The sequence below is a fragment of the Mytilus californianus genome, unplaced genomic scaffold (assembly GCF_021869535.1).
Source record: "Mytilus californianus isolate M0D057914Y unplaced genomic scaffold, xbMytCali1.0.p SCAF_11, whole genome shotgun sequence".
NCBI lineage: Eukaryota > Metazoa > Mollusca > Bivalvia > Mytilida > Mytilidae > Mytilus > Mytilus californianus.
Genome location: NW_026262593.1, coordinates 57,800,910 through 57,872,998, shown reverse-complemented (window position 1 = coordinate 57,872,998; position 72,089 = coordinate 57,800,910). Strand labels below are relative to the sequence as shown.

General features: G+C 33.4%; 1 protein-coding gene across 2 annotated transcripts; it reads right to left on the bottom strand.

Moving 5' to 3' along the window:
* Nucleotides 1-34,182: 34,182 nt before the first annotated feature.
* Nucleotides 34,183-65,338, bottom strand: LOC127720384 (uncharacterized). 2 transcript variants are annotated; one of them, XM_052226969.1, is made up of 3 exons: nt 65,053-65,338; nt 60,065-60,434; nt 34,183-35,094 (listed from the first exon to the last, which is right to left on the bottom strand). In XM_052226969.1, exons 1-3 carry the CDS (start codon nt 65,236-65,238, stop codon nt 34,199-34,201), a joined length of 1,452 nt encoding a protein of 483 aa, XP_052082929.1. In that variant the 5' UTR covers nt 65,239-65,338; the 3' UTR covers nt 34,183-34,198. The 2 variants fall into 2 exon arrangements, with proteins under 2 accessions (XP_052082929.1, XP_052082930.1); XM_052226970.1 differs by lacking the exon at nt 34,183-35,094 and adding an exon at nt 53,746-55,138.
* Nucleotides 65,339-72,089: the final 6,751 nt, after the last annotated feature.

Below are 72,089 nucleotides of genomic sequence, written 5' to 3'. Positions count from 1 at the left end.
ACCCTTTTCTGTTTAAAATAGATATTCTACATTATAAAGTGTCGACATTAAGTTAGTAATGGAACTTGAATAACTTTGAAAAGTTTAATTTGTTTTAAGCCTTAAACAAAAGGTTGCCACATATGAAATATGATGGACACACCAACCTTTAAAGACAGGCCCCTTCAATGTTGCCTTATCCTTGGAAATCTTGAATATCTTCTCATTATCTATTGCTTTCCCCTAAAATAGCTGACAAAAATTTAAATTGTTCTGTTTTAAAACTCATCTATTCTTCTAGTTATTCAAAAATTATTAGAAGTTAAGCTTGTTCATGTCCAGCGGCACATATTACAGTGTTATCCGGATTCACCGTTATACGATGCGGGAAAATTGCTATTGTCAAATTCAATTTCAAATAAATAGATTCGTGTTTAACAAAACTATGATATGTGTGTGAAACGTCTAAGATAAACAATGATTTATGTATTCATTGTTGGTCTTTAACGCCACTTTTATCATTATTTGCTATGTCTTGGCGCACAGCTTTTTTGTGTGTAGAAAGCTGGGACGCCCGGAGAGAACCACTGACCTTCGACAAGGAAACTGTCAATCTTAGTCAATTAAGATTGGAGTCGAACCAAGCTACCTACCACGTGTAGAGTTCGAACTCTGAGATAAGCAATGAAGCAGTAATTTTCACCAATGAAAGAAACTTGTTTCTCACTTTATCCAGTTTTCGTTTGGTATATAGTTTTATTTTCTATTATTCATATTGAAGAAACCAAGACGTTTTAAAAACGAATTGAAGAAAAACAGGTAGCCAAGTGCATAGTTCTTTCAAACATATTATTTTATCGCTGAGATGCTGTCTCGTCATGCCAAGAAATTGCCTCCGTTGAAATTTTGCAAACATCCCATAGAGCAAATTACATGGATGATTAATATTGACCATTTGGTATATGGCCGTGTTCTAAGCGACACATACATGCAGGTCATAAATTAATTTGTTGACCGAAATCAAATCTTTAACTACTAATAGGTGCCGTAGGAGGTCCACCGGAATTTTTAGAGAGGATTTCTTGGCATGTAACAGATAGAAAACTCAGTGTTAGAATTTATAGAACAGACAAGGGGCAGTGGCAAATATTTCATGTATATTATGAACACAGAGAAGATTACCCCGGCACCCTTTGTAAAAAAAAAAAAACCTTCTATTTCTTCTATGTGCCTTCGGACTTTATGTTTCGAATTGTAGTTTCACTTTCCATATTCGGTATTCATTCTAATGTAAGCTCCACGTGGCAAAAATCACGTGATGCAAGAATGTAGTATCTTGGAGTTAGGCTATTTCTTTCTTTTCGTGCGGGGACTCCAAGCAGACAACACGCATTTATATAACGGCACTGTAGATTTTCTTATTGAATAAAGAAAGTTCCCGGTCCGGTACATGAATAGATTGGTTAGAAAGCAAGGTTTTAATTTTAATTACATTGGAAAGCCTTATTTGAGGGTTGAAATTGGAGAGCAAAAAAAAAAAAAAAGAAAGGGGGTGGGGTTGTTCCACAGGGAATATTATTATCATATGAACTCAACATTTGAAAGGTTTTTTTTTTTATTTAATAAAAAGAGAGAAAAACAAATGTAAGACAAATTGTGAATGATGGTCTTTCTTCCTTTCTCCTGTGAGGGAATCTCGCATATATCTGGTTTACCGTCAAACCGAGCACATGTCTTTTGGTTATTTCTGTCACTAGGTGGCTGTCTCATTGACGTTTACCCCATATTTTTTCATTGAAGCACAATGCACACGTACATGTTTTAGATCATGAAGTTAAGGTTTCATGTCATGAATAATAAAGTTAAAAAAAAAGCAAAAATGAGACTCAAAGAACAAAATAGAAAAAGACGAAATGATCTGATTTTCAAAAAATGACCTGTTTGGTCGCTCGTAATCGATTGTCTACAAATATAGTTCCTGTCATTTGTAATGAATGTAAACTTTAATATCTGTGTTTTTTTTTCATATCAAATTTTTTGGTTAAAATTATTAGTTATGTTATTTCTTTTATACTGGACTTTAAGATATTTTGTATAATGCTTTAGAACATTAGGGCATTGTGGGACTATGTGTCAAAGGTGTATGAAGAGCAACTCGTTCTATAAAAGCCGTGACTGGTTGCATGTGTCTTGTGACATCATTTCATGTCTAAGCAGTTCCGAATAAGTAAATTCTTGAGTATACGCCAAGACGAGCATCAGATTTTCAACGTTTGTTTCATTTTGTAGACTATGTACCTCAAATTTTTTAACTGAAAAAAAAATGTCTTCATTGGGAACTGTCGAGCTGAAACCTACACTCTTTAGGTTAGCAGGGACAGTACTCTGTTTTTTAATTTTGTCATTTTTGCGCATGGGATCGTTAAAAACACTGTCAATGGTTCAAAGTATTGCTTGTCAAAGACATGTCTACTAAGTTAGCGAATGCTGCATTCGAATAGGGACTGCTCTATTCATTCTCAGAAATTTTGCAATCTTTTGAAATAGAAATTACCCTTTTCTGTTTAAAATAGATATTCTACATTATAAAGTGTCGACATTAAGTTAGTAATGGAACTTGAATAACTTTGAAAAGTTTAATTTGTTTTAAGCCTTAAACAAAAGGTTGCCACATATGAAATATGATGGACACACCAACCTTTAAAGACAGGCCCCTTCAATGTTGCCTTATCCTTGGAAATCTTGAATATCTTCTCATTATCTATTGCTTTCCCCTAAAATAGCTGACAAAAATTTAAATTGTTCTGTTTTAAAACTCATCTATTCTTCTAGTTATTCAAAAATTATTAGAAGTTAAGCTTGTTCATGTCCAGCGGCACATATTACAGTGTTATCCGGATTCACCGTTATACGATGCGGGAAAATTGCTATTGTCAAATTCAATTTCAAATAAATAGATTCGTGTTTAACAAAACTATGATATGTGTGTGAAACGTCTAAGATAAACAATGATTGATGTATTCATTGTTGGTCTTTAACGCCACTTTTATCATTATTTGCTATGTCTTGGCGCACAGCTTTTTTGTGTGTAGAAAGCTGGGACGCCCGGAGAGAACCACTGACCTTCGACAAGGAAACTGTCAATCTTAGTCAATTAAGATTGGAGTCGAACCAAGCTACCTACCACGTGTAGAGTTCGAACTCTGAGATAAGCAATGAAGCAGTAATTTTCACCAATGAAAGAAACTTGTTTCTCACTTTATCCAGTTTTCGTTTGGTATATAGTTTTATTTTCTATTATTCAAATTGAAGAAACCAAGACGTTTTAAAAACGAATTGAAGAAAAACAGGTAGCCAAGTGCATAGTTCTTTCAAACATATTATTTTATCGCTGAGATGCTGTCTCGTCATGCCAAGAAATTGCCTCCGTTGAAATTTTGCAAACATCCCATAGAGCAAATTACATGGATGATTAATATTGACCATTTGGTATATGGCCGTGTTCTAAGCGACACATACATGCAGGTCATAAATTAATTTGTTGAATGAAATCAAATCTTTAACTACTAATAGGTGCCGTAGGAGGTCCACCGGAATTTTTAGAGAGGATTTCTTGGCATGTAACAGATAGAAAACTCAGTGTTAGAATTTATAGAACAGACAAGGGGCAGTGGCAAATATTTCATGTATATTATGAACACAGAGAAGATTACCCCGGCACCCTTTGTAAAAAAAAAAAAAACCTTCTATTTCTTCTATGTGCCTTCGGACTTTATGTTTCGAATTGTAGTTTCACTTTCCATATTCGGTATTCATTCTAATGTAAGCTCCACGTGGCAAAAATCACGTGATGCAAGAATGTAGTATCTTGGAGTTAGGCTATTTCTTTCTTTTCGTGCGGGGACTCCAAGCAGACAACACGCATTTATATAACGGCACTGTAGATTTTCTTATTGAATAAAGAAAGTTCCCGGTCCGGTACATGAATAGATTGGTTAGAAAGCAAGGTTTTAATTTTAATTACATTGGAAAGCCTTATTTGAGGGTTGAAATTGGAGAGCACAAAAAAAAAAGAAAGGGGTGGGGTTGTTCCACAGGGAATATTATTATCATATGAACTCAACATTTGAAAGGTTTTTTTTTTTAGTTAATAAAAAGAGAGAAAAACAAATGTAAGACAAATTGTGAATAATGGTCTTTCTTCCTTTCTCCTGTGAGGGAATCTCGCATATATCTGGTTTACCGTCAAACCGAGCACATGTCTTTTGGTTATTTCTGTCACTAGGTGGCTGTCTCATTGACGTTTACCCCATATTTTTTAATTGAAGCACAATGCACACGTACATGTTTCAGATCATGAAGTTAAGGTTTCATGTCATGAATAATAAAGTTAAAAAAAAAGCAAAAATGAGACTCAAAGAACAAAATAGAAAAAGACGAAATGATCGGATTTTCAAAAAATGACCTGTTTGGTCGCTCGTAATCGATTGTCTACAAATATAGTTCCTGTCATTTGTAATGAATGTAAACTTTAATATCTGTGGTTTTTTTTCATATCAAATTTTTTGGTTAAAATTATTAGTTATGTTATTTCTTTTATACTGGACTTTAAGATATTTTGTATTATGCTTTAGAACATTAAGGCATTGTGGGACTATGTGTCAAAGGTGTATGAAGAGCAACTCGTTCTATAAAAGCCGTGACTGGTTGCATGTGTCTTGTGATATCATTTCATGTCTAAGCAGTTCCGAATAAGTAAATTCTTGAGTATACGCCAAGACGAGCATCAGATTTTCAACGTTTGTTTCATTTTGTAGACTATGTACCTCAAATTTTTTAACTGAAAAAAAAATGTCTTCATTGGGAACTGTCGAGCTGAAACCTACACTCTTTAGGTTAGCAGGGACAGTACTCTGTTTTTTAATTTTGTCATTTTTGCGCATGGGATCGTTAAAAACACTGTCAATGGTTCAAAGTATTGCTTTTCAAAGACATGTCTACTAAGTTAGCGAATGCTGCATTCGAATAGGGACTGCTCTATTCATTCTCAGAAATTTTGCAATCTTTTGAAATAGAAATTACCCTTTTCTGTTTAAAATAGATATTCTACATTATAAAGTGTCGACATTAAGTTAGTAATGGAACTTGAATAACTTTGAAAAGTTTAATTTGTTTTAAGCCTTAAACAAAAGGTTGCCACATATGTAATATGATGGACACACCAACCTTTAAAGACAGGCCCCTTCAATGTTGCCTTATCCTTGGAAATCTTGAATATCTTCTCATTATCTATTGCTTTCCCCTAAAATAGCTGACAAAAATTTAAATTGTTCTGTTTTAACACTCATCTATTCTTCTAGTTATTCAAAAATTATTAGAAGTTAAGCTTGTTCATGTCCAGCGGCACATATTACAGTGTTATCCGGATTCACCGTTATACGATGCGGGAAATTTGCTATTGTCAAATTCAATTTCAAATAAATAGATTCGTGTTTAACAAAACTATGATATGTGTGTGAAACGTCTAAGATATACAATGATTGATGTATTCATTGTTGGTCTTTAACGCCACTTTTATCATTATTTGCTATGTCTTGGCGCACAGCTTTTTTGTGTGTAGAAAGCTGGGACGCCCGGAGAGAACCACTGACCTTCGACAAGGAAACTGTCAATCTTAGTCAATTAAGATTGGAGTCGAACCAAGCTACCTACCACGTGTAGAGTTCGAACTCTGAGATAAGCAATGAAGCAGTAATTTTCACCAATGAAAGAAACTTGTTTCTCACTTTATCCAGTTTTCGTTTGGTATATAGTTTTATTTTCTATTATTCAAATTGAAGAAACCAAGACGTTTTAAAAACGAATTGAAGAAAAACAGGTAGCCAAGTGCATAGTTCTTTCAAACATATTATTTTATCGCTGAGATGCTGTCTCGTCATGCCAAGAAATTGCCTCCGTTGAAATTTTGCAAACATCCCATAAAGCAAATTACATGGATGATTAATATTGACCATTTGGTATATGGCCGTGTTCTAAGCGACACATACATGCAGGTCATAAATTAATTTGTTGAATGAAATCAAATCTTTAACTACTAATAGGTGCCGTAGGAGGTCCACCGGAATTTTTAGAGAGGATTTCTTGGCATGTAACAGATAGAAAACTCAGTGTTAGAATTTATAGAACAGACAAGGGGCAGTGGCAAATATTTCATGTATATTATGAACACAGAGAAGATTACCCCGGGATCCTTTGTAAAAAAAAAAAAACCTTCTATTTCTTCTATGTGCCTTCGGACTTTATGTTTCGAATTGTAGTTTCACTTTCCATATTCGGTATTCATTCTAATGTAAGCTACACGTGGCAAAAATCACGTGATGCAAGAATGTAGTATCTTGGAGTTAGGCTATTTCTTTCTTTTCGTGCGGGGACTCCAAGCAGACAACACGCATTTATATAACGGCACTGTAGATTTTCTTATTGAATAAAGAAAGTTCCCGGTCCGGTACATGAATAGATTGGTTAGAAAGCAAGGTTTTAATTTTAATTACATTGGAAAGCCTTATTTGAGGGTTGAAATTGGAGAGCACAAAAAAAAGAAAGGGGTGGGGTTGTTCCACAGGGAATATTATTATCATATGAACTCAACATTTGAAAGGTTTTTTTTTTTATTTAATAAAAAGAGAGAAAAACAAATGTAAGACAAATTGTGAATAATGGTCTTTCTTCCTTTCTCCTGTGAGGGAATCCCGCATATATCTGGTTTACCGTCAAACCAAGCACATGTCTTTTGGTTATTTCTGTCACTAGGTGGCTGTCTCATTGACGTTTACCCCATATTTTTTCATTGAAGCACAATGCACACGTACATGTTTTAGATCATGAAGTTAAGGTTTCATGTCATGAATAATAACGTTAAAAAAAAAGCAAAAATGAGACTCAAAGAACAAAATAGAAAAAGACGAAATGATCTGATTTTCAAAAAATGACCTGTTTGGTCGCTCGTAATCGATTGTCTACAAATATAGTTCCTGTCATTTGTAATGAATGTAAACTTTAATATCTGTGTTTTTTGTCATATCAAATTTGGGACGCCCGGAGAGAACCACTGACCTTCGACAAGGAAACTGTCAATCTTAGTCAATTAAGATTGGAGTCGAACCAAGCTACCTACCACGTGTAGAGTTCGAACTCTGAGATAAGCAATGAAGCAGTAATTTTCACCAATGAAAGAAACTTGTTTCTCACTTTATCCAGTTTTCGTTTGGTATATAGTTTTATTTTCTATTATTCAAATTGAAGAAACCAAGACGTTTTAAAAACGAATTGAAGAAAAAAAGGTAGCCAAGTGCATAGTTCTTTCAAACATATTATTTTATCGCTGAGATGCTGTCTCGTCATGCCAAGAAATTGCCTCCGTTGAAATTTTGCAAACATCCCATAGAGCAAATTACATGGATGATTAATATTGACCATTTGGTATATGGCCATGTTCTAAGCGACACATACATGCAGGTCATAAATTAATTTGTTGAATGAAATCAAATCTTTAACTACTAATAGGTGCCGTAGGAGGTCCACCGGAATTTTTAGAGAGGATTTCTTGGCATGTAACAGATAGAAAACTCAGTGTTAGAATTTATAGAACAGACAAGGGGCAGTGGCAAATATTTCATGTATATTATGAACACAGAGAAGATTACCCCGGCACCCTTTGTAAAAAAAAAAAAACCTTCTATTTCTTCTATGTGCCTTCGGACTTTATGTTTCGAATTGTAGTTTCACTTTCCATATTCGGTATTCATTCTAATGTAAGCTCCACGTGGCAAAAATCACGTGATGCAAGAATGTAGTATCTTGGAGTTAGGCTATTTCTTTCTTTTCGTGCGGGGACTCCAAGCAGACAACACGCATTTATATAACGGAACTGTAGATTTTCTTATTGAATAAAGAAAGTTCCCGGTCCGGTACATGAATAGATTGGTTAGAAAGCAAGGTTTTAATTTTAATTACATTGGAAAGCCTTATTTGAGGGTTGAAATTGGAGAGCACAAAAAAAAAGAAAGGGGTGGGGTTGTTCCACAGGGAATATTATTATCATATGAACTCAACATTTGAAAGGTTTTTTTTTTTTATTTAATAAAAAGAGTGAAAAACAAATGTAAGACAAATTGTGAATAATGGTCTTTCTTCCTTTCTCCTGTGAGGGAATCTCGCATATATCTGGTTTACCGTCAAACCGAGCACATGTCTTTTGGTTATTTCTGTCACTAGGTGGCTGTCTCATTGACGTTTACCCCATATTTTTTCATTGAAGCACAATGCACACGTACATGTTTTAGATCATGAAGTTAAGGTTTCATGTCATGAATAATAACGTTAAAAAAAAGCAAAAATGAGACTCAAAGAACAAAATAGAAAAAGACGAAATGATCTGATTTTCAAAAAATGACCTGTTTGGTCGCTCGTAATCGATTGTCTACAAATATAGTTCCTGTCATTTGTAATGAATGTAAACTTTAATATCTGTGGTTTTTTTTCATATCAAATTTGGGACGCCCGGAGAGAACCACTGACCTTCGACAAGGAAACTGTCAATCTTAGTCAATTAAGATTGGAGTCGAACCAAGCTACCTACCACGTGTAGAGTTCGAACTCTGAGATAAGCAATGAAGCAGTAATTTTCACCAATGAAAGAAACTTGTTTCTCACTTTATCCAGTTTTCGTTTGGTATATAGTTTTATTTTCTTTTATTCAAATTGAAGAAACCAAGACGTTTTAAAAACGAATTGAAGAAAAAAAGGTAGCCAAGTGCATAGTTCTTTCAAACATATTATTTTATCGCTGAGATGCTGTCTCGTCATGCCAAGAAATTGCCTCCGTTGAAATTTTGCAAACATCCCATAGAGCAAATTACATGGATGATTAATATTGACCATTTGGTATATGGCCGTGTTCTAAGCGACACATACATGCAGGTCATAAATTAATTTGTTGAATGAAATCAAATCTTTAACTACTAATAGGTGCCGTAGGAGGTCCACCGGAATTTTTAGAGAGGATTTCTTGGCATGTAACAGATAGAAAACTCAGTGTTAGAATTTATAGAACAGACAAGGGGCAGTGGCAAATATTTCATGTATATTATGAACACAGAGAAGATTACCCCGGCACCCTTTGTAAAAAAAAAAAAACCTTCTATTTCTTCTATGTGCCTTCGGACTTTATGTTTCGAATTGTAGTTTCACTTTCCATATTCGGTATTCATTCTAATGTAAGCTCCACGTGGCAAAAATCACGTGATGCAAGAATGTAGTATCTTGGAGTTAGGCTATTTCTTTCTTTTCGTGCGGGGACTCCAAGCAGACAACACGCATTTATATAACGGCACTGTAGATTTTCTTATTGAATAAAGAAAGTTCCCGGTCCGGTACATGAATAGATTGGTTAGAAAGCAAGGTTTTAATTTTAATTACATTGGAAAGCCTTATTTGAGGGTTGAAATTGGAGAGCAAAAAAAAAAAAAAAGAAAGGGGGTGGGGTTGTTCCACAGGGAATATTATTATCATATGAACTCAACATTTGAAAGGTTTTTTTTTTTATTTAATAAAAAGAGAGAAAAACAAATGTAAGACAAATTGTGAATGATGGTCTTTCTTCCTTTCTCCTGTGAGGGAATCTCGCATATATCTGGTTTACCGTCAAACCGAGCACATGTCTTTTGGTTATTTCTGTCACTAGGTGGCTGTCTCATTGACGTTTACCCCATATTTTTTCATTGAAGCACAATGCACACGTACATGTTTTAGATCATGAAGTTAAGGTTTCATGTCATGAATAATAAAGTTAAAAAAAAAGCAAAAATGAGACTCAAAGAACAAAATAGAAAAAGACGAAATGATCTGATTTTCAAAAAATGACCTGTTTGGTCGCTCGTAATCGATTGTCTACAAATATAGTTCCTGTCATTTGTAATGAATGTAAACTTTAATATCTGTGGTTTTTTTCATATCAAATTTTTTGGTTAAAATTATTAGTTATGTTATTTCTTTTATACTTGACTTTAAGATATTTTGTATAATGCTTTAGAACATTAGGGCATTGTGGGACTATGTGTCAAAGGTGTATGAAGAGCAACTCATTCTATAAAAGCCGTGACTGGTTGCATGTGTCTTGTGACATCATTTCATGTCTAAGCAGTTCCGAATAAGTAAATTCTTGAGTATACGCCAAGACGAGCATCAGATTTTCAACGTTTGTTTCATTTTGTAGACTATGTACCTCAAATTTTTTAACTGAAAAAAAAATGTCTTCATTGGGAACTGTCGAGCTGAAACCTACACTCTTTAGGTTAGCAGGGACAGTACTCTGTTTTTTAATTTTGTCATTTTTGCGCATGGGATCGTTAAAAACACTGTCAATGGTTCAAAGTATTGCTTGTCAAAGACATGTCTACTAAGTTAGCGAATGCTGCATTCGAATAGGGACTGCTCTATTCATTCTCAGAAATTTTGCAATCTTTTGAAATAGAAATTACCCTTTTCTGTTTAAAATAGATATTCTACATTATAAAGTGTCGACATTAAGTTAGTAATGGAACTTGAATAACTTTGAAAAGTTTAATTTGTTTTAAGCCTTAAACAAAAGGTTGCCACATATGAAATATGATGGACACACCAACCTTTAAAGACAGGCCCCTTCAATGTTGCCTTATCCTTGGAAATCTTGAATATCTTCTCATTATCTATTGCTTTCCCCTAAAACAGCTGACAAAAATTTAAATTGTTCTGTTTTAAAACTCATCTATTCTTCTAGTTATTCAAAAATTATTAGAAGTTAAGCTTGTTCATGTCCAGCGGCACATATTACAGTGTTATCCGGATTCACCGTTATACGATGCGGGAAAATTGCTATTGTCAAATTCAATTTCAAATAAATAGATTCGTGTTTAACAAAACTATGATATGTGTGTGAAACGTCTAAGATATACAATGATTGATGTATTCATTGTTGGTCTTTAACGCCACTTTTATCATTATTTGCTATGTCTTGGCGCACAGCTTTTTTGTGTGTAGAAAGCTGGGACGCCCGGAGAGAACCACTGACCTTCGACAAGGAAACTGTCAATCTTAGTCAATTAAGATTGGAGTCGAACCAAGCTACCTACTACGTGTAGAGTTCGAACTCTGAGATAAGCAATGAAGCAGTAATTTTCACCAATGAAAGAAACTTGTTTCTCACTTTATCCAGTTTTCGTTTGGTATATAGTTTTATTTTCTATTATTCAAATTGAAGAAACCAAGACGTTTTAAAAACGAATTGAAGAAAAAAAGGTAGCCAAGTGCATAGTTCTTTCAAACATATTATTTTATCGCTGAGATGCTGTCTCGTCATGCCAAAAAATTGCCTCCGTTGAAATTTTGCAAACATCCCATAGAGCAAATTACATGGATGATTAATATTGACCATTTGGTATATGGCCGTGTTCTAAGCGACACATACATGCAGGTCATAAATTAATTTGTTGAATGAAATCAAATCTTTAACTACTAATAGGTGCCGTAGGAGGTCCACCGGAATTTTTAGAGAGGATTTCTTGGCATGTAACAGATAGAAAACTCAGTGTTAGAATTTATAGAACAGACAAGGGGCAGTGGCAAATATTTCATGTATATTATGAACACAGAGAAGATTACCCCGGCACCCTTTGTAAAAAAAAAAAAACCTTCTATTTCTTCTATGTGCCTTCGGACTTTATGTTTCGAATTGTAGTTTCACTTTCCATATTCGGTATTCATTCTAATGTAAGCTCCACGTGGCAAAAATCACGTGATGCAAGAATGTAGTATCTTGGAGTTAGGCTATTTCTTTCTTTTCGTGCGGGGACTCCAAGCAGACAACACGCATTTATATAACGGCACTGTAGATTTTCTTATTGAATAAAGAAAGTTCCCGGTCCGGTACATGAATAGATTGGTTAGAAAGCAAGGTTTTAATTTTAATTACATTGGAAAGCCTTATTTGAGGGTTGAAATTGGAGAGCACAAAAAAAAAAAGAAAGGGGGTGGGGTTGTTCCACAGGGAATATTATTATCATATGAACTCAACATTTGAAAGGTTTTTTTTTTTATTTAATAAAAAGAGAGAAAAACAAATGTATGACAAATTGTGAATGATGGTCTTTCTTCCTTTCTCCTGTGAGGGAATCTCGCATATATCTGGTTTACCGTCAAACCGAGCACATGTCTTTTGGTTATTTCTGTCACTAGGTGGCTGTCTCATTGACGTTTAACCCATATTTTTTCATTGAAGCACAATGCACACGTACATGTTTTGGAACATGAAGTTAAGGTTTCATGTCATGAATAATAAAGTAAAAAAAAAGCAAAAATGAGACTCAAAGAACAAAATAGAAAAAGACGAAATGATCTGATTTTCAAAAAATGACCTGTTTGGTCGCTCGTAATCGATTGTCTACAAATATAGTTCCTGTCATTTGTAATGAATGTAAACTTTAATATCTGTGGTTTTTTTTCATATCAAATTTTTTGGTTAAAATTATTAGTTATGTTATTTCTTTTATACTGGACTTTAAGATATTTTGTATTATGCTTTAGAACATTAGGGCATTGTGGGACTATGTGTCAAAGGTGTATGAAGAGCAACTCGTTCTATAAAAGCCGTGACTGGTTGCATGTGTCTTGTGACATCATTTCATGTCTAAGCAGTTCCGAATAAGTAAATTCTTGAGTATACGCCAAGACGAGCATCAGATTTTCAACGTTTGTTTCATTTTGTAGACTATGTACCTCAAATTTTTTAACTGAAAAAAAAATGTCTTCATTGGGAACTGTCGAGCTGAAACCTACACTCTTTAGGTTAGCAGGGACAGTACTCTGTTTTTTAATTTTGTCATTTTTGCGCATGGGATCGTTAAAAACACTGTCAATGGTTCAAAGTATTGCTTGTCAAAGACATGTCTACTAAGTTAGCGAATGCTGCATTCGAATAGGGACTGCTCTATTCATTCTCAGAAATTTTGCAATCTTTTGAAATAGAAATTACCCTTTTCTGTTTAAAATAGATATTCTACATTATAAAGTGTCGACATTAAGTTAGTAATGGAACTTGAATAACTTTGAAAAGTTTAATCTGTTTTAAGCCTTAAACAAAAGGTTGCCACATATGTAATATGATGGACACACCAACCTTTAAAGACAGGCCCCTTCAATGTTGCCTTATCCTTGGAAATCTTGAATATCTTCTCATTATCTATTGCTTTCCCCTAAAATAGCTGACAAAAATTTAAATTGTTCTGCTTTAAAACTCATCTATTCTTCTAGTTATTCAAAAATTATTAGAAGTTAAGCTTGTTCATGTCCAGCGGCACATATTACAGTGTTATCCGGATTCACCATTATACGATGCGGGAAAATTGCTATTGTCAAATTCAATTTCAAATAAATAGATTCGTGTTTAACAAAACTATGATATGTGTGTGAAACGTCTAAGATATACAATGATTGATGTATTCATTGTTGGTCTTTAACGCCACTTTTATCATTATTTGCTATGTCTTGGCGCACAGCTTTTTTGTGTGTAGAAAGCTGGGACGCCCGGAGAGAACCACTGACCTTCGACAAGGAAACTGTCAATCTTAGTCAATTAAGATTGGAGTCGAACCAAGCTACCTACCACGTGTAGAGTTCGAACTCTGAGATAAGCAATGAAGCAGTAATTTTCACCAATGAAAGAAACTTGTTTCTCACTTTATCCAGTTTTCGTTTGGTATATAGTTTTATTTTCTTTATTCAAATTGAAGAAACCAAGACGTTTTAAAAACGAATTGAAGAAAAAAAGGTAGCCAAGTGCATAGTTCTTTCAAACATATTATTTTATCGCTGAGATGCTGTCTCGTCATGCCAAGAAATTGCCTCCGTTAAAATTTTGCAAACATCCCATAGAGCAAATTACATGGATGATTAATATTGACCATTTGGTATATGGCCGTGTTCTAAGCGACACATACATGCAGGTCATAAATTAATTTGTTGAATGAAATCAAATCTTTAACTACTAATAGGTGCCGTAGGAGGTCCACCGGAATTTTTAGAGAGGATTTCTTGGCATGTAACAGATAGAAAACTCAGTGTTAGAATTTATAGAACAGACAAGGGGCAGTGGCAAATATTTCATGTATATTATGAACACAGAGAAGATTACCCCGGCACCCTTTGTAAAAAAAAAAAACCTTCTATTTCTTCTATGTGCCTTCGGACTTTATGTTTCGAATTGTAGTTTCACTTTCCATATTCGGTATTCATTCTAATGTAAGCTCCACGTAGCAAAAATCACGTGATGCAAGAATGTAGTATCTTGGAGTTAGGCTATTTCTTTCTTTTCGTGCGGGAACTCCAAGCAGACAACACGCATTTATATAACGGCACTGTAGATTTTCTTATTGAATAAAGAAAGTTCCCGGTCCGGTACATGAATAGATTGGTTAGAAAGCAAGGTTTTAATTTTAATTACATTGGAAAGCCTTATTTGAGGGTTGAAATTGGAGAGCACAAAAAAAAAAGAAAGGGGGTGGGGTTGTTCCACAGGGAATATTATTATCATATGAACTCAACATTTGAAAGGTTTTTTTTTTTATTTGATAAAAAGAGAGAAAAACAAATGTAAGACAAATTGTGAATGGTCTTTCTTCCTTTCTCCTGTGAGGGAATCTCGCATATATCTGGTTTACCGTCAAACCGAGCACATGTCTTTTGGTTATTTCTGTCACTAGGTGGCTGTCTCATTGACGTTTACCCCATATTTTTTCATTGAAGCACAATGCACACGTACATGTTTTAGAACATGAAGTTAAGGTTTCATGTCATGAATAATAAAGTAAAAAAAAAGCAAAAATGAGACTCAAAGAACAAAATAGAAAAAGACGAAATGATCTGATTTTCAAAAAATGACCTGTTTGGTCGCTCGTAATCGTATGTCTACAAATATAGTTCCTGTCATTTGTAATGAATGTAAACTTTAATATCTGTGGTTTTTTTTTCATATCAAATTTTTTGGTTAAAATTATTAGTTATGTTATTTCTTTTATACTGGACTTTAAGATATTTTGTATTATGCTTTAGAACATTAGGGCATTGTGGGACTATGTGTCAAAGGTGTATGAAGAGCAACTCGTTCTATAAAAGCCGTGACTGGTTGCATGTGTCTTGTGACATCATTTCATGTCTAAGCAGTTCCGAATAAGTAAATTCTTGAGTATACGCCAAGACGAGCATCAGATTTTCAACGTTTGTTTTATTTTGTAGACTATGTACCTCAAATTTTTTAACTGAAAAAAAAATGTCTTCATTGGGAACTGTCGAGCTGAAACCTACACTCTTTAGGTTAGCAGGGACAGTACTCTGTTTTTTAATTTTGTCATTTTTGCGCATGGGATCGTTAAAAACACTGTCAATGGTTCAAAGTATTGCTTGTCAAAGACATGTCTACTAAGTTAGCGAATGCTGCATTCGAATAGGGACTGCTCTATTCATTCTCAGAAATTTTGCAATCTTTTGAAATAGAAATTACCCTTTTCTGTTTAAAATAGATATTCTACATTATAAAGTGTCGACATTAGTAATGGAACTTGAATAACTTTGAAAAGTTTAATTTGTTTTAAGCCTTAAACAAAAGGTTGCCACATATGTAATATGATGGACACACCAACCTTTAAAGACAGGCCCCTTCAATGTTGCCTTATCCTTGGAAATCTTGAATATCTTCTCATTATCTATTGCTTTCCCCTAAAATAGCTGACAAAAATTTAAATTGTTCTGCTTTAAAACTCATCTATTCTTCTAGTTATTCAAAAATTATTAGAAGTTAAGCTTGTTCATGTCCAGCGGCACATATTACAGTGTTATCCGGATTCACCATTATACGATGCGGGAAAATTGCTATTGTCAAATTCAATTTCAAATAAATAGATTCGTGTTTAACAAAACTATGATATGTGTGTGAAACGTCTAAGATATACAATGATTGATGTATTCATTGTTGGTCTTTAACGCCACTTTTATCATTATTTGCTATGTCTTGGCGCACAGCTTTTTTGTGTGTAGAAAGCTGGGACGCCCGGAGAGAACCACTGACCTTCGACAAGGAAACTGTCAATCTTAGTCAATTAAGATTGGAGTCGAACCAAGCTACCTACCACGTGTAGAGTTCGAACTCTGAGATAAGCAATGAAGCAGTAATTTTCACCAATGAAAGAAACTTGTTTCTCACTTTATCCAGTTTTCGTTTGGTATATAGTTTTATTTTCTTTATTCGAATTGAAGAAACCAAGACGTTTTAAAAACGAATGGAAGAAAAAAAGGTAGCCAAGTGCATAGTTCTTTCAAACATATTATTTTATCGCTGAGATGCTGTCTCGTCATGCCAAGAAATTGCCTCCGTTGAAATTTTGCAAACATCCCATAGAGCAAATTACATGGATGATTAACATTGACCATTTGGTATATGGCCGTGTTCTAAGCGACACATACATGCAGGTCATAAATTAATTTGTTGAATGAAATCAAATCTTTAACTACTAATAGGTGCCGTAGGAGGTCCACCGGAATTTTTAGAGAGGATTTCTTGGCATGCGTAGATAGAAAAGGAAAAAAGTCGGACAGAACAATTAGATAAATTATCGTCCTAACATTTCATAAACCTGGTGGACTTTACACCTGGAGTTAAGGTGTCAATTCATATTTTGGTATCGTGTTGCTTGCTATCTTTGTACGAATCAAGATTTGAAGCATGATGTTGAAATTGTATTTGCATTTTTGTTCAAATTCTCACTTTTTTCTAAATATGTTTTGTTTTTCCATAATCGTACGAGGAATTATATATGAACGGATAACACAAATTATCTTTCGCCTCGCTTTTATTCGTCAATAACTTCAATTATGTCAAAAATAAAACACATTTTTAATACAAGGTTCCAAAGGAGTAGGCCTGGTAAGACCCCTTTTTGGCCCCAAAATATACCATTTTTACAATTTGTTTAAAATGTAAACTTTTAGCTATTTATTGGAAAGTAGAATACTTGAATTTCATAAATATGGACTGTTTTTGACAATACTATGCACACTCATCAAGTACTAGCATCAGTAATTCATGTAAAATTACTGAAATCTTCGCAATTTTAGCATTTGTGCTAATTTTTAGACGGTTTTTGTCTAAAATGGAAGTGGCCTCACTTGTGTTCAGTCTTGATATTTAAAACATGTTGTATTTGATGATTATTCATAACATATACAAATGTTGATACTCAACACGAATGCGGCCACTTACATTTTAGACAAAAACCATCTGAAAAGTGACGTTTTATGGCAAATTTGATTTTTGATATTGAAGCTTGAATTTGAGCGTCTTTAATGACCGAATCATTTCAAATATTGTACATAAACTAATTGGATCGAATGAAGAGACAGTTTAGTGTTTGAAAAATGTCAAAAATCTTGCTTCAAATGTACTTCAAATTTTAGGCCAAAATTAGCCCTTACCGGACCTTCTCCTTTAATCATTATTCTTTGGCAAAAACGTCGAAATATATCAAATTATCCTTTCAATTAAAACACTCGTGGATTCGATACATTGTGTATTTTATTGTAGAGTTTTTTATGCCCCACCTACGATAGTAGAGGGGCATTATGTTTTTTCTGTTCGTCCGTCCGTCCGCCTGTCCCGCTTCAGGTTAAAGTTTTTAGTCAAGGTAGTTTTTGATGAAGTTGAAGTCCAATCAACTTGACACTTAGTACACATGTTCCCTATGATATGATCTTTCTAATTTTAATGCCAAATTAGAATTTTGACCCCAATTTCACGGTCCACTGAACATAGAAAATGATAGTGCGAGTGGGGCATCCGTGTGCTATGGACACATTCTTGTTTAAGTATATTTCGTTTTGTAACATTCATATAGGACCAATGTATAGTTGAAACATTCATGAATAAAGAATAAAAGTCGCAAAATTCAGATTCTGTATGAAACACTAAGTTCTCTGTGTTTTCCTGTATGTAAGACATGTGTTTTGCAGTAATAGAAACTACTTTCGATTATTCAAATACACAATACAGTTTCGATCATTTATATTTTAAAATATTTGGTTTTCATTTAAAGTATTTTTAAAACGGCCATAATCCAAGGCACACGATGAGAATATCCCACACATTGGGTGTACTATAATCGTACTAAACAAACGACTGCAACAGATAATGCATTAAGTAGTTGACTCGTAATAGTACTGATTATTATAATAGTAATATTATCAAACTATTAAGATAAAATAATTTTGAATTGATTGACGTTTTAAAAATTGTTCCGCCATTTTGGAAAATATAAAACTGATACTACGGAATGTTTTGAGAATGAATTAGAATTATATATATATACAACTAAAACTTGATAAATTAGTTGTGCAGTTCAGGTTTGTAATTAACTATGAAAACAACTTATTAATAATCCTAATTGCACGAGTGTATTATCAAGGATTACATGTACAGTTTTTGGTTTTCTCTAATACCTATAACATGTATAATGTTTAGTGAAAATGATTGATTCTTTAAGAGAATAATATTGAAATAATTTAGAGGCGAAATAATGTAAATATTAACCCTAATGTATTCACCGACATTAAAATTTGTTAAAATGTGTATAAATAGCAATAACAAAACTCTTTTCAGTATAACGAATCAACCCTAAACAGCACTTGAAAATCTCTAAGGAATAACATCGAATAGACGCTTTAAGTGTTTTGTACACAGCATATATTTTGCATCCTGAAGATTCTGGATGCGGTTTATAGTATCATAACTTCTTCAGGATTCAAATTTTACTTGATCAGTTTATTTTTGTTTAAAGTATCCGTTGATTTGTTCTGACATGAGCAACTCGAAGGGTGCCACATGTGGAGAAGGATCTGCTTACCCTCCCGGAGCACCTAAGATAACCGGTTTTTGGTAGGGTTGGTGTTGCTCAGTCTTTAGTTTTCTTGTTGTGTTTTGTAAACTGTTGTCTTTTGGTCCTTTTCTTTTTTTTGCCATGGCGTTCTCAGTTTTTTTTTTCCGACTTATGAGTTTGAGTGTCCCTTTGATATTTTTCGCTTCTCTTTGAAGATTCTAAACATATGATGTTTTGATCCATACGTTTATCTCAATAAGAATTTGAATTATTGTTCTCATGTTAAAGGTTTCTACAAAGATGGGAAATGAACTCAAACTGGAGACAGTCTCAGTTAGACTATACGAATACATGTGTGAAGAAGTAGTTGGTTCTAAAAACATTGTCAATTACAGACGATTGTATTATAAACTCCACGATGACATCTCCAATGACAACCAGACTGAATTGATTAGCAGTGGAAGCAAGGCTGAAGGTTTGGACCTTCCAGGTAGTGATTTTGATTTGATGTTACTCTGGAAATTATGGGAAGTTTATGAAGATAAACCTACAGACAAAGAAGACATTTTATTGCTTGATACAGAGAATGCTTTATCAGGTTTTGCATTATTGAAGAAAGCAGATAGTTCAACTTTTCCACTTTCCCCAACAATTACTGCTGATGGAAATCTTATTTCCAACAGTGATTTTTTTATGTTCACCATCAGCGAAATAGCACAAGGTATCCACTTTTGCAAAAATCATGGTCCATGTATTTCCAGTTCGTTTCTGGTCGATCTTGACATTTTGAATTGTTTAAAGTGTCATACATGGCCAATGGTAGCAAAACCATGGTTGTTAAGGTTTAGACCTTCTGGATGGCCATCGCAGGATATCATTTCGAAAATAGTTTCACAAGGATGTTTATTAGTACCCGTTGGAAGTAAGTCATCATGCAGCGAAGGCAATCCTTTTGAATGGCGATTTTCCTTTTCTATTTCAGAAAAACTATTGGTTCATTCGTTATATCACACTCAATTGCTGTGCTATGTGTTGCTGAAAATTTGGTTATAGGAAATATTAAATAGTGACAACAAACTTAACAATAAATTATGCTCCTATTTTATGAAAACTGTGCTTTTTTGGATTTTAGAAGAAAGTGAAAACTTGAACTGGATTCCCCAAAATCTTATGCACTGTTTTCTTTTATGCATTCATCGTCTTCATTATTGGATTGTATGTGGTTATTTTCCAAACTATTTCATTCCTGAACATAACATGATTGATGGGAAACTCTCTCATGACGACTTAGCAGATCTTTCGTTATTTTTTGAAAAAATGAATATACATGAAATTTGGAAAATAATGTTTTCAGTTCCGTCATTACGCAATTTTTGTAACCTTCCAATACGCATTCGAAGAAAGTCCCATCGTTTGAGTGAATTTGACGAAGCGATGTTGTCGCTTAAAACGTTCGGCAGTTTGATGATGTGTATTTTGGACGGATGTAGAGAAGACAGTATATCTGCATGTATTATTTATAGAATGATACATAAGCATCTACCAAATTCTGCGAGAAAAATACTTATTCTAATGTTTCTAAAAGAGAATAAGAATATATTAGCGTCTCTTAATATTGTAAATCGTAAAAACAAACGAGGCTATCTCTGTAACAAAGAATGTCTTTCTCGCATTTTGATAAATACTTTTTTCGAAGCCGAGTCTGGATGGTTAATTCTTGCAGCCTTTTTTTACTCTACACAGAAGTATCATGAAATGTCATGTATATTACAACTGTCATCTAGCTTCTTTTCTTTGAAAAATCACTTCGTAAAAAACGATGTAAACATCCAATCGTTCAAAGAAATATCAAAATTGAAGAGAATGATATACAGTGGGTCATTTATTAAAAGGATGAGATACGAAAGTTCGAGAATTTTTTATTTAGATTATAAAGGTGCCATGAATGAAAGTTATCCATTTCTATCTGCAGAAATTCCTAAAGCAGGAATTGTTGGAGGAATTCAATCGTATACCTTGTTCTTTTTTCTTAAATTTTTAAATGGTCGTAAACATGGAAATTCGCTGGAAACACAATCTGCCATACAAATTCTTAAAACGATCTTCGAAGAAGAATGCGATAAATCGACAAATATTTTATCTTTATTTACATCCAATGCACTTCTAGTAAAAGCGTTTGAACTTTCGAATGATGCAGTAGGGTATATAACTTGCACCTTAAGATTTTTAAAAGCATTTAAAAGGTTGGATATTTTTGAGGTATTCATGCAAGATATACAAGGAAACGAAGATATAAAAATGGTATTGGATATTGTGTAAACATTATTTGACTTGCAGTACATCATATAGACAATCAAGTAGCACAGTTTACACAAAATATGTATTGATCATATTTATGATTTCTTAAAATACGGCTATTTTTGTTAACTTCTGCCTCGCATCAAAAGATGAATATGAATACTATGTTTGAATATTATTTCAAATGTTTAATTGGTAAAAAGATAAACGCTTTTGTTAATGTTTTTATTATAGTAAAATGTACGTTATCATGTGATATTTTGGATTTTGATGAAATTTTGTATGCATTTAGAACTCGTTCGGCTGCATCTGAGTATTTACAAAATATATGAAAAAGTCCAAAGGAATACATAAAATACATATCAGTATTAGAACATGTTGATGAGTTGTAAATATGAACCTTGAACTAGACTGACATTCTGAGGCAGAAGTTTAGCGTGCTATTATACAAAGAAGTAGCCCGCAAGAAGACATGTCACCTGTCCCAGACACATTATACTGACTCGAGCTGACAAGTCTATATGCTCTTACTTCCAAAAGTCTTGTGGTTAGCGGAAAGCAGCAAATACGAATTCTTCGGTTTGACCCGGGAGGGGATAAAACCCTGATTTCCCGCACTCGAGACGAGCGAGTTATCCAGAATTTGAATGTTGAAATTCTGAGGACAGACCAAAAAAGATTCAACAGAACCATTTATAAGAAAAAAGTGCGCACATTTCGAAATATGATCCAAATCGATGTTTTAGTCTTAACGATAACATGCCATTTACTATAACTATTCAATGTAATATCAAATTGATTTCTACTGAGCTTGGCAAACACCACTACGTTCTTAATAAGAAATTACATGCCATGCTATGAGCGTAGTGGTAACCGAACATCAATACATGTGAGCTAAATATGTAAAGCTTTTATTCCATGTCTTTGCCTCACTCGCAGTGTCAAATCGAAGAGTTGTTGAATCATACCTGCATTTGGATATTACGGAGTCCAGTAACTTACTTTAAGAAAATCAATAATGTTCAATATGTTCATTCCATTACAGTTTAACTCAGTTACACATTGGGGATTAATTGAAATATAGCAGATTTTACATGTTTTGTCGAAATTTGAATCTGAATGTAAAGAGATCTTTAATTAAAATGAATTTCTATTTAAAACACAGTACTTGGCTTTAGTCTTAGATACATGATTTTTATTATTTAATTTAGTTGTTATTGGCTTTGAACTAGCTGTCAGTAACTGCGAGTACTCTCAGATCTGTACTTAGTGTCCTTTTTGTTGTTATGGATGAGGGATGGATAAATACCCTGCCACGTCCCGTTTGTGTGTTTGTTTGATTGTTCTGCTTAGTATTGATCTGATGGTTTTAATCAGACTGTGATGAATTAAGCCTTTTTCAACTGATTTTTATAGTTTGTTTTTATGTTGTGCTGTTTCACCACTGTCCCAGGTTATGGGAGGGTTGAGCGCTCACAAACATGTTTAACCCCGCCACATTCTTAATATGCCTGTCCCAAGCCAGGAGCCTGTAGTATAGTGGTTGTCTTTGGTGCATGTCTGTCATATTTGTTTTTCGATAATTGTTTTGCTATAAATTAGGCCGTTAGTTTTCTCAATTGAATTGTTTCATATTTTTCATGTCGGGGCCTTTTATAGCCGACTATATGGTATGGGTTTTGTTGGAGGTCGTACGAATGCCCATAATTGCTTACATCCACTTTATTTGAACTTTGGTGGATAGTTGTCTCATTGGCAATCATCCCTCATCTCCTTATTTTTATATTGATATACTTTTTATTCATTTTTTTGGATTAATACCTATAATATATATCAATGAATATAATTGGAAACAATACATATAAATAGTGTTAATTGGAATTCGATTCGCATTAACTAATTCGTAAATTCTAATTCGAATAGCAATGCGCGTCAAATTCGCTTTACTGTCCGAACGACGTTAACTTTTAATTCGTATTAACAAAAACGCATTTCTAATGCGAATTGGATAATGCGAATTAGCCAATTCGAATCAATTCGAATTAAAAAGGAAGAGTGTGTGAACGCGATTAGCGAATTCGATTCGCATTCGATTCGCATTCGATTCGAATTCAATTCGAATTAAATGTGCGTGTGAACTAGGCATTATGTTGACAAAACGAGCATCTGGCGAATTTAATCATTATCCTGGTATCGTTGATTAGTCTTTAATCGGTTTGGCTTTTGAGAAAACGGTTTTCTTCATCACACAAAAACAAATCAAAAATAGAAATATTCTGTTGAAATCTTTTTCGCATAAGTATTGGTACATTGAGTATTTTAAAGAATAACAAGCATAGCCAAGAACAATTATCAACTTATGTTGCAACTTTCCAGGCATAGTTGCGCGTAGAAGGTTTGTGGCTGTACATCCTTTTTGTCATAAATAGCTCTAAATACATTTATATTTCTTTCAATTTTCTTTTGACTGCATGTTTCTGATGACACCACAATTTGACATATGAATGAAAAAGTAATTGTGTTAAAGAGAGGCCAAAGATACCAAAAAGTAAAATAACAAAAATACCGAACTCCAAGAAAAATTCAAATGGAAAAATCCCTTAACAAATGGCAAAATCAAATGCTCAATCACATCAAACGAATGGAAAACAACTGTCATATTCCTGACTTGGTACAGGCATTTCCTTATGTAGAAAATGGAGGATTAAACCTGGTTTTATAGCTAACTAAACCTCTTGCATGAAATATTCAAACTCATAAGTCGAAAATAAACTGACAATGCCATGGCAGTAAAAGAAAAAGACCAAAATACAAACAACAGTATACAAAACACAACGTAGAAAACTAAAGACTGAGTAACACAAACCCTATCAAAAACTTGGGATGATCTCAGGTGCTCCGGAAGGGTAAGCAGATCGTGCTCTACATGTGGCACCTGTCGTGTTGCTCATGTAAGTACAAACCCGGTGTAAACGTCAATCAGACAATACCCTAACGACACCGAAAACCTAAACGTTCAAAGATCTTTAACAACAGACAAATATGTATGGAAGAAAAAGAAAAAGGATTTTATCCGATATGCAACACTAGAAGTATTTAGAGTAATCAGAATCAGGATGAATCAGGACGAAAGACAACATATTTTCTTACTAAAGCATGCTTTGTCAAGATAAAACATTGAATATAACGCAGAAAAGTTTTGGCCAATGTCTGAGATAAAATAAATCAGAGCTAACTTCATCATTAATAAAGCTTACATGACAGGCTTGCACATCTGTGTTACTCGCGTTGTTGGTTACATTATAAATGCACTAGACGAGCAAGGGATAGGGCACAGCTTTAGACATTCTCATCCTAAACAATTACTCTGGCTGTGACTTCAGCTATCAATTAAACAATCTTTAATTTGATATTTATATAACAGATATGGTAAGGTATAGACCTGTGTATGGACCAACTGAGAACAGTGAATCCACAAATATTTTATCAGTTAGATCAGGACTGTTGAATTCAATGAGCAGAACATAAGCTCGAAACGGAAGCCAACATATCAATTATATCAGAATCAAATTTGTTACCGGCAAAAGCAACGGAAAACAACGAAATAACAGTCTATTAAATGTCAAATATCAGAAACCAAATATTTATACAAGTGATCATCAGGTCATTACAACTAAAATATATGAAGTGCCCAATTACAGTAACAGGTAAAAATGAGTGGGAAATTTTTAAGTAATCGGGTCGAAAACTCAAAGTATGATATCAATGACGACCACAGGTCAAATAACAAAGTCCTCTCCGAATTGGATGGCATAATGATACGTTATATGGTTTAATTTTCATATTCCAATTGACTGATCTCATGTTTGAATGAGAGAGTTTTCTTTTATTGTGATGATAAAACTACAATAACACTTCATGTGTCTACTTTTGACTCGAATTGTTGTTGTTGAGAACTTGCTTATGATGACATGATTGTACGTGGTGTATCACTAGAATACTGTAAACCAACTTATTTTCGCGGATACTTTATTTCGCGTTTAGCCCTTTCAAGCCCATTCCGCTGAGATTTAATTTCGCGATTTTTAAATTTACTTGATGTTTTCAAATAAGAGTTGATCCAAGTTTTACATATTTGCGACGATTTATATTCGCGATTTATTTCTGCTCACGAAAGTCGCAAACATAATTCGCTCTCGAAAACTAATTGGTTTACAGTAGTAGAACTAAATTGTTACTTAACAGAAGGATTAGAGATACAATGTAGTGATACTGTAATAGACACATAGGTGGTATCTAGTTATCTGTACCTAAAATAAACAAGCGAAAGAAACTTCCAACTGTTTTTAATTCGTTCATATATTGAATTGTCGTATCAAGAACTTTCATTTGACTTTTTAACCCTTTACACAAGTATTCCCCAAACTAAAAGACAAATTGAAATAATAGGTCCTGCGTTCGTTCATAAAGAAGAATGACCAACGCAGATTCAAGTATCTTATCTAAGGGAGGGATAAATCATACTTGATTTCTTAATTGGCAACATTTTTGTTACGTATAGAACAACAGACAATCGATATTCCCATGGGAATGAATCGTGCTCCTATTCTTGCAGACTTGTTCCTTTATGCGTATGAGGCTGACTTCATACATGTAGGAGCTTCTTGGGAAATATGACAAAATGCTAGAACTATATTTTAACTTAAAGTTCCGCTTTATAGATGATGTCCTCTCAATAAATAATTCAGAGTTTAACGACTATGTTGGACGCATCTACCCCATCGAGCTTGAAATAAAGGATACAATTAAGTCTGCCTCATATCTTGACTTACATCTAGAAATTGACAATGAGGGTTGGTTGCGAACAAAACTTTACGACAATAGAGATGATTTCAGCTTCACAATTGTGAACTTTCCATATCTATGTAGCAACATTCCAGCAGCACCTGCATATGGAGTATATATCTTCCAGTTGATACGATATTCTTGAAATTCCTATCATGATTTAAATGATAGAGGGTTGATGTTTTCAAGGAAGCTATTGAACCAAGAGTTCTAAGTGGTGAAGCTGAAATCATCCCTCCGAAAATTTTACGGACGCCATCACGAGTTGGTTGACAGTTATGGGCTATCTGTTCACAGATGACGACGGATATGTTCCAATTGTTATAACCATAATCCCGTCCTATTATTCAGGAATGTGACATACCGAATTAGATTAATCAACAGTTTGGACTTACAGGAGCAGGATCTGCTTACCCTTTCGGAGCACCTGAGATATTTTTTTTCTGTTTGAGGTTATATCCATCGGGAGGCTACTTTATTTTTTTTTTGCTTGTTTGAAGTAATCAGTAGATACAGCCGTTCTGATGATATAGTTTCCTCAATTCTTACCGATCCTTTGTTGCAATTACTAATTAGACAACAGAAAAGTTCACCCTGAATTCCTCTTAATATTTTGAGAAAAGCACAGATTAACAACCGATTTCTCATTAAACACTACACAAAATTAAAAAAGTATAAATATACCATTATAACCTATCCTATCAATACACATTATCGCTATTTAGTCCAATTCGGGAAAAACAATTACTTAGACAACTTCAAGTTGAGGTCACGTGTTTGAAAAAACAAAGGTCACATGCAATGAGCTAAAAGAGGAAAAAGTTTGGAAAGTGAACATTTTAAAATTTTGATAGTTTATGAAATTAACAATGCTTTGTTTGATGTGTTAACGATGGTTAAAACATGTCTCTATGAAAAGTTTTATGCACAATAAATTGTTTGAAAAAGGCCTCTGATTGCTTCAACTGTTTTGAAAAAGTTCTGTAATTTCAGAACTGATCCGGATTGAAATAAATAGCGATAAGGTGTATTATAAGGATACAACCATACACATACTTTTTTGATTGGCCTAAAATATGTATGGTAACAAGCAATGGCCATTGAGCCTTTTTTGTGTAATCATGTTTATATATTGTATATATTTAGCCTAAATGGATGTCAACTCCTCCTCCATCTGTAGTAATTTATGAGGCACGGATTTGTCAAAATTATTTATTTAAGAAGCTCTTGAAATATTTCAGGACCTCCATAATTCAAGATTTCAAGATATCCTGAAATATTTCATGAGGTACATGTACTCAATGATTTATGGATGTCCTGAACTCGAAATATGGAGGCCCTGAAAAGATGTTATGTATTTTCAGTTCTTACCAGGCCAGAATAATCATTTTGAAAATCCTCCTTTTGTCAAAGGGCGTTTTCGTTCCAGAGGGTATCACAAGTCAAGTGGGCAGCACTCCTGTGCTTGGATGAAATATCTTTGATTCGGTCATTTTCTATAAATCAACTGTTCATAAAGTGTTAAGATCTTTCCTAACACCAAGGCGTTTGCTACCCTAGGCATCGTTGGCCTCAGTCAGATGTGCACAGTTTTTTTATTGAATTTTTGGTTTTAATGCTCTTAAACTTTTTTTGATTTGCCTTTCTACTGTTTCGATTCTAGCGCCACTGATGAGTTCCATGTTGACGAAACGCATGTTTGTCGTTCCAAATTATAAGCCTGGTATCATTGATAAGATTTTACAACCACTGTATCGGTGCCACTGCTTGCAGACATTTCGTCCCCGATAGTATCACTAGGTCCAGGAATTATCATTCCTGGATTGATATTAAATATCATTGATTCAGTAATTTTTGCTACGTTTCCTGTTCATAAAATGTTGAAATCTTTCGAAACACTCAGGTTTTTCTACCTCCAGGCATATAGTTAGCCTTAGGCAGATTTGACGAAATGTTTTTTTTTTTTAATTTTTGGTTTAATGCTTTTCTACTATTTTGATTCGAGTGCCACCGACGATTCTTATATAGACGAAACGCACGTCTGGAGTTCAAAATTATAAGTCTGATATCACTGATGAATTTTTACAACCACTAAATCGATGCCACTGCTGGTGGACATTTCGTCCCTAATGGTATCACTAGTCCAATATTAACCATTTCTGGATTGATATAAAATATCATTGATTCAGTCATTTCAGAAAATTTACTGTTCATAAAATGTTAAGATAAAATATGAAAACATCACGTTAAATAATTGCATACGTCCGAAGCGCTTTCCTGGATTTACCTTCATTAGGAACACTCAAAGCCGAATATTTGAAAGCCGAGGATGTATAAAAACCGAAACAGTTGAAGAGTTATATGACAAAAAAAAAACTTAAAAAATAGCTAAATCTATCTAAGGTCAACTTTGCATTAGGGAGTTGAAACCTTAGTTTCTTTATAATTGAAAATTTATTAACGGACAATTGTAGAAAGGTTTGTTATAAATCCTGTCAGTACCGAAGTACTGACTACTGAGCTGATGATACTCTTGGGGACTGCTTGTCCACCAGCAGAGGTATCGACAGTGCTGTAAAAAATGAAAAGAACACGTTAAATAAATTCATGTGTCCGAAGCGCTTTTCTGGATTTACCTCCATCAGGAACGCTCAAAGCCGATGATATTTCAAACTACTGAGGTTTTCCTACCTCCAGGCATTTTGTCTCAGCCAGATTTGGTCCAACAATTTCTGAATTTTTAGTTTATTGCTCCTCAACTTCTTTTGTTTTTATATGGCGTTTGTACTGTTTTGGGCGTCACTTATGAGTCTTATGTAACCTGATATCATTGATGAGTTTTTACAACCACTAAAGATGCCTCTGCTGGTGGACCCCCCGATGGTATTCCTAGTCCAGTAGTCATCACTCCTGGATTGAGATGAACTATCATTTATTCTGTCATTTTTGATAAAGTTACTGTTCATAAAATTCATAAAATGTAAAAATATATTTCTAAACACTCAGGTTTTACTATCCCGAGGCATGGATGGACCTAGCCAGATTTTAGACAAACTTTTTGGTACTTTTGTTCCTCAATAACCTCATAGAAAAATACAATCCTGGTAACTTTGATGCATTTTTTCTCCTTCTGTTTGTTATTAAAAACAATAAGTAAAGACCTAACCAATATGGGGAATAACATGATCATGACTAATGACGTTCGGCAGTTTAATAGACTCATAATGAGAAAGCGTTTCCTATTCTTGACTTAATCTGTACATAATGATGATCATCGATAAACAGGGCCAATTTCCCCTGAATTAATTTTACATCAGGACCAGGTTCAAAAAGTCTTTCAATCCACTTAAATATCTGTTATTAAGAAGATGTGGTATCCACCAGAGACCAAATGACGTAGATGTGTGCAACAATGGGTAACTGTACTGCCTCTGCTTCATGTGTACTTTGAGGATTTAGCAATATTATGGCCTATTTCTAAACAGAAGAACAAGTTAGAAACGCCGGAAAGTAGCTAAAAACCAATATTTTGAGTATTTGTCCAAGAATTATATATGAAGGACATTTTAAAATCAAATTTTGTTGAAAGCCGGAAAGCTATATATTGTCTTTAGGATACCAATTATTTCGTTTTGGTTAGAGACGACCTTCCAGGCAAAATGGTACAAAAATTACATTTTGATATTATGGAATTATGTAAAATTGTTGATTTTTCCCCCCAAAAGGAAATGTTATAGATTCTGTCATTGTCTATAGCATTAAAGTTGCAGAAGGATTTGACAACTTTAATATTTTGACCATGTGAGTAAAATGCATGGGAAACCTATTTCTGTTTTTATTGCACCATTTATAACGTTGCGGCTGAATGAAATGTTTATTTCGAATGCCAGTAGCGATTAGTTGAGACAGACTTCACAAAGATTATAACTGACAAAGTACACTTATATTCATACTAAAAAAAACAATAAAAAATACCAGGCTTATAATACTTAACATCTTCATGTCTTTGTTGTCTTTATCTAAATTAATGTTTTGTCTTTCAATTGATTACATAATGCGTATAGGCTATAACTGCTAACTTATCGATAAACATGCTGGACAAGTTGCTTTCTTTAAAAATGAAATGCAATCGTGAACCAAAATGCCTGTTTGGCATAAAATATCAGATCATTATTAAATAAAGATGCATGGTTTTACCTCATTTTTGTTGTATATAAGATATAGAAACTGACATGGATTGTTAATGTAACTGCTGTTCAATGTGGGGCAAAATGTTCTTGTTAAAAGAATAATTTCTCTATCTCCTAACCTTCTCTCTCCTGAAAGACAACATTACAACATGCTAAATATGAGTCACCCACTGGATGTTCCATTCTGAGGTACTGTTTTTGAAAAAGGAGTCAGTTTTCTGGCTAAAGTTAAAATGCAAATGTGAAGTTTAATGAACTTAATCATGATTATTTGTTTTTGTAGCCAGTTGAAAAATAGTGCAAAATTCTAAGCCTGTAATCTTATTTGATAATCACAAACTAAAACTGTTTTTTTTTTCTCGGAAAACCAATCAATTTGGTTTATATATATATATATATATATAGTTTGGTCATTGGCTATCATATTCAAGATATGTTTGATCAATCTATTTATACCACAGGCAAAAACTCCAACCAAGCTTTTGGAGTGAAACAGTTTGAAACCTCAACTTTATACCGGTTTAAACTAATCTCACTTTTTCATTTCTTGCTTGTCCTTTTGTAAATAACCCAACATAAAATGAAGTTGTTGTTTTGTTGATTTATACGGTTGTGTGATAGACAGAAGGAAGCAGGAATAACAGGGCCAATGCAGTATAGTTCATGTCCAGTACGCAGTTAAAAAAAATGCTGTTTTTGAAATCGACTGTCTGTTGAATACGGATATTGATTTTAAGAAGGATAATTTGTACTAAGCTGGGGTTTTTGTGTGCGTGTTTTTTTTTTTTTTTTTTTTTTGCAAATACATATCGACCTAATTTTTCGCCTAGCACGCTCTGGGCCTCTGTCTACTATACCCTCTAACTTGGCTGCACCTGTCCTAAGTCAGGAACCTGATGTTCAGTGGTTGTCGTTTGTTGATGTGGTTCATAATTGTTTCTCGTTTCTCATTTTTTATATAGATTAGACAGTTGGTTTTCCTGTTTGAAAGGTTTTACACTAGTCATTTTTGGGGCCCTTTATAGCTTGCTGTTCGGTGTGAGCCAAGGTTCCGTGTTGAAGGCCGTACTTTGACATATAATGGTTTACTTTTACAAATTGTGACTTGGGTGGAGAGTTGTCTCATTGGCACCCGTACCACATCTTCTTATATCTAATTATGAATACAGATTGCCGCGACTCCTTGAAAATGAATTGACGGAATTCCCAGAAACTTGCAATGATTCTTTTATAGATGGGACACGAAGCTGTGCACATGCTACTTTATATTCTAATCTGATTTATTTTGGGAGGGGTTTCACATGCCAAAAACAAAAGAATTGACTTTGCCATTTATAACTTAATTTTTTGGAGAGGGTAGTCGACTCAGGTGTCCATTGGAAAACTCACACATTTTCCAAAAAAAAAAATGACAAACGGATCTCTAATTTGATAAAATAATCATGACTAAATAATATTTATCTTCCTGGTATAATTATAAGATCTTAAACAATTGCTAATCTATATCGCAAACCACATACCGGTAGTAATTTACAATAGTTTTCAATGCCAAACATCGAGGAATAAATCAAACCTCATTTTTTTTTATTGCAATGACCATAAGTTTTTAATGAATAGAAAGTCATCGCTTCACACCAAAGAATATCACTCAGTGTTCGTGAACCGTTTTATATCTGTAGAATAATTTCAAGGACTCAAACGCGTATTCATTAATCAGATGTTTCGATATGACATCATTTTTGCATTTAAGCAGAGACATATAATACCGTATTATATTTCTCTGATTTGATACACCCAAAAGGTGCCTTTTAAATTTTGTCTAAATTTCCATGGTTAACTGGCATTGTTTTTTATATAAGATTAAAAAAAAAAATATGGACATATGGTATGATTGGCAAAGAGACAACTATTCACCAGCGTTCAAATGAAGTGGATGTGAGCAATTATTGGCAGGCCGTACTTTTTTCTGTTTTTGTTTCTACTTTGATGACGGTTAATAATATTTTTCCCAATATATTCTTCTTGAAACGATTATGGTTACTCAATTAGGTAAAATAAAAAGTAATTCCACCCATGTAAATTTAATTTACAGAAGTTTAATTATATATATTAATTTTTTTCTATACGCATCTTTCTTGGACGTAGAATTAAAAAGCTGCTTAAATGGACTGCGCTCTTTTTTAATTTCGCTAAAATGGCTAAGTTTTAAAATCATAAAAACGCCGTATCTATTGACGGTCATTTTTTTCGCTTAAAATCATATCTCCAATGGGAACACAGCTTGTGTTTCAGAAAACTTCACATATGCATCTCTAATCAATTAACTACTGGTGTAGGATATTAACTAGTCTCGATAAACACTTATCTCTATAGCAACGGTAAAACACAAATGAATATTCATTAGATCAATTGATTACCTATTACGCAGATGGCCATAGAAAAGAACAGATGTATGCCGAAATGACAGTAGAGACTTCCGGTATTCCGAAAGACTACAACATCAACCAATATATATGCGTGAATCCTCAGGGGTTCAAGCAATAAAAGTGAAAAATTGAAATATTACACATAGATAAGTTCTCGGGGCTTCGGTGGCCGAGAGGTCTAAGTAGTTCATCAACTCTGAAGTTGTGAGTTCGTGATATATCCACGAGTACAGAAAGTATACTCATCATAAATACCAGGCTTAAATTTTTGTGCGCTGGATGCGCGTTTCGTCTACAAAAGACTCACCAGTGACACCTCGAATAAAAAAAGTTAAAGAAAGCTAAAAACAGTACGAAGTTGAAGAGCATTGAGGACCAAACAATCTTTGAAAGTGGCGTTAAACACCAATAATCAATCAATCCGATAAGTTCTAAACAACAAATACGCCATTACTATATATAGCTATAAATATGTCAAGCACGAAACAAATTCAACGAACTATATATTATATATAGTGTGCTGTTTAATTCATGATACAAAATCCCTACATGAGATCTGGATGGGGTTACATGTAACAGAATAGAGAATTGTGGGACAAATTAGCAATAAAGAATAGAGAAATATAGGCCAATAAAATTAAAGAACAGAATAGAAAACAATGAGGTGCTAAATATCAAGAACAGAGAATATTGGGCAAAAAATATAAAGAATAGAGAAAATGGTCTATAAATAAAAGAATAAAGACATGAAGGACCCCATCCATATTAATGTTTAACGACCAAAGGCAAACATTATATGGGACGAAGACGATACCATGTTAATGTGATATGAATATGAATCTAGTAGACGCTAGTTCACAAGGTTACAGTCCGCATGAATATATGTCACCCTACCCGGACACATTATTCTGACTCTGACGAGCTGACCAGTCTTTGCACATATTCCTAATTGTCTTAACGTCAATAAATTACTTACTTTTTTTGCTTACTTACTTAATATGACAATATATGTGTAAAGAGGTGAATGAAAATGTAATAAAAGAATATATGTATATACAAAAACGGAAATTCATTTTAATGTCACAAATGACGGATTATCATAAAATGAATGAGATTGGACACCAGTACGTAATTATGTGAAATTAAAAAGACTGAGCCTCTGGCCTTTGTTAGTCTTGTATCATTTTTAATTTTAGTTTCTTGTGTATAATTTGGAGTTTAGTATGACGTCCATTATCACTGAACTAGTATACATATTTGTTTAGGGGCCAGCTGAAGGACGCCTCCGGGTGCGGGAGTTTCTCGCTGCATTGAAGACCCATTGGTGGCCTTCGGCTGTTGTTTGCTCTATGGTCGGGTTGTTGTCTCTTTGACACATTCCCCATTTCCATTCTCAATTTTATTTATTAGAAGTTGTGAATTGATTCCATCATGAATATGTTAACGTTAACAAATCATAAAAAATAAATCTGTATAACTTGCATGAACGATGAAGGTTTTATTCAAATTAACCATAATAGCTAGAATATCTATTAGATTTCCCGTAACCCCTCCTCATCTGGTGACCCGTTGATACGTGTGCTGCCACTGATACCCTTGCATGTTGATCAGGAACATATACAGGATTACCTAACCGTGGCATCCAACGGGATGGAGGACCACCGCGTCCTGGCAGAAAAGGACCACCTCGTCCTGGCAGAAAAGGACCGCCTTGTCCTGCCAGAGGAGGATCAGCTTCTGTAATGACAATTCGTTGTCCTCCACCTCCACCTCCACCTCCACCTCCACCTCCACCTCTTCTGCCACCTATGCCACCTGTCAATATGGGGAATATTGATAAAAGGATCAACAGGGGTATCAAAGATGCCAAGTTACCAGTTCCGAATATTCCAGTATTGGTTCCGGTCCCGGCTCCATTTCCTGCTGCTGTCCCTGTTCCTCCAACTCCATTGAATAAATTTTGTATGGCATTTCCAGCATTATTACCAGCTGCTGCTGCTGGGGCATTATTACCAAGTAATCCACCACCAAGAAGACCTGTCTGTTGTGTATTTGGGTTGATTGGTGCAAGTGGGAAGATAGGATTAGGGATAATTGGTCCGATTAAACTTCCAGATTTAGTTGGTGGTGTTTCTGTCGTCGTCGAATTATTTCCAACTAGGGGTTCTTTTGTCGGTGGAATTGTAAATATTGGAGGTTTTTTAGTGGTGGCATTTGTTGTACCATCCATACTAGCATACAATGCTTGGTAAACTGGAGCCTCGAAACCAGCTAATGGGAGTTGCGTGGTCTTTTGAACAATTTTGACGTCTGCGCAATTGACAAATGTTGGTTGGTTACCATATCCTCTGCCACACACTTTTTGCGATGGTGGTCTGTCATCATCACATCCATACACAGCAGCTGGAAAAGAGAACTGAAAGTTAAGATTTTTACAGCGAACAACATTTTCAATTAATTGATAGCTCTGACGAGAGGGTGACACGAGGTGCTTATTTCCCAAATCCCGCTATTTTGTAGTTTTTCAACTTCAATCATTTTTCCTTCTTTTCCCCAGATCGCACATTTTTTACAGCCTATATCCCACATCCCCACTTTTTACAGCCTATATCCCACATCCCCACTTTTTACAGCCTATATCCCACATCCCAAAAGCGTGTCATGCCCTTTAAAATTATCTTAAATGTTCACAATTGTGACGCAGTGAATATGAAAAAAAGGAGATGTGGTTTGATCCCCAATGAGACAACTATCTAACAAAGACTGAAATACAAGGATGTTAACTACTACATCTCATCGCACGGTCCTTCAACAATGGGTAAAACTCACACCACTAGTAGTCAATATCAAGGGTCCCAAGAAAATGTAAACCAATACAAAAGATTTACCTAGACTAAAACGAACTACTAGTAAAACAATTATTGCAGACAGCAACATACGAAAACCACTGAAATACAGCCTCCCGACTTTGGATAGGCATACACAGCATTTGACGGGGTGTTACATGTGTATGAGCTCTCAACACTCATCAAAGTGGTGGAACAGGAAAACATAAGAACAAAATGTAAAACTCAGTTGGAAAAAGCTTGACTAATCGGATTGGTACAAAGCACTCACGACTATTAGTGACAAAAGACACAAAGTACCGATCTAAGAGTACTCGCATTTATACTGAAAACTTGTTCAAAGTCAATTACAACTTATGCGCTAAAATAAGTTAATCTAACGATCACAGCTATCAAAATAATCCTTAAATAAATATATGTACCGGTATGCAACAACATATAAATGTTTAAGACAAATCTATGCATTGGTACTTGGAAATACAGTCCTCACGTACCAATGGTAAGAAAACAAACATGTCGGGGCCTTTTATAGCCGACAATACGGTATGGATTTTTCTCATTGTTGAAGGCCGTACGGTTGCCTTTAATTGCTTACATCCATTTGATTTAAACTTTGGTGGATAGTTGTCTCATTGGCAATCATACCAGATCTCCTTATTTTTATGAATATATACGGATTTCCGTGTTCTGGAATAACTTATTGAAGCCACGTGCATGAGGGTGTGGATGGGGTTTACAGAATGGAGAATAATGAATAAAAAGAATAGAGCATAACTGGCAAACAAAATAAAGAATAGAGCATAATTGGCAAAAAAAATAAAGATTAGAGAACATTGCCTAAAAATTATTACACGAGGGTCTGGATGAGGTTCCTGTATTCTTTAATTTTTATAGCATTTTTTTTATTTTTAAGAATAACGCTTATTCTATACAATTTTCATGAACATAATTTTATATGATTTCTATATCACGTATAGATCGTTCATTTCTGTTATCCGTATTGTATTACACAATTCGTTTATTTTCCTGTGTTATTCCTTATACTTCTACATCCCCTTTATTCTCCATTCCTTTTTTTGTGTGCTCATTGTTCTCTTTTCATTAATGGTATTCTCTATTCTGTATACCCCCATTCAGACCTCTTACACGGGTCCACTGATACCAAAAACATGTGCACATAGAAACGACAAGTATGTGAACTCAAGTTTAGGCAGTGCAAACACGACACGAATAGAGGATTAAGCATATCCTATGTTCCATTCAAATATTTGTTTATGACTTTTAATTTCAAATATCAAATAATGATGTAATGATTGCCATCCCATTTCCAATTGGTAAACACAATAACCATATTTATCATGTGTTATAGCCTTTTTCCATTAAAACTATTTTTTAAGCAAAAAATGCTATGTGCATGGAGCACCCTATATGTGTTATACCCCTATTTGACCCCAATATTTGTGATGAGCAAAGATCGGTAGAAATTGAAGCATTAGCGACATTGATGCACAAAACCTTGTGGTTATATAATGGGCAAAAAGTGCGGAATAAGGGGCAAAAAAAATGGAGAAAAAAAGGCAAAAAAGGAAAGATTAGAGAAAAATGTAGTGTTTAAATATAAAGAATAGAGAAAAATGGGGAATCAAATAAAAAATAGAGAAACATATTCTAAACAGTTAATGAAATAAAGAAATAAATGACTACCCATTCAGACCCTCAAATATGTTTGATATCTGATGCTATGATGGTTGCAACTTGGAAGAACGCTGTGCAGACATTGAAACCGAACTGTATCATTTCTAAACCTAGACGGATACGATCACACACCGTTGTATAATTAAAAAATATGTCAGGAAGTCAGTAAATAGGGTCTTGGTTGGGGTCTCTTGTTTTTTATTCTTTATATTTTAGACATTTCTTTCCCTATTATTTGTTTATTTTGCCCATTATTCTCTAGTCATTCTAATTTTTTCTTTTATTCTGCTCTTTTTGCCAACTATGCTGATGGAATGTTGCCTTACAGAAATGGAAAGTTTACAATCGGAAAGCTGAATTCATCTCAACTTTTGCAAAATTTTGTTCTCAACCGGATCTCGTTGTCAATATCTAGATGTAAATCAAGATATAGGAAGACTTAACTGTATATGTGTTATACTGTATTTCAAATTCGATGAGATAGACGAGTTCAACATGGTTACCAAACTTTGAATTAATAAGTGAGAGGGCGGAACAAGAAGTTGTTAGATAATGTTAGCTTTTTTGCATTCTTCCTAAGAAGCTCTTATGTGAAGTCTGTCTCATATGAATAAAGGAACAAATCAGCAAAAGGAGGAGCACAATGGGTTATCTTGGGAATGCCGATTGACTGTTGAAAAAACACATCATCCAAACGTAACAAATATGTTAAGAATGAAGACAAATTAAGCATCTTAATGATGTCAGTTTAAGAGATTGTTTTTTAATCAGAGTGGGTCTTTTAAATACCTATTATGATTTACCCCTCCTAAAACTAGATATTTTTATCTACGTTGGAAATTTTTTTTCTGAAACAAATTTGGACTGACTGTATCAATCTGTCAATTAAGTTTAGAAAGAGGAAAGTTAGAGTAAAGGATTGGGAAGTAACATGTTTTATACTATTGCAAAATAGACGAGACTTACATTGTTTTAAAGTAATGAAATTTGAATAAGATTTCATTTTTTTTACTGGAATATCAAAAAGCAAAACTTGTATTTCGATTTGTTCACGAATAGATTGATCAATACAGTTTTTCATCCCCAAAATGTAGCCGAGACAGATGAACTGTATATAACATGGATAAATTGATTGTCAAAATGATAGGACGAAGTTTTCTTATTGTTAACTTCCTATTCCTAGAGTAAACATGTATAAGTGACGTACAAACTGATGAACTGGAATAATATTTTAGCGTATTAAGTGCAGTAAAGAAAAAATATTCTAACTTTTCAAATTTTTTATTGGTGATGTTATGTCAAAAACTATGGGTACTTGTGAGCACCTTCTTTTTCTTTTTAAAGTATGACTTTGACCTAACAACTCCCATTGAAATTTAATTTCATGTTATTTGATTTAAACATTAGTTTCATGGTTTTTAAACAATTACTATGTTTTCTGAAAAGAACATTGAAATGTAATTAATAGACGAGTGAAAATTTCAAAACAATTGTTGAAAACACTATATTAAAGTGTATATCATTGACAATGATGGTCGGTTGAAAACAAAACTTTACGATAAAAGAGATGATTTCAGCCTCTCGATTGTGAACTTTCCATTTCTATGTAGCAACATTCCAGCAGCGCCTGCATACGGAGTATATATCTCCCAGTTGATACGATATTCCAGGGCTTGTATTTCCTATCATGATTTCCTTGATAGAGGGTTGCTGCTCACAAGGAAGCTATTAAACCAAGAGTTCCAGATGGTGAAATTATCCCTTCGTAAATTTTTTCGGACGCCATCACGAGTTGGTTGACCGATATAGAATATCCGTTTCACAGATGACAACGGATATGTTCCATTTGTCGTATCTACTATTCTGTCCCCTTTTCCCCGAATGTGACCTATCGAATTAGATTTATCACCGGGTTTGTACTTTCATGAGTAACACGACGGGTGCCACATGTGGAGCAGGAACTGCTTAACCATCGGAGTACCTGATATTTGGTGGGGTTCTTGTTGCTCTGTCTTTAGTTTTCTATGTTGTGTTTTGTGTTCTGTTGTTTGTCTGTTTGTCTTTTTCTTTTTTAAGCCATGTTGTTATCAGTTTATTTTCGACTTTGAATGTCCCTTTGGTATTTTTAGCCTCTCTTTTAAGATATAATCAAAGGTGTATATAAGTTTACATTCTCGATTCTACTGTGAATTAGATGTCTTAACTCCCTTTAATATTAGTAGACAACTATAGAAAACAATATTCAAGGAACAAGTACGCAATAGCATGTTAGGAAAAAAGGCAATAACGAGGAGGAATGATAAGCGCCATTATTTGGACTATGAAATTAAAAATTTAGGCAACAGTAGTTTACTAAGGACTTTCTACCCCAGGAATAGATAACCTTAGCTGTACTTGACCAAACATTTCGAACTATTGGATCCTAAGTGCTCTTCAACTTCGTACTTTATTTGGCCTTTTTAACCTTTTATGATTCGAGCGTTACTGATGAGTCTTTTGTAGACGAAACGCGAATCTGACGTACAACATTTTAATCCTTGTATCCATGATGATTTATTTATCAATGTTCAAATTTCATAAATCGATTAAGAAGACAAATCAAGTAAAACAAAAACTGAGGAAATCGCATGAACTCCAAAAGGAGCGTAACCGTGGCTGGTGTTAGGATAAGCGGCTCCTACTACCTCGTATGAATCCATACCAACGATAGGTAATAGGACAAATTGGGTTAAATCAAAGATTAAACGCGTATTCTTGTATCTAAAGATCTGATTCTGCGAAAACATGTCGGAAGTAATTTGAGAAACATACCTGTCGTATAGATCTGTCAATCAATTCGCGATGGTGATCGAAAAACTAATGTAGTGCGGATTTCAGTCGTTCTTCTTTATAACTCTTTAGGAGGAGTCACTGTATAAGGAGACTAACCCTGCTAATGAAGTCCGTAAAGTGCGAACATATAAGAGCCTAACATATCAATTAAGATATGTATTTATACGATAGAGTAGAGGGTATGTTACTGATGAGAAATGAAAAGTTGACTATTGGAAAGTTGAAATAATTACGCATGTTATAGATTTTAGTTTGACGTTATCCCCCCATGCGTCAATATCGAGGAAAATATCTAGTCCTGGTAATATCCTTTATATCAAGGTCACTGGGATGTATGAAATGCAAGAAGCACTCACTGAAATGTTGGTTATTGAGTGACAAGACATCACTAATATATTTGAAAATAATATCAAAGAAATTTGCAAGATATTTGTGTATTGTTTTTGAGAATGTTTTGTATTACTTCATTTGAGTATAAATACCAGTCTGGGAGTAGGGGTGCACAATTAGTACCCATTGGAATACCGAATGCCTGATGAAATATCAACCAACCAAAATCAACAAATATGTTGTCGACCAAACATTCCACCATTTTGATGATATCATCTATGGTGTATTTGTTTATCTACATTAGTGTGGATCTTTGCAAAATAGGATTTATCATGACAAAAAAAAAGAAAAAAAATTCCTACGATGTCCATTTTTGTAGAAAAAGCATTTGTTAAATGAGACAATGTAGTCGGTCTTTCCATTGAGCATGAGAAATAGTTCTGACAAGCGTAAAAACCAGCATAAAAATTACTTGAATTACTGCGAAATTGTTAAGATTGTGATTAAAGATTTCGCAACAGATCTTTAGAGTATGTAATAATCCAGATCTGATGTGACACCGCCGATTAATTATACCTTATTCCAATATTGCTGAATAAACTTATCATAACATTTCAAAATTACGTTAATTTGATTAGTAATTGAATAGGATGATTTGATATGGACAATTTAATACAAAAAGGTCACATGTCAAAATTAACATATTTTATTTAATAATTGGTCAAGTCATACATAGTGTTTGTTCAAAATAGATATAAGCCAAGGCTTTACCAAGAAAGATATTTTGCACACATTTGCATATTTATAAAATACATCTAGTAGCAAAATATCTTTTTAGGTTAAACTTTGGTTCGTATCTAAATATTAATGACAAGATCTCAAATGAGGACAGTTTGGAGTCCGAATGCAAATATGTAAGTGTCTTTATGATAAATTCTCCTTGATTGGTAAACAAATTAATGCTTATTAAATGTCTATGTAATAAAAAAAACTCATATCCAAGTCAAACTGTTTTGTGCTAGTAATTATATCAAAGGTACCAATTTTACTGTATCAGCTGCACATTTCGACAATAAAAGTCTCTTTTAAGTGATGAGTAAAAATTTTGTATTTTGAGTAATGGCAAGAGTTTTATGACCAAAAGTCCTCTTCCTTTTGGAGTTCATGTGAGTCATTTAGGCTTTTGTTTGTTACCTTGATTTGTCTCTTCCTATTTGATTTACGAGATTTGAACATCGTCGCCCTAATCTATGAAACGCTTTTTATTGAGAAGCATTTTGTTGTCGTTCTTCAAATTTAGAATGAGGAATAGTAATAAAGACTGGTAAATCGGTTAATCCTCTTGTTAAACCTAGGTTATCTGTAAAAGTTTTCTATTTTTGTCAATTTGTAATAGTGGATAAACTTTTCATTTTTAACATTAAATTATTTATCTTTCGTAAAAAAAAAACGTGAAACTAATGAAGAATGATGAGCAAGGAAATGACGTGCAATGGATTCTAGATATATTTTCAATCTACTTAAATAGGCTATATTGGGATGCATCTATATTTATTTAAAATCAAAATCATGTTAACAAGTATATATTTATATGAGAAGTTTCAGTGACACCAATCAACCAGTATTAGTCATGCGATGCCCTCCACTCATTTTTGTTCCATACGGTTTATAGTTCCTATCATAGGACCCATGAAGAGATCCATAGTTTGCCTTGCCATATGATCTGTAGTTAGCAAAGCTTCGGGTACCATACCCATTAACAACACCAGATTGAGGATCAGGTACAAACATTGGCATTCCAATTCCTGTCATAACTGGACTTGCAATTGGAACGTCATTTACCCCATCCACAATAATTAGAGAAGACGGATCAGAAACAGAAGCAGAACTACCAAAGAAAGGTCCGAGAAGCAGCGCTCCAATCAAAAGAGGCAATAAGGAAACAATCTGGTTGTTGTTTGTTGAGGTGTCATCATTGGTTCCACCAAAAACTCCACCGAATATGCGTTCAATGACAGTCCCAGGAGTAGATGTGCCCATGTTTGGGCCTGGTTGTCCTGTTGTACCAGATGGTCCTTGGGTAACAATGACTACACCATTTGGTCCTGTCGGTTGAACAGATACCGTGGTATCGACCACTAAAGGTGGCGCGTTAGACGGTGGAGTCTCAGTAGTTCCGCTGGTAGGTGTAGCTGTGACCTGTGTTGTTATAGGAACAGTAACTATTATAATAGGATCGGCAGTAGTCGGTTTCTTAGTTGTTGTGTCTTGGATTTTATCTGTAGTTAGCATTTCTGGTGTTGTTATCCATGGTCCAGTTCCATAAATCGATGCATATAGAGACTGATAATCTGCTGATTGAAATCCCGCAGGGATAGCTTGACCAGTTTGCAGGATCATGACGTCAGCACAATTTACAAAGGTTGGTTGTGCACCATATCCTACGCCACAAATGTTCATTTCGCAATTCCAGTCAGTTGCTGCAAAAACAAAAATATTATATCAAAAACTAAACTGAATCTTCAATAGAACTCTATAATGTTTTCTATAGTGTTTTTATGTATACTATTCTTTTGAAATAAATATGAACTGTCCAATCGGGAAAAAACAGTTAGTGCGTTTTAGTTTTAAATTAATCGTATATAGTGCACATAACATATTGTTAGTATAAAATAAATGTATGTTATTCAACGGAAATTGAATTGTTTTCTGTTTTATATTACCTAAAATAAACGTCATTACACCATAAAATGAAGATTACTTTTTAGCATACGGACTTTGACTGCTTTCAAAGATGTGGAGATTTGCGTATTTTATTAACATCATAAATATATACCAGTTGACCGAAACTAACAGTACCTTTTAAAAGTATCTTAGTATTACCACATTTTTATCCATCCCTGAATGCAAACATGTTTTCAGAAAACAAATATATCATAATACGAATTTACAACACAATTTGTAAAATAGAAAACTATATAGGTTTTAGAAAGAAATACTAATTATTTATTATAGAAAAGATGGAGAAATTTTCAAAGGAACCACTAAATACAGAGAGTGGAATGCCAAAACTTAAAAAACACAAACGATGAGGATTTAAAGACATATAATCAATGCCCAATATATCCACCTAAAAGGTCGTCTCTAGCGGACAGTCGTCACTCCGTCCTTGGGTGATCGTGATATATTTTTTTATTACACCTCCTTATTTTTCGGGGGTGGGGGTGAGGGTGGGGGGTTACATAGGAATAACTCTGTCCGCCTGTATTTCTGTTTATCTGTCTGTTTGACTTGTAAACGCAACTACCCCTAACTGGCTGGTGGATATTGATGAAACTTGCACATTTAAGGAAATTTTCTGATGCTGTGCATAAAGGTATATAAGATCGGTCCTACATATTAAAAGGGAGATATTCGAACTTTCTTACTTCAAAATATACTATAGTATTGTCGGGTGGGATATCATACCTGCCATCTTCTCTAAATCTCCATGGGTGATTTTAAACACTAGAAGACCTAATGCATCTTTAATTTTTGTAAACTAATATACTATGATTTTGAATGAGTATATATATATATATATATATGTTGTGTACAAGTTATCATTTTGTACAAATTATAATTATAATTTGTACAAAACAATTGTACAAATTATAATTTGTATTTTGACTTTGTACAAATTGTAATTTGTACAAATAGTGCTTGTAAAAATTACAATTTGTACAAAATTTGACTAAAATTCACTTATAACTTGTACAATAATTTAGTATGGATTTTGTTATTAAAAAAGCATTGATACACACAATAGAATTGTTATTCAATGACCACACAATAAACCTTATTTACATAATACAAAAATAGTTCTGTATCATTTGTTTGAGCATGTGAGTGAATTGTGGCATCGGGAATTGCACAACATCTTTTGCTTTTCACATTTACATTTAGAAGTGCTGCACCCCTCTTTGCATTTACATGAAAGAATCCCCTTACGGACCCTGACACTATATATCTAGTATGTTTTTTTAATTTTAGTTCATTTATATGTTTTGGAGTTTAGTGTGACGTCCATTTTCACTGAACTAGCACACAATTTTACTTAGGGGCCAGCTGAAGACCATCTCCGGGTGCGGGATTTTCTCGCTGCATTGAAGACCCATTGGTGGCCTTCGGCTGTTGTCTGCTCTTTGGTCGGGTTGTTGTCTCTTTGACATATTCACATTTCCATTCTCAATTTTATATGCATACTTAAATACTATTTTACTCATTGAAATGCCTGTTTTGAGATATTAAATCGATAAAAGGTCGGTATATTGGACCATTTATGTTTCCATAGATTTGATGTTTTACCTTTTATATTGAGTGTTTGTATATATTTGAACATTTCTTTATCTAACTATTTCATTTTAGTAACCACTTCGCAACATCTATTATGTTATTTGTTATAGAAGGATAGTTTTGATGATTTAATATACTATCTTTTATACAAGACAAATGGCCAGTATAATTAAGTTTTTCAGTGGTGTATTACATAGATGTTAAAGATGTTGGTAGTTAATACTCTTTAACTAGATGCTGTACTATTGATATCGATGCATTATTGTTATACAATTGTTTCCTTTAAAAGTAGGAAAGAGTTCCGTTTGACACTCTAAACATCACAATAAACACAATTTCATCTTACAGTTCAATTGTGTGTCATATGGGACACTTTTCTATTAAAACATGTATAGGAATAAGCAAAAGTAAGACATTATAACCATTGTATGGTAATATAATCTCACAAATTGTTATCACTATATGATTTTACTCGAAAAGATACGTTAGATACATAATCTGCTAATATGGATAAAAGCTGCCAATAAATGAAATATAAGGGTGTGCCCTTCTTAATTGTGAAAAACTAAAATAAAAATTTCCTACGAAATTCAGTCATTGTAAGCTGTTACATCTTTGTGCGTAGTGTTGTAAAAACATTCCAATTTTGATGATATGTTAAGATTATGCTTACATGTATATATATCCATGGATACATTTGCTAACACTTATTGATGAGTTGATAAATAACTAATTTAACGCACTGAAAAATTTGCTGTATGCTAAATCAACTATCAAGATGAAGAATAGGAATAAAAGCCCTGTTCATTGATAATTTTCTATGTTTTCTATGTATTGTGTGCGATTTTGTCCCATGTACATTTACTCCATATCCTTTCATTTTCTATTATTGCTTAATTTTCCCATAAATGTGTTTCTTTCTTTTTTATCTGCATATAGTACATGTAACACGTAAACTGATTACTTAGCAATCCGGCAAACAGGTTGGAAATATCGGAGCTGTGAGGGCCCTACAAATGACTACTGGTATGTGAACATGCTATAGGACTCATTAACCTTTCCCAAACTATGAGCCAAATAGTCGGCCAGGAGAGGTCGTAGCCAGGTTAAGACAACTTTCAAAATTAACTCGTTAGCTTTGGAATGAAATTGGAAGGAAAACCATAAACAAATAACCCTGGTCTTCCAGGTTGGAGATTGAGCTAGGGGGTAATATCCTCTACTGATAAAACAACATCTGTTTACAAAAACAAGGACTAGAACAAATTGAGCTTTTCTTGTAACATTAGAATACCAGCACAAATCTGCAGATATGAATGGGACCAGCGAAAGCCAACAGGACACTGATCACACGAAGAGTATTCTGAACACGAGGACCAATGGGATTTGTTCTATGTACAAGAAAGGAACACAAGCCAAAGAGTCAAGAGAAATTAAGGAGAAATAAGCTGCACATACTATGCATAAGGGAATGCAGATTGAAAGGATGTTGCAAAAAACTTCAGAAGCACAGTGCAGGAGAGACAGTCATATACTCTGGTAGAAAAAAACGAGTAAAATCAGGGAGGATTTTCGAGCATCTTCAGTAAATCGGCTACGAAATCATTTATATAGTTCAATCCAGCCATCGAACAACCAAAAAAAGCACGACTAAGTACAAAACCTATTAAAAAACTCATCTTTTATTTTCATTCTCCTACAAATGAAGCTGATAAAAAGTAAAAACGGAATTCTAAAAATTACCTCAAGCTGAGATAAAGAAAATACCACAAATAGACGTAACAATCTTCATTGGAGATTTCAATACTTAAATAGGCGATGATGACAACCGTTATGGCAGAATAATGGGGAAACAGTGTTGTGGTAGCATGAACGAAAATGGAGAATATCTGGTAGACTTGTTGGCTGAACAATTTGATAATAAGCGGAACACTGTTTCCACACAAAGAGGTCAATAAACTGACTTGGATATCACCTAGAGGATGAGACAAAAATGATATTTACAACAAAGCAATCAACGGGAAACGGAGGGGCCCCTTACAGGGTATAAGAGTAAGGCGACTTGCTTATGTAGGAAGTGGCAATCATCTTGCCACAACTTATATTAAACTCAAACTAATTAGATCATCACCAAATTGCAACGTACAGAGATTTGACACAGGGAAACTCAGCGATATAAAAACAAAACATGACTTTTAATTAGAATTTAAGAACCGCTTTCAACTCCTAGAACATTGTAAAAACATGGATGAAAATAAAATGAAAAAGTAGATGAACAGTGGCATGAACTGGAAGAAATGTTTAAAAAGATCAGTGAAATAATCTTGGGTTTCAAATGACAAACACACTAAGAATGGATCAAACCTGAGAATGGATTGTTATTGATAACAGGAAAGAACTAAAGAAAGATATTTCAAACGTGCTCTGATAAACTGAGAGAGAGGTTAATGGGACAATACTCTAACTGTAATAAGAAAATAAAGAATGTATCTAGAAAAGATTTCATTGAAGGGATGGCGAAGGAGGCTAAAAAGGCTGCTTCAAAGCAAAGAATGGGTGATCTTTTTTAGATCACAAAAAAAGCTGTATGGCCACAAAACGAAATGCCAACATGCCAGTGAGAGACAAACAGGGTCAACCGATAACATTTGAAAGAGAGCAAGAGAGTAGATGGAATGAACAAAAAATGAAAACAACACGTTATAAATTATACGCGTCCGAAGCGCTTTTCTTGATTTACCTTCACCAGGAACGCTCAAAGACGAATATTTGAAAGCCAAGGATGTACAAGAACCGAAACAGTTGAAGAGATCTATTACCAAAAAGGACATAAAAAAAGTAGACACATTCCATCTAAGGTCAACTTTCAAAGAAGTTTAAAATATGTCAGAACCAGAAACAACAGTAAAATTGCCTATTTGAGAACTAGATTTTGAAGTGAACACGGTAATTCCATCAAAGTCCGAGATGGTGAGAGCAGTAAAGAGCCTTAAATAATGCAAAGCTCATGGAAATGATTAGCTATCAGCAGAACTATTCAAATCAGATCGAACCTTAACAGCAAACATTTTACATAAAGATTTGGCAATATAACAAGATACTTTAAAACTGATCAGAAGGAAACATCATAAGATTGTCTAAGAAAAGTGATCATATAAACTGCAGAGGAGCAACCCTATTATCGATTCAAAGTAAAATATTCAGCAGAATACTGATAGAAAAGGTTTTAAAAGCAATACATAAAAATCTTAGAAAAGAACCTGAAGGTTTTAGGAAAGGAAAGTTCTGCTGCGACCATATATTTGTGTTACGAAATTTAATTGAACAGCGCACTGTTCGGTAGAGACAACTGATGTAAACTTCATAAATTTTGAAAAAAAAGCCTTTGACAGCATACACAGACAAATTATTGTGGAAGATCTTACTAAGCGATGGGATACTAGCAAAAATAGTTATTCAAATGTTTTATACAGAATTTAGATGTACTGTATGAACTTCACAAGAGAAAATCAGCAGTTAGACAAGATTGTATTATGTCATCTCTTCTTTTCAAAATAGCTGTTGATTGGGTAATGCAATCAACCATAAGCAGTAACAACACAGGTATCAGGTGGAATCTCTTTACCTATCTAGAAGAATTGAACTATGCAGACGATCTTGTCGTACTGTCACATCTCGAGACAGACATGCAAGCCAAAAACCATCAAATTAAAAAAAAGGCAAGTATGATGAAGCATCAACAAAAAGACATCAGAGTTTATACCCTTTAATATCACAGAGCCTTATAAGAAAGAATAAAATGAGATACACCTGAAATGCACTTTTAACGACGATCTTGATATCAAAATGGAAGAGAAACGGGACGATTTTTCTTTTGCTATTGTTAATTTTCCTTTCCTTGCTGGAGGAGTTCCGTGTTGGTGTTTCTTATGGAGTATACACATGTCAGTATTTAACAAGAGTGATACAAATATCATAAATTAGTAAAAACTTCAAATAAAGTTCATCAAAATCATGTTGAAGTATAATTCCTCTTGCAGGAATTAAATAAAAGAGTTGTTATACACTTCGCGTTTCAAAATTATATTGTTTATAAAGTAAACAAATTAAATCTTCTAATAATTTTCCTTCAAACCTTTCTTTCTTGCTCAGTAAAAATATCAATAAAGAGTATATATATAAACTGTTATGGTTCGATCATTGCGTCTGAATGTTTTTAAGATTTAATGGATAATATTAGTCTCGGTAAATCATTGTTTGAAACATGACTCAAAATTTCTGTATTAACATGGATCATTTATCATGTAAATTGCACATAACGGTGTATTCTTACACTGTTTATAACGTTGCTGTAACAAATCTATACTGAAATGGATTGTAGACTACTTTTTTTAAAATCATTTTTCTTTTGCCTATCTGTTCTTTAATGTTTTGTTTTTGATGGCCGCTTTATTATGTCCCTTTCTTGTTTTTTAAACGTATTTGTATTAACATGTATATATCATTATAAACGATAAATCAAAGATTCAGCAACCCCGATTCCATTTAAATTTAGGATGAATTCAGTTGATACGTAACGTAGACAGGCAGTTACTGGGATTTACTGACTAGAAATATGTATATGTAGGTACATTCCTAGAGTTGTTCAATGTAAAACGTATAGAAGTCAAAAGAGTTTGTAATCAAAGAGGGCATCTTAATTATGCTCCTTATAGTCTTTATTAAGATTTCCGTCATTTTTCCTAAACAAACTCAGAATTATTTTGCTAAAGGAAACAACTTCAAGGTAGAACGAACTTACATCCTATCAATACTTATATTTTGGCATTGCATTTTTGACTTTCCTTAGAGTTTTTATGATGCATTTGATGTAAACTGATTGACATTTAAGTACGTGGTTTATCTATCATTGACATAAGGAGGTGTGGTAAGATTGCTAATGAGACAACTATCCAACAGAGTCTATATGACGTGAATTTAAGCAACTTTAGGTCACTATTCGGCCTTAAACACTGAGCGAAACTCATACCGTAGAGTCAGCTATGAAAGGCTCCGACACGACAAAATCAAAACCATCGGCCTGATTTATGACAAAAAATAATACAAAAACAAATATGATAGACAGCAACCATGACGACCTCTGAACAGGTTCCTAAAAGTGGTTATTGACTCTCTTATATAGGTACCGTGTGGGTTTTTTATTTCTGTTTTTGTGTGCCTTGTGCCAATCTAACGAGTCAAGCCTTTTCCAACTAATTTTATAGTTTGTTTTTATGTTGTGCTGTTACGCCAGTGTTTCGGTTGAAGGAAGGATTGAGCACACACAAAGATGCTTAACCCCGCCATATTCTGTAAGCTCATGTCCAAAACTAGTCTGCGCTCTAATGGTTGTCGTTGGTTACTCTGGTCTGTCATATTAGTTCTTCGTTTGTTGTTTTTAATATAGATATGGCCGTTGGACGTTTTGTTTCACGTTTTCTCAAACTTGGCCTTTTATAGCTTACTAAAAGGTATTGGTTTTGCTTAATGTTAAAGGCCTTGTGCAGTGCTCTTTATTTGCTTAAAACCTCGACCTTTGGTCTGCGGTGGATATTAGTCCCTTCAAAAGTCATACCATACCTATTACTTTTATGCTGGTATCTGCCTATGCAAAGCAAATCATGCACAAATATGCAGCATTGTGCCGAATCTGGCAATGATTTTGACTTCGCAAGTGCGTCACACATATATTGAATATGGGGATTGCAGAATAGGGGGGTTACGGAATTAAAATTTGTATTATTGTACGTACACCAAGACATTCCCCTTTCATAAGATTTTTACTTGCAAGGAACAAAGTAACACAGTCTCGCCTTCCCGGTCGATTGGTCCATTTGCTGAAAATTCTTTTAAAAAAGACCATTGTAACCACCATACAAATGTTTATATTTCCACTTCGTCATCGATTGCAATCGAAAGAAAACTTTTATGAAGGTTCCGTAAATTTTTAAACATTTGCATGAGAACAATATTATTTGACCAATGTTGATATAATTAAAACGTATATCAAGGTTCAGTTAATTTTTAGACATTATCACTGAGAACAAAATAATTTGACCAATGTAAATATAATTAAATGTGCGATACAGTGGTACTATGTTGCACATGTTAAGATTTTTCAAAAAACTAAATAAAGAGAGCAAAGCAAAGCAGACCTTTCACCAGCTAATTTATGAAGAAGCAATGCATATCATTTATGTATACATATCTAAACTTTTGCTGCCATAAAGAATTAAACGTCAGTATTTTATCTCTTGAACTGCCGTACCATCGAAGGCCTTGAAACACACTACTACGTTTTTTTTATATTGATGTCCTCACTCAACGAGTTTTTATCTTCCAAAAGAGGACTTTATTTGATTTGTTAGAAGAGATTTGTTATATCTGCATTAGACGTGAAATTATACAGGAACATTTTTTGATAAAATGTAAAAAGTAGAGAAGACTGACTACTATTTAAAACACTAATATTCTTAGAAATTAAATTTTAGAATATAACATAATCTAGTAAATGCGTAGGTAAATGTCATACTGAGCACTGTGTTCCTTGTTAATGACGTTAATTGTTTTACAGACTGAGGATTTTGAAAATCGTATGGCTTTCTCTGTGTGTTTTATTATTTGTATGTTTTTCACTTTGTGTGTGTCTCCAGTTTGTATCGTTTAATTGTTGCTGTCAAATTTATAGTATCAAGCCAAATTCATTTTCCCGCCTATTGTTATTAATTATTAATGGTTCCTGAAGGTCTGGATTGGGTTGAACAAAGGACCAAAAAATTAAGCAATGAGAAAAACATGCAAAGAAATAAAGAATAGAAAATAATAATGTGCTAAGATATAAAGAATAGGGAATAATTAACAAGAAAAAAAAGAGAAAAAAGGACCGAAAAAGTAAAGAATACAGAAAAGAACAACCATCCAGACGCTCAGGCAATGTTCACCTTAGGATTCAACTCGCTAAAGCAATGTTGACCTTAGGTTTCAACTCGCCAAAGCAATGTTGACAATAGGCTGCAAGTCCTTCGTCGCAATGTTGACCTTATACTTCAACACATTGAGACAGTGTTGGCCTTAGGCTGTTCTTGTTATGCCTTTTTGGTTTTTAGCGCTCAAACGTTTTATATTTTTGATTTTTAAACTTTTATTATCGAGTGTACATGATGAAGGTCATTCCAGAAACACGGGTTGTACGCATGGTCATCATATAATACTTTTGTTTACTGTAAGCAAGCTCAAACTAAATATGCTGATATGAAAGCATGCCGCTCTACACTCTAATATCGGTGGATGCAATTGTTCGGTATTTGTCTTTCTTCACTTATATCTTTCTTTTTCATTTCCTTGTCTGTTTATCTGTATTATTATAAATGTATTATCAGTTTCATTTCGAGTCTTATTCATGAATGCTTTATTTTGTTGGTACCCTGTATCCATTATTTTTATGTTAAAGCATGCACATGCAGATGAAATATAACATGCATTTTGATATCGATATTTTCTGTCAGAGAGAGGGTTTCTTGTTGTTCTTTGACTTAATTAATTTATTTTCAAATTTCCATCAACATTTCTACGAGAGTTTTGTTAATTTGTACACTTTAATTTGTCTTCTGTAAAATTTAATTTTTTAAAAACTATTTGACGAGAAAAGAGTAATAAAATGTCATCTTTCGTATGTTGATGCAATTTTCATTCATCCGTCAGTGTGGCGTTGTTTTTAAATATTTATAGAGGCTGACCCCATGAAGATATACCGCAGAAAGTAGATTGATCAATCTGATTGAAATAAAGACCCTGTATCCACGCTTAACTTACACGGATCTGACAATGCTAAGTTCATCTTTCTGGATTAAAGACCTTTCGGGATCCTCTGTTTTGGAATGTTGCAATTTGGAGGCTGGAATTTCATTGGCTGATGTAATAAAATTCAGAATAAAAGTAAAATGGAGTCGGTCAGCAAAGTCTGGACACAGAATCTGTATTTAAATCAGATTGATATTTGATAAGAATATCTGTTTATCGAAGGGGGTTGGTGTTTTTAATATGTATCATCTATTTAGGGAGCTACCATTTGATTTTTATGGGGGGGAAGGGGGGGGGGGGGGGGGGGGGGTGAGGGGCTAAGATGAAATTTGAAAAAATAGGCAGGACAGGAGTTTTGAGAAAAAAAAAGGCAGGATGAGATAATTTGCAAAAATAAAAAGGCAGGATGACAATTTATGTAAAAAAAAAGTCAGGATAAATAGAGCAAAACGGCATAAAAGATTAAAGAATACATACGTAAAGGACCAGTCCAGAACGAAATATTTAGACATAATAAAGTTTTCAGGTTCTATACCATTGTAAAAGTGCATATTTTTCATGTCATAAGATTTTTGAATTATAAATTTTTGACAAGTTCTGAAACTCCCAACATGAATAATTCTAGTAACTAGTAATACAGACGATTAGTTTCTAGAATTAATGTTTAAATGACAAAAAAAAAAACTACCAGAAATCTTTTCAAGAATTACAAAACCTGTATGGTGGTAGATTGCTCATCATTAAAGAGCATGCTGGAGGTGTAGATGGGAGTTTACAGAATAGAGAATAATGGGCAAAAAATATAATGAATAGAGAAAAATGGACCCCCCCCACCCCCCCCCCCCCCCCCCCCCCCCCCCCAAAAAAAAAAGAAAAGAGAATAATGGGGTGCTAAAATACAAAGAATAGAAAATAATGGGCAAAAAGTATTGAGAATAGAGAAAATGGCCTAAAAAATTACAGAATACAGAAATGTAGGGCCCCCCATCCAGAACCTCCTACATGTCGTTTTTATATTAATTTGTTGTTGAGTTTGTGTATCTTTGGCACCAACCAAGCATAATTTGTTCATAGAAAAAAATTCGAATATGACGTTCTTCTTTCGCTCTGTAAACAAAGCCATGTTCTAATTGCAGTACAATTAAAATTTCAGTGGTTTCGAAAAATTAAAATAAAATCATCTATATTATCTCTTTATTACCCTATATACAATAACAAACAAGTACAGCTATCATTTTCTTATTTAGGAGCAGCGGAGAGGAAGTGGTCTATTTTTTTAGGACTAAAGATAGAAGAAAGAAGAAATATGTAAAACTTATGCCACATTAAACGTTATTTTTATGTTTAATATTTATATTAATCATATTTGAAAGAACCATTTATTAGAATTTTTTATATAGAATATTTATGAATTCCTGTTCTCCCTCTCTAGATAAGAACATAATTGGTTAATAGATATGGTAACAGTACGTGATAACTGATCAACAAAAGGGCCGGTATTGGTTTTTAAATTTCAAATTATTGAAAACCAAAAACAGGGCTATGCATAATGCTTAATATAACACATAATAATCCATAATCAATAAAGTAATAATTTATAAACACCAAGAATAACTTAAGCAGCTAAAAACGATTTTTTTTTACATATCATGAATTATACTACAAAATTTCATATAAATTCGAGATTTCAATTATCACACATTGCATGAAAAAACATCTAACCTTATTCCCTGTATTTGAGATACCTATAGTATTCTTATAATTTTTCAAGAAGAATATGGTTGTATCCATAACAACATATTTTTACTTTTTCTTTCCGTTGTAGTTGCCACTACCATAACTGCTACCATGGTTACGGTTGTATCCATAATTGTTGTTGCCATAGTTACCATTATAGCTATTATAATTGTTTCCATATCCATGTACACTTTCCGATTTCCCATAACCCTTGTAATGTTTTGTTACCGGAACAGGTGCTGGAACATAGGCAGGACCTCCAAAGAGCGGCATTGGCTCATAAACAATGGGACCAGGGGGCGGTGGAATATTAACACGTGGTGAAATGCCTGCCTGTCTATTTGCCCACCAGCCAAGACCAAACTTTGCCAAAACCGGCAACCCTAATGGTAGAAACGGTGCAAAAAATCCAAAACTTGGGAGACCTAAACCAGAAGAGGCAATAACTGGACCAACTGGGCCAACAATAGGACCTTGGGTGCTTGGTGGCGTATCAGTAGTTCCCGTTACGCCTGTAGGGTCGACGGTAACAATTGATATTCCAATGGAAGTTGTCGTCGAGCCTGGGGACATTGTAGTAGTTGCTACTGTTGTTGAAGAGCCTCCAATTGGAACACTTGACAAGTCAGTTGGGATAGGTGTCGACGATGAAGTCCCATTATGACCGCCTCCATTGATTGAACCGTAGGTCGATGTGTAATCGGGATACTCGAAATCTGGTGGTATTGGTTCTCCAGTAGCCAAAACATTTACGTCTGCACAATTTACAAAAGCGGGTTGCTCCCAGTATCCCACTCCACAAAGTCCTGTCGGGTCGCAACTGTATTCGTTGGCTGTAAAAGATTCAAAGTAATACTTTTTAAATATATGATTGATTTTTTTACAATTAATTCTTCGATCTTGACAAATTAGAAGGTCATAAGTTTTTATGTTTTTTTTTCCATCTGCATATCTGTCAATAAGTTATGTTATTGACTATCTTATAAAATTAATTCTATATCTACCGTGAGCACAGCACGATACGACTGCAACAAATCAGCGATGATGCATTAAATAAGTTATCATTTTAAGCAACTATGACAAAACTTTGAAAACATAAAAATACGGCAATTAATTTCCGAAAAAAAAAGAAAAAAAAAAAAAAGAAAAAAACAACACGGATTCCGAACCCTTTAATATAGAGATTCTGACATCGTCGAGATAGAAAAGTTCCTTCCTTGCGGTACAAATGAAATATAATGATCGAGATATAATTGAAATTTGAATTCATTTCGGTCTTAGTTTGTGCCATGAAATATATTTTTGAAATAAAAGAAGAATCTCTCTTCTCTAACCTAACTAACAATGACTAACAATACATTCTTTTTTTTTTGTGGTGGTGGTGGTGGTGGGGATGGGTTTTTTTTTTTTTTTTTGGGGGGGGGGGGGGGGTCATTTGATACTTTCTAATTGGTTTTCATAACATCTAATATAACACTGAACAATTTATCTAATCTCTGATAAGTACTTCTATATTTTTTTTATAAATCTATGCTTACCTATTGAATATGTGCGCTTCTTACTCGCAGGTTGTAAATACGTGCTCGCATTTATTTTTCTCGGCATTTGTTGTCATTGACTATACGATTGCGCTAATGGGGCCAATTTATTTAAGCGCATAACATGCAGCAAATGAGCACATTAGCTATCTAAGAATTTGAACTTACCGTTATTGATGCACGTACAGTGCAAAAGCGCATAAAAATCTAGCAATTAAAAAATCAGGCCGAGAGAAAAACATTCAAAGGCTTTGGCAAAAAATTAGCAAATAAATTTGAAAAGCGCAGAAAAAATGCAGCGGAGCAAAAATATAGCAAAATGTTAAATTAAAATGTAAATACAAATCTATATGCACAGTAAGTGCACAAGCGCATACAAAATGTAGTAAGTAAAACATAAGCCCAAGAGAAAAACTATCAAAGGGTTTGACAAAATATGTGCAAAAACATATTTCTAAGCGCAGAAAAAATGCAGTGCAGAAAATTAGTAGCAACATTTTAAATTGAAATGTAATTACAAATGTATAAGTTAGAGGTACTTCCGGGTGAGAAAATGAAGATAGCCATAGATATGGTTGACATTTACCTGCAGGCTAATTATTCATGTTAATTTTAGAAGAATGTCTATCACTTATAGTATACATGTGTGTAAATTTTACTAATTTATTTTTCGGCATATACCTATGCAAAATATAATCTAAAAGCCAGATGAATAAGCTAGTGGGTTATCTAATTTGTTTCAGTGGCAGAAAATATTGCAAAACGATTTTTACACTGATGCGTCTTTTTAAATTAAAAAGCATCAATCTGATCAGGTCCATTTAAATTGATTTCGCCAGCTCTTACATTAATTATATATTATCTATTAACTATCGTTTTATCAATCTTATAACTATCAATTATATTATTCTAAAATATAAATATGCATTTTTTTTTCAGATTAGATATGATACAATTGATGAATTGAATACTAAGTACTATTTAATTTTAGGAAACTTTTATAACCAACACTTTCATTTGTGACTACACTAACCTAAGAGTTGACTTGGGTATTGAAATATGGCCATTCATACACTTAGTAGTAAAACCTTAGGCATCAGTTGGACTGTGCGGAATATATACAGTCATGACTGGTTGGAATGGGGAGGTTATAGCCGATGTCCCGTGTAAGGTGAGTGCCACGCTTAGTTCAAGCTAAAGAACCATCGGAAGAACTCCTTTACTGATCTGTAGGTGGCTTGTAGCAAGACAAAATTTCTGTACCTATCATTTCCAGTAGCAATCCAAATTTCCCGCCATTCATCTAGGTTGACCAACCTTGAACAACTTATGTAATGTAGTTATTGTTAAATTGTTCTGGTTTGAATATCCATGAAATGTTTGCCACTAGACGTTTAGCAAACAACAATCAATGATCCTCGAATGTCTTTTTCACGACTGTGATTATTTAAAATTAAATCATGCTTCACTGTTGTTCTAGATAATAAATGTTTATAGTTTGAAATTTAAATTTTTGATTTTTCTCTTAATGGCTGATATTTTATGTGCATTCTTGACCATTGGCGATTTAATTGTTTCTCAGCAATTTGAAAGTATTGAAATTTAAAAAAAAATAATAAGCACACATCGATCAATTATTATCCACACTTGCAATAATTGCAAAAATAAAAAAGTCATCTCGCACTATTTAATAGAGAGTGACTGATACATTTCTTTATTTAAGGTCTAGATGTTATATTTTGATTATTCGAATGCACCTTTAGGCGGTTGCAGAAATAAATGTCACTATTATATGAAAGTTTCAAAGGTAAACTGCTATCTAAACGTCTGTGCATACATTACATTAGAAGACAGAAACAAATATATGTCATTCTAGCAAATATCTTCAAAATTGAAAATATCCCATTTCTTAAGAAGATTCAGGCTGTGTTTGGATATACGCCAGAGGTGGCCTATGGTTATCCATAGGTACCTTTGGTTTGATATTCTATATATCAAAATATCAAACCATGGGTACCCAAAGATACCTATGGGTAACCATAGACTGCCTTAGGCGTATATCCAAACACAGCCTCAGTTATCAGACAGAGAGGGAAAGTTTGTTCGATTCGTCCATTTTACTGCTAACATGTCAATTTATCAAGTCGTCAGAGAATGTTTTTTTTTTCAAGGGGAGATAATTTCTAGAGGGTGATGCTTTTCTACTGTTGGTTAAAAGTCTTGAATATTTTCTCAGATAACATAATGAAAGTGCGAAGCTGTAAACTGAAACAGAAAAAAAGTGCTGCCTAATTGAAATTATCACCCCTTGAAACTCTTAATTAAGGGGCTCCTGCAGTGTACCCCCTTTTACACAAGGTCGCGTTTAAAAGTTGCCTCGGGTCATCTTTATGTAAATTTGAAAGCAACGACAAAACACATAGCAAATTTTTAAATCATTTCAAAGATCACAGGTCGTAAGGTCGCCTGCCAAACCCACTAAGGTCGTAGGTCGAATTTGAACATGTTTTAGCCACTCTTTATATAGTGAAATATAAAATTTGCCGATATTACATACTAGTTAATAAAGTAACAATATTTGGTGTTTTAAAATAGGAAGACTTTGTTTACTCCCATTTAAGCTTACCGGCTTTTTTTGCTGCAAAAATGAATATTAACTAAACAAAAGATAAAAACTCAGATACGAAAATAACCAGTAGAATATGATGTTACTTTGCTCAAGACAATTGCATTCGCAATTTTTTTAAATCGTAAATAATTCCAAAAAGATTTAGCGGGAAATTACACGAGACAATGGTGTTTATCAAAAAAATTGCTAAAACCTACAAGATAGTTTTTAACTAAAACAATGCAGTTGGCTTGAATTCTATATTTGAAAATCAACTGAATTTTGTCAAACTTTGTATGAACATTGAGGTTGGATAGTTCTATTTCATACTGCAAGCTGCTTGAAATAGCTTGTTAATGTACATATATTATCGACTTCAATACTAACTTAAAGATATAGTTCTATTGCAAGCTTTAATATAAATGCTATGCTTGCAGTTAGATTCGTTGCTGTAAAACAAAAATGGTAGACAAGATTCTGAATGCAAACAATATGAACTAAGAATCACATTTTATACAACGTAAACGTTATCAAGACCGCATGCAGACGTTGTGACTTTTAGAAATTTAGCCTGCTGTGCTGTTTTTCTCACATACAATGAATTTGTCTTCTAATTCATTGTCAGGTATTTTCATTGTGCTACATGTTTATATAATTTGGTGTTTAACCAACATGATGTCTGGTTCGATAGCTACATGTTTATAAATGATGTATATATACAAATGTAGTTTTTTTTCCATAGCTACATGTTTATAAATACTTGTATAAATACAAATGCAGTTGTCTTACCTTGAGTTCTTCTATCTTTAAGCTTCGTGTTAGAATCGTCTGCCAACTAGCAGGATCCACGTGAAGCGCGAAAAAGTTACTCCGCGTTGTAAAAAAAGTACTTGTGTTGAACCGCAAATTATCTGACGCTTTTTATCATTCTTAATTTAGGTAAGGCAAATAAAATATGTGTGTGTGAAGTATAAACGACTTCAGATGTTCTTATTTTATATTTGCTAGTCTTCGATTTGCTATGATATAACCCATTAACTATAGAACTGTGCGCGTTACAGTTTTTGAAATAATCAACTTAAGAATATAGATGTCAAATTATTGAAAAATCATTCAATTTGGATTCATGTCGCCATAGTAATTTGCGACTACAGTGAATGTACTGAAATTTGAAATCACTTTTACGGAATGGTCTACAGAAAGTTAAAATTAAAACAGATTGACTATTTTTCATTTGATGATTGAAACTATTTTAATAACTCGGTAAAACCATTAAAAATTGCATGAACTTGCTTATACTTCAATACTTTGAAACCTTTTTCTTGTCTCTCAAAATTCAATATGTAACATTGGTTTTATTTCCCCAAAACAATTGGAGACTTTTCGGACGGAAATTTAGAATCTATACTATTACTCTGCTTACAAATAATGTATGAAACTGTGACATGTATATATATATTCTAATTTTTTCGTCAAATCGATTAATTCTTATTTTTAAAAGAATTTTTATGTGAACAGAGGTCAAGTGCTTACTGGAAGCTTTCATCAACTATATAAAATTTATTTCTTCTGGAAATTTATTTGTATTTTTTTCTTTAGTGTGTTTGTTTTACCTGTTATCCAAATCCATCGCATCACACAATGATCACCGGTCACTCCAGGTGGAAGTATTACTTCGAATGACCCATCTCCTTCGAAGTTGTTGATTGGAAGTGTATTTGAATTGGTATCTTTAAATATGAGACGGTTAAAGCATTGCTCTGTAACTTGAGAAGGGCTAGCAGGACAACAGAGATCCATCATAAAAAATCCCCCTTCTTTCTTTCCCGTCACGGTAACTGTAATATTGACGGTAGTGCCTTCATGATACACCTGGGTAACATATCCTTTTGCATATTTTGCCGGATTTTCGTGGTCAAGCGGTCCGTTTTTAGGATCTCCACAGAGTCCGCATTTCTGTGATAGGTCATTGTGGTCTTTAACCTGAAAAATAGAAGGGGTAATATGATAATGTCAATGCATCAATAAAACACTTCTAGTGGCAGAATAGAAAAGTCTGCCAAATCCAAAGCCATAGTCCTCAGTGTCGTTGTAGCTTGTACTATTCACCTTTTGCATTGCTTTATTTACAGCAAGCGATGCTTAATTTATCAATGTTGAAATACGTTCACTGACAGTAAATCTTTAACCGCCATTCATATAGGCAAGTTATTTTGATAACAATTTTTATGCAGACGAAGGAAACCATTAATTTGTTTGAAAATTTACATTTTCCTAACCCCTTTGTGTGAGCCCCTGCATTACGATCTTTTGGCTGGACAACCATTGGTCAGTTTCTACACAATGAATCTTATTACACATTCTTGTTGATCACACAGATCGATATTTTGTAAATAATATTATGAAAAATATTTATATTATTTATATACAATTGATCTAACTGGTATGAGCCATTTTGCACAAATTTTTTCTGTTAAATGAATTTTGATTTTGCGGTATTTTGGTCTTGGCATCCATGATGAGTTATTACTATCTACTACACCTTTTTTGTTTGAGTCTTTGTTATATTAATTACAATGTAATATGATTGTTTGAATTGTTTTAGTCAGTTGTGTTGTATGTCTGTGATGTATGTTTACACAGTTTTGACTGCTGACCAACTATTGTTACATTAACCTATTATGTATGTTTGGGTTGCTTGCCCAATTTTGTCAATATAACGAAACTATAAACAACTGTCATACAAGTGGGGGTTTAGCTAGCTATAAAACCAGGTTTAACCCAAATGCCTGTACCAAGTCAGGAATATGGCAATTGTTTTTCACTTGTTTTGTTGATTGATAGCGTTTAATTTTGTCAGTTTTATGGACTTCCCCTTTTTGAATTTCCTTGGAGTTCAGTATTTTTGTTATACTTTTTTGAGCTTAGGTCTTGCCTTATGAGCAACAGGACGGGTACCACTAGTGAAACGGGACCTGCTTACCCTTTCGGAGCACTTAAATTACCCCCGTTGTTTTGTATGTTCGTGTTGCTCAGTCTTAAGTTTTCTGTGTAGTGTCTCGTAGACTTTTATTTGATTTTTCGTCGCTTTTCTTTTTTGCCACGGTGCTGTCTATTTTTCTTCTACTAATGCCTCTTTTTTAATACACATCTTTGTAAAGACATCTGTAACAAAATCTTTATTTGCGGAAGACATTTGCTTGTATCTTAATATTAATCAAAGGATCTCAATATGATGTATTATGGCAGATTTAGCAGTTTTGTATTCAAAACACGAAGCTTGATGCCCTCAAGGAAATACGTAAATCACATTCAAAATATAAATGCGAAATATTTAACACATCAATGTCTTACTTACTATCATAATCTGTTCTATAGTAGAACTATCCAAAACTATTCTAAAGTAGTATCTGTCAGTATCTGTTCTAGAGAAGAACTGGCAGTATCTGTTCTAGGTAGAACTGTTCTAATATGTTCTAAGATTGAAATGTCCAAAACTATTCTATAATATACTTTTAGGTTAAGTTCTAGCGCAGAACTGTTCAAAGTAGTTCTGTGGTTGAACAGCGTAGAACAGCTTATATCAGAAACTGTTCTACGGTAGAGCTATCATAAACTGTTGACACAGAGATATGTCTCGTCTGTCGGCATAAAATTCAGAAAAAGACAATCTGATGGACAGCAACATTGCTAATCAATTCAAAGTCGCTTGACCAACTAGAGGGTAGGTCCTCGAAATTGTTGACAAACTGAGATGCAATGTAACATTATAGAAAATATTGTCTATTGTTAGTAGTTCCTATCAAACTAACATAATCAGAAAACTTAACAATTGTTGACGCCGTAGCCGCAGCCGTCGCGGGAAAAGCAATTCCTATGTCTCACTATCAGATTTTGAAAGAAAAAAGCACTGATCCCGTCTCCTTTTATTGTAATAATACTGAAAAAAACGTGAGATAACAAATCTCTGAGAGCAAATTTATTTAGCTATGAATGTGTAAACCATCCTAATGGTCATTGCTCGCTCCTGGTAGTTTGCCTTAGCCGGGGTTAACTAAATTCGTTATTAAACAGATAGGAAAATATACCGTGTTTCTCATTTCGATTAAAAATCCGGTGATATGACGGTAATTTATCAATGGCAGTTAAAATTATAAATTAAGGCGTAAAACGCTAAACATATCCGGAAAAGTCACACAAAAAAATAACCAACAGCTGTCGTAATATGTGATAATCAAGTTCTACATGTATATATGTACGATCTTCCAATTTTGTTGACTGCCGCAGAACTGAATTGATAATAATAATCTTTCTACCATTTAACTTTACTTTCAAGAGTTTGCTTGTGACCTTCAAGATTGTCAATTACGAGTAAAGATTGATTTTAAAAAAGGCCTATGATACCATAAATGGAAATATAATGGGGTCAAAGCTAAAGGGCTTGGGGTTGCAGAACATTTTTGTGCTGCTATGCAGTCTATTTATACAAATGTATTATGTTCAGTACGATTAATTGGTTATTTATTATAATGATTTAATGTCAACAGTGGTCTTAAACAAGGATATCCGTTATCACCTATGTTATTTAATCTCTATATAAATGATCTAGTTTTGCTTTTGAAATCATATGAGTGTGGTATTGATATAAATGATGAAAAAAAAAATGCATTTTAGTTTATGCTGACGATGTGGTTATTTCATCAAATTATGAAAAAGAATAACAAACTGTTAAACTCATAAGATAAATTGTGTGGAGATAATTGTTGCATCTTCTTCAAATAGAACAGTTGATCTTCTATAGAATCAAAGCATCATATGTGCTGTGATTCAGCCACCTTTTTAGCTACAGGTAGTCCGACATTTTTTCTGATCTCTGATGTTTTTATACAAGCTCCTGTAAGACATTTAGAGACAACCATCACAACTTTGGATAAGTGATTTTGGTCCAAAATGTTAATATATGCTTTACCAGAGAAGCAACAAACGGATAATCTAATATCATATGTTTAAAAAAGCAGACAACACTAAAATTAAAGGTAGAACTAATCATTTTCATTATTATTTCATAAAAAAATTACCAGTGTTATTTTTCATTTTTAAAATCGCCCCTTTCATCTCGTGCAATTCTCAGAAAAAATGTACTTTTTCTAAGGTGCTTCTGACAATCAATGTGACGGAAATAACTACTGGAAAGACTGGAGGAGTTGTGAGCATAATTTCAAATCATATTCTCATGTATCGTGGTGAACAAAAAAAAAACATACCACCAAGAAAAAAATAAACATACATTACATGTATTTAACAGATTTTAATGGGTGACATCATACACATTTGCATTATAAATGTTATATTTAGACCAGATATAAAGAAGGAAATACGGCCTTTCACTATTTTATGCCATTGACAGTAATTTCAGTAATTCATAAGAAAAAATAACATTGAATTATTTTCATTTTTCATTTAACAAAAAAAAAAAAAAAAAAAAGGGAAAAAATAAGAAACATCATTTAACATTTTGTTTCTAGAATTATTTAGATATGTACACATTAATACAAATATACGATATTGCATGCATAAGGAGTTACATGAGAAAAAATAGTAATTGATAATAGGACAAAAAGAAAAAGCAAAAAGATGTTCTTTAAATATAAGATAATAAACACACTGGTGAATAGAATATATATATTTCGCAAATTCTATAATTATTTACTTATTCTTCTTATTTATGAATTTGATAATAATAGACCTTTATTTCTTTTTCTTTTATTCAACTCGGAGGTTCCTTCAATTTATGATTTTATTAATATCGTTTCGTTTTCTTCTTCTTCTTCTTAAAATCGTATGTAATGTAGTTATTTTGGGTTCTTTTTTTATGTTTTTTGTTGTCTCTATTGTTTGTCTCCTGCGTTGGCGAAACCACTAAAACTCGTCGACTTTTTTGAAAAACGCTATAAAGATTAATCGTTCGTATTCAACTAAAATATAAAATGAAAATGAATTTATAAATATTGAAACTATACTAGTCAACAAAAGTAACTTCACAAAAGTTTGAACTCAGTTTATCATAAAATGAAAAAAATATATAGGAAAAACGAACGGTAAATTATACAATAAAAAATCATTTGCAAAGAAAATCCATATGTTTCAGAATATCTGACCAAGTTGGAAAGAGAACAATACTGGGGTCAAATTCATTTTGAGGAAAGTGATTACAAAAAAAAATGTCACTCTCCGCAATTTCGAAGATGAGAATCAAGTTAGTATTTACATACATGCCAAGGCATTCAAAATTTTAACCAGAGCTTGTTTACATGTTTTAATTTTTTCATCTCTAATATCAGTTTCTAAAATTGTGGGTAAAAAAAATTTAAAGTAAATAAAATTGTGAATAAAAAAATTCTCGTGTTTTTGCCTTTAAGCAATCATTATGGTTTTGATAAGAAAACAATACTCTGTAAATATAAAACCAATTGGGCATTTTTTTTCTTGGTATCGTGTATACAATTTCACAATATATCGAAAACATATTTACTTTTACCGTAAATTTTGTTGATTAGTATAGTACTTTACCATTTCGCGCACATCTAGAATATCTACTTACAAATTTGCCGCCACAGTTTACGTTCATATCATCATGATTCGCTTCAATATCGTTAGCAAATGATGCAGCTCCAAAATATCTCCAAATAGAGTTACGGGCCGCCGGATTTTTTAAATAGCCACTACCATCAACGGAAAAATAACACAGAAATAGAACAAAAGTCACCAGAACAATATCTCCCTTCATTTTAATTGCCTTTTTTCAATAAAACTTATGAAAATTCACTTCATCATACTCGTGTGAGAAATTCTTCCGCAATTTCTGAGCTATCCTTCCGTGGAATAACTTTTCGTAAAAACCAGAAAAATGTCAAAAAGTTGCTTCAGGCTACATACGTGCAATCGGAGCATCATTCGGTCATTTCCGCCAAACTGTTTCGGAACTATGTTTACAGATAGCTTCCTTTCTTCTGTGAAGGAGAGGCAGTTTACATCTGCGAGTCTCTTTAAGTTTTGGACAAAATGTCTTCAAAGATTGTTTTAAAGTTGATTTTATATTTTTTTCGTTGAATTGAGAAGATACACCATGATTTTCGAATCAAAGCAAGTTCATCAAAGTAAAATATGTTTTCAATCATTTTTCTATTGATTTTTTTAAAATATAGGATTAACTAACGAGATATCGGACAATATAATTTAATTCAATTTAATTTAATTTAAAAAAAAGTGAAATAGATTGTTAAATAAGGATAATACGTTTCCCACGGTACTCAAATGCCAAACTTGGATTGATGGATTACTCGGAAGTTTTGAACAACTATATTACATATATCCGACCGTCTTATCGTTACGTCTTAGGCATGTAATTTTACATGATCGTTGATATATTTGATAAACTTAACATACATTTTTTTTAACTGGTTAAAAATCAATATTACATAATTTTTGTAAAATTCTTTAACATGTTTAATGAATTCAAAGTTAAAATTAGATAATCAAATTGTTACGTTGGTAGATGGATAAACCAGAAGCTCACAAGAGCCCGAATCGCTCACCTGCTAAACATATGCCATTTTGATATTTATTTTACTTTATTTCAATCAGCTATCTTTGCTTATTTGTAAATATTGTCTAGTGGCATTTTTGATTTCGCCTTTAACTTTTTTGATTCGAGCGTCAATGATGAGTCTTTTATAGACGAAACGCTCGTCTAGACCATTTCGGCTATTTTTTTTTGTAGAGTTCATTTAGCAGAACATTATTCATATTTTCAATTTCTCTCTATCTATTATGGTTTCTGAAAAAAATGGATAAAAATCATCTTTCAAGGGCAATAACTCCTCTAAGGGGCCAGTTGACGATTTTAACAATTAGACTTATTTGTAGATATTTTTTTGCTAAACGTTTTTGCTTTTATTATTTCTCTCTATCTATCATAGTTTCTGCTAAAAATTCAAAACATGAATAATAAAGGTTATTCAAGGGGAACATTTTCTATAAGGATGCAGTTGACTATTTCGGTTGTTTTGACTTATTTGTATAGATTTTATTGTGCTTAACATCTTTATAAAAATAAGAAGATGTGGTATGATTGCCGATGAGACAACTCTCCACCAGAGACCAAAGGACATAAAAGTTAATAACTACAGGTCACCGTACGTCCCTCAACAAGGAGCAAAACGAATACCGCATAGTAAGCCATAAAAGGCTCCGCTTACAATTTATCTCTTTTTTTATTACGGTTTCGGCTTAAATTGCAAAAATGGGTAAATATTTATTTAAAAACCACCTTTCAAGGACAATAATTCCTAGTAGGGTAATTTTCTATTTGGTGTCTTATTGGCGCTCACACGGAACTTTTCTTTTTATTCATACGAAGATAGAATATCATATATTAGATAAAATAAATTCCCTCTTTCAAAATTCATCCATTTTTTGTCATGTTGATATTTAGTTTTCTGTCTAGTGCTTTTAAAACTTGTCTTTTCATCGTTTTTAGGTTTTTGTTTGTTGTTGCCATGGTCTTGTCAATTTCTCTTCGGCTAATGAATTTTGAGTATTTTTTTATATAATTATGTTATTAATGCTATTTACTTTTATGCTGATTGCAATACACTTATTACAATTTACAATTTTTGGTATCGTCCGCCCCTTTTTGTCAATATGTACAAGCTGACAGTTTATGAGAGCACTCTGTGGAATTTATAGTAAGTATGTCAATAACTAAAATATCTATGAGGATACAGTAGAATTGTGATTGGTTGAATGGCAGTTTTTGTTTAACGCTCAGATACAAATTGTTAATGTACACTTGAAAGTATGAGAATGTCCATACTTGGTTGGCATTGAAAAATGAATGAAAAATGTCACAGATTGAAATACTATTAAATAATTGCACAAACTGATGTTTATTCATTTATAAAATAATCCCGTGTTTAGTATTCAAAACTGCAATAACCATTGTAAAAGTAATAAAGTCTTATTCATTAAATCCATATTAGAACATATTCACACTTTTCAAATGTTCATCTTTTGGTAAATATTGTCTGCGTCTTCGACTATCCTAGGTACAACACATGTACCTGTAGTATGGTTAATTGATGATTAAGACAAGTACATTTTTCATTAACCACTTCGTACCCAACACAATCTGGATATTGCGTCGATAAACTATTGGTTGAGTGGTTGATTGTTGCTTGCTAAAACGTCCGATGTGTATAACCGATAAGGGTATACTTTAGTCACTAAGACAGGAGCCTGTTGATCAGTAGTTGTCGTTTGTTGGTGTGGTTCTTAAAAAGTGTTTCTCGTTTCTCTTTTTTTATATAGATTAGAACGTTGGTTTTCCTGTTTGAATTGTTTTACACTAGTCATTTTGGGACCCTTTATAGCTTGCTGTTCGGTGTGAGCCAAGGCTCCGTGTTGAAGACCGTACTTTGACCTATAATTGTTTACTTTTAATACATTGTGACTTGGATGGAAAGTTGTCTCATTGGCACTCATACCACATCTTATTTATATTAAAAGGAGGTCTTTCGTACAACTCTCCTTTTACCAGACCCCAATTTACCTTCCCTTATCCAACAAATAACCTTATTTTCCCAGTTGCAGTCAAAATTTCCCGCCCTTTTATCCCAGTCGACCTATCTATTGTTTCATTTGTTGATTTATTTCCCTCTAGAATATGCATGAAATGTTTGCCTCAGCTGGCATCAATCAATCAATCAATCAATCAATCAATCAATCAATCAATCTATCAATTTATCAGGTTATACTGTTATTGAATGTCTACAAAGACAAAACAATACAACTCTCTAGTAATTTGTTATCAGGTTATAATGTTATTTCTGCGTTCTAGGACATTTTCTAGCCGGACAAAATAGCAACCTGTTATAAGGCTTCACTTTTTATTCCTTGTATATAAGAAGAAGTTTTTTTTAACCTTTTAATATTACCGACTGATTTTTTATGCACGCCACCATAAAAACTATACAATAATACTATCAATAAGCCATGATACGTATTGTTATTTCGGTCACACGAGGGCAGAAACAATACAATTCTGCTTTCATCAGTATACTGTTATTTCGTGTATATCAGAACAGAGTCAATATAATTATGAGGCTCCTGTTATCAGGAAATATCGTTCAAGTCATACCAATACCTGTACTTCAAGAAAATCAAACTAGAGGCTCTAAAGAGCCTGTGTCGCTCACCTTGGTCTATGTGCATATTCAACAAAGGACACTCTCCAACATTGTAAACGGGAATAGAATTCATGACACAAAAGAGGGTAAAAAAATCCTTAATTCAGGGCAATCACTCCTATAAAGAGTGACAGTCTACTATTTATATCGGCAAAATTTGACTTGTTAGTAGATCTGCTGATCATTTTTGTGATTTAAAGTGTCTATTTATCTATTATAATTTTTATCATACAAGGCCAGAGACATATAATACAATGTATTATATGTATCTGATAAGGCAAAACGCAAAAAAATGGTAAAAATCGTCATTAAAGGGCAATAACTCCAATAAGGAGTCGTCGGACCATTTCCTCAATATGTCTTAATTGTAGATCTTGTCTTGCTGATCTTTTTTCTTATTTAAGTTTCTATCTATTTATTATAATTTTTAAGATATAAGACAAAATCTAAAAAAAATGGTAAAAATCATCATCAAATGGCAATAACTCTAAGAAGGAGTCAATTGACAATTTCGACCATGAGACTTATTTCTGGAACTTTTCTTGCTGATCATTTTTGCAATTTAAAGTTTCTCTCTATCTATTATAGTTTTCAAGATAATTGGCAAAAATGAAAAAAATGGTAGAATTTGTCATTTAAGGGCAATAACTCCTATAGGAAGTCGTCTGACAGTTTTGACGTATATGGACAATTGGTAGAGGTAAACATTCTGAACATTTTCGCTCCAGTCAGATTTTCTCTATTTATAATGGTTTTCAAAATAATAGACAAAACTTGCATGTTATCCCTATGTTCTATATTTTGCCATGTCGGCCATCTTGGTAGGTAGGCGGGGTCATCAGACACATTTTTTTTATCAGATACCCCAATGATGATTCTGGCCAAGTTTGGTTAAATTTGGCCCAGTAGTTTCAGAGGAGATTTTTGTAAAAGTTAACAGACAAAGACTGACGAGGATCGACGCCAAGTGATGATAAAAGCTCCCTTGGCACTTTGGGCCAGGTGAGCTAAAAATGGCAAATCATAACCCCCATCCCTACTCCCCTATTAACAACATTTTAACCACTACCCACAAAGATTTTGTTTCCCATGTTAAAAATTTCTTTCACAGTTATTCAATTTAATATTTATTAAAACAGCATATTTTTAACTAGAAAAGTATTAAATAAACTCATCATAGATACCAGGGACACTAGCTACGAGACACATAAAAAATTGTAAATCATGATTTTTTTTGTTCAATCATTAATGAAAGTGAAATAGTGAAATAATTATTCGCTATTAGCAGCCAGTATGGTTCAATTTTGTCAAAATAAGCTAAGAATCATCGATGATGGATTATTCACTTGCAAGTGAATAATTCGACCTCTTGGAATCCGTATTCATGTGAACTTCAATTTAACCCCTTAGCTAGAGATGGATTATGCATGATTGATGCGTGATAGGCTATTAAAAGAAAAGAATGAAAGTGAAACAAAGATAAAACATTTGATTGACTGATTCGACCCACAAAAAAATCATTTTTATACAGGTAAAATCGAAAATTAACTTATTTTTTTTAACCTTAAAATTGAAATCAAACAGACATAGAAAAATCCATTTGCACCAGGTCCATATATCTATTGATATTAATGTTTATGTTTATATCGTGTCATGTGACTGTCGGTTGTTTTCAGGGTCATCTCGATAGTTAATTAGATGGCGTCTAGACTAAAATACACACGAAACGAAGCTACATATTATCGAGCCCATGCCCTGTAAATTGTTTATTTAAAACTTTTTATAATTTGGATAAATGTTTTACATTGTTATAAATCTAATATGAGAATTTGAGTCAAATCGGTGAACACGAATTTGACAGCTAGTGCCCCTTTAAGAGAAATAAAACAGATCTATTTGATGCATATTATATGCATAAGATATGATATGAATTGATATGAAGTATTGGTAAAGGTCCGATGAATTGAATTATTATTAACATAAACAAGAGGCTTCTCAGTTTCTCTCTAACTACTATAGTTTTTGACAATAATGCAAAAAGTGGGTAAAAATCATCATTCAGGGAAAATAACTTCTATAAGGAGTTGGTTGACAATTTCAGCCAAGGTGACAGATTTGTAGATCTTATTGTGCTGAACATTTTGGACTAGAACTATTTCTCTTTATTTATTATAGTTTGTGCAAAAACAGCCAAAATGGAAAAAAATCATCTTTTAAAAGCAAAACATCCTTTCAGGGGTTAATTAACTCATCATAGATAATGAGGGATCTTTGTTTCTGCAAAAAATCAACTTATGAATAAGAAAGGTCATTCAGGTGCAATAACTCCCAAAGGTGTCAGTTGACAATATATATATTGATTTATTAGTAGATCTTATAATTCTTAAAATCTTTGCTTTTTACAATTTCTCAATATCTATAATGGTTTCTGCAAATATGTGTAAAACTATCTTTTAAGGGCAATAACTCCCATAAGCGATCGAATGACAATTTTGACCTATTTGTAGATTTTCTTTTGCTGAACACTTGCCTCTTACAATTTCTCTCTATCTATTATAGCTTCTGCAAAAAATTAGTAAAATTAGTCTTTCAAGGGCAATAACTCCTACAAGGGGTCAATTGATAATAGGTCCATGATGACTTATTTGTAGATCATATTTTGTTTAAAACTTTTGATATAAAAATATTCTCTTTTACAACTATAGTTGCCTTAAAAATCTACAAAAGGGAAAATCTTTATTTTAAAGGCAATAACTCCCTATAAAAGGAAAATTTACTTAAAATTAACATTTTAGGGCAGTAACTCCAAAATGTGTACTGATATTTTTTTTTATTTTCTGAGTAGATAAACCTGCAGATAATTTTTATCCCATTTCAGATTTGCTCTCACTGCTTTAGTGTTTGAGATATAAGCCAAAAACCACATTTTACCCCTATGCAACATCAGTCATGTTTGTTGATTAATCAAATCCCAAGATAACTTTTTAAACTAGATTTCTAAGGAACATTCAGGTTAAATTGATAACAATAGCCAAGTAATTTAAGAGGACAATATTTTCTTTTAAAGTTTACAACGTCAGAGGATGGACGACAATGACAGAGGCCTAGTGATGGCAAAAGCTCACATGGCCATTTAGGCCAGTTGAGGCCAGGTGAGATAAAAACTATTTCAACAAACTAATGTTACATGAATGTGTTTCTTAGTCATTTTTACTAAAGGGCAAGGAATGATTTGTTTTCAAAAATTTATAAACTATATGGGATTTTTAGAATTAAATGTTAAATGTATGTTCTTTAATGAAATAATGCTGCTCTGGATAAAAATATACCTTTTTCATAAGTTATCCAGCCACAAAATAAGAGTAAACTCAATAAAATAGTTAAATTATGA

Excerpts from the sequence above, each read along its gene's own strand:
- LOC127720384 (XM_052226969.1), bottom strand. The coding sequence starts at position 65,238 with ATGAAGGGAGATATTGTTCTGGTGACTTTTGTTCTATTTCTGTGTTAT. Across the intron at positions 60,435-65,052 it reads TAAACTGTGGCGGCAAATTT|GTTAAAGACCACAATGACCT; the intron begins GTAAGTAGATAT and ends TCTATTTTTCAG. Across the intron at positions 35,095-60,064 it reads GCGATGGATTTGGATAACAG|CTGCTGTGTATGGATGTGAT; the intron begins GTAAAACAAACA and ends TCTCTTTTCCAG.